Source organism: Eretmochelys imbricata, chromosome 5 (genome assembly GCF_965152235.1).
Source record: "Eretmochelys imbricata isolate rEreImb1 chromosome 5, rEreImb1.hap1, whole genome shotgun sequence".
NCBI lineage: Eukaryota > Metazoa > Chordata > Testudines > Cheloniidae > Eretmochelys > Eretmochelys imbricata.
In genome coordinates this window covers 58,332,449-58,404,537 of record NC_135576.1, presented here as the reverse complement: position 1 = coordinate 58,404,537, position 72,089 = coordinate 58,332,449, and the positions used below count along the sequence as shown (strand labels likewise).

The 72,089-nt window shown below is 42.2% G+C and overlaps 1 protein-coding gene across 3 annotated transcripts; it reads left to right on the top strand.

Annotated features, from left to right (window-relative positions):
- Positions 1–32,556: 32,556 nt before the first annotated feature.
- ARRDC3 (arrestin domain containing 3) lies at positions 32,557–48,751 on the top strand. 3 transcript variants are annotated; one of them, XM_077817183.1, is made up of 8 exons: positions 32,559–33,076; positions 37,197–37,278; positions 39,742–39,889; positions 41,111–41,213; positions 41,540–41,796; positions 42,309–42,471; positions 43,318–43,472; positions 46,045–48,751. In XM_077817183.1, the coding sequence occupies exons 1-8, from the start codon at positions 32,797–32,799 to the stop codon at positions 46,099–46,101; spliced, it is 1,245 nt and encodes a 414-aa protein (XP_077673309.1). In that variant the 5' UTR covers positions 32,559–32,796; the 3' UTR covers positions 46,102–48,751. The 3 variants fall into 3 exon arrangements, with proteins under 3 accessions (XP_077673310.1, XP_077673309.1, XP_077673311.1); XM_077817184.1 differs by lacking the exon at positions 46,045–48,751 and having other exon boundaries at positions 32,557–33,076; positions 43,281–43,460; XM_077817185.1 differs by lacking the exon at positions 39,742–39,889 and having other exon boundaries at positions 33,020–33,076.
- Positions 48,752–72,089: the final 23,338 nt, after the last annotated feature.

Below are 72,089 nucleotides of genomic sequence, written 5' to 3'. Positions count from 1 at the left end.
ACACTGAACCCCTTTGCATCCCTTTGCATATTTTAATTATCAAAACAACAAACAACATAATCACACCATTTTCAATTATTTTGGTCATTTATTTCAAAATACTTATCAGCAAATAATTGAAAATGGTGTGATTATATTGTTTGTTGTTTTGACAAATAAAATATCCAGAAATTTAAAATATTGTGCACAGCATATTTAATTTTGTAGCACAGAATTCCCTCAGGAGTAAAGATATGTGGGGCAACAACCAAGCAATCTGACCAGCAAATTATGAGTTTAAATGATACCTCAGAGGTATACCTTGTACGGGGATTACTACAATAGTGTGCAGACTATGAATACATGGCTGTATTCTGTCACAAAGATTCCTTCTTTTCCCTGGTAATAGATACAAATTACTAATACCACTAGAAGGTACCAGAGGAAAAAAAGAAATCAAATGCAAAGCATAGCAAATATGCAATTGAAAATAAGGACATCATGTTTCTTGGATTTGTGAGGAACAAGGTAAGTGCCCTCTACATTATTCATCATCCAAAAAGTGCTGTTTGACCCTGGGTAGAGATGCAGATTTGTCAAAGCTTTTTTCTTAAATCAAAAGTCGCAGAGCAGTCATGCCAAAATTAGTAAGTCATAGTTTACTAAATTTACTGTGACTACTCCCTGATTTTTTGATAAAAATGCCCTCCTCCTCATCCTGCCAAGGGGGGCACCAGCCCTCACAGCAGCACTTTGTCTCCAGCAGCATGTCAGTTCCTGGCCACTGAGGAGGGGAGGCAAGCCCATCCTGCATTCACACCTTCCTCTGGGCCTTGTGACCTGGCACACAGGGTCACAGCACTGCTCAGATGTTGTGCACATACCCACCCATCCCTCATAAAATGGCAGAAGGGTGGCCTGGACCAGACCTGAGCAGCAATGCAACCCCTGCGCCAGACTTCAACATCCAAAGCGGGGCACTGGACACAGCCCCACAGAACAGAAGCTGCTGCTGTGGGATAAGTGCAGTGAGAACTTGCTCTTTAGCCCCCCTGGCCCCGGATCTCATCTCCACACTGGGCTAGCAATCCACCAACCACCATTTCAGAAAAATCAAGGGACGGGGGAGTCGCAGACAAACAGGAAAAAATCAGAGTCCATCATATTTCTCCCCTGTGACAAACCTGGAGTCTTAACCATGGGCCATAGCCCTGAAGCCCTAGACTGCTAGTAGAGGTAGTCTTAGACATAGGGGATTTAAAACAAACAAACAAAAAAGCTTTATGGCTCTTTCTTTATCTATGTTCTGCTTATCTTGGGGCTCTGAAGTACTTTGACTATCCTCCGCACCAGGTGCAGGGGAGAAAGAAGCCATTGTTGAGTCTATACACATCTTCATTGTCAAGGTTCCTTCCCCACTCTGAACTCTAGGGTACAGATGTGGGGACCCCCTAAGCTTATTCTTACCAGGTTAAAACTTCCCCAAGGCACAGATTTTCTTTCTTGCCTTGGGAACCAGCTTAGGTTAAAAACCTGGTACACTGCCACCACCAAGCGATTTGAACAAAGAACAGGGAAAGAGACCACTTGGAGACGTCTCCCCCCCCCCCCCCAAGCCCTACACCCCCTTTCCTGGGGAAGGCTTGATAATAATCCTCACCAATTGGTACAGGTGAACACAGACCCAAACCCTTGGATCTTAAGAACAATAAAAAAGCAATCAGGTTCTTAAAAGAATAATTTTCTTTTAAGAAAAGGTAAAAGAATCACCTCTGTAAAATCAGGATGGTAAATACTTTACAGGGTAACCAGATTCAAAACATAGAGAATCCCTCTAGGCAAAACCTTAAGTTACAAAAAGACACAAACAGGAATACACATTCCCTCCAGCACAGCGAATTTCACAAGCCAAAAAAAACAAAAGAAAATCTAACGCATGTTCTAGCTAGATTACTTACTAACTTTACAGGAGTTGGAAGGCTTGCATCCTTGATCTGTTCCCGGCAAAGGTATCACACAGACAAACTTTTTGCCCCTCCCCCCCCTCCAGAATTGAAAGTATCTTGTTCCCTCATTGGTTATTTTGAGGCAGGTGCCAGCAAGGTTATCGTAGCTTCTTAACCCTTTACCAGTGAAAGGATTTTGCCTCTGGCCAGGAGGGATTTTATAGCACAGTATACAGAAAGGTGGTTACCCTTACCTTTATATTTGACTCATATTCAGGGAAAGGAGGAAGTGCCGTGTCCAGCAAAGCTACTTTAACATCATAGGTTGCCCACCACTGGTATAAATTGTTCATTGTTTTGAGGCCTCTTCATGCTCATAAAAAAAACAAAAAAGCCACAGTCAATCTATATTGTTGCTGCTCACCAGTGAGGGAGACTCATGGAAGAATTCAACTGACCCTGCCTGGCATCAGCAGCATGAGTGGAAAATCTCTCTTCCCCCCCACAACCTCTCACCATATGTCCAGTTAAGAGCAAACTATGATGGAACGGTCCATATTAATCTAAAAATTAATAACCTACCCCCAAATAGTACTCCGAACAAAATAATTTGGGGTTTGTTTGTTATAAACAGAAACAATGAATTGACTTACCAGTTCAGCCAAAAACTCCATCTAATCCAGTTTCCTAGACCTGACAGTTGCTAGTACCCAATGCAGAGAGAAATTTAAAGTAATGTGCCTGTAATAGAGTCCTGAGAGGGCCAGGTGGTCCAGTAAGTAGTGCACCCAGTATCACCTTTCTGTCCAGTTCCTCACCTGAGGCTAGGCTTAGCTTCTCTTTGGGTTTCAAGGTCCTTGCCTTCTTATCAGAGGAGGCATGAGATTGGAATGTGCTTGATGAATCTTCTGCAACAGTGTACTTGGTAGGGGAACCTGGGCCCTCCCATTTGACTGGGGTCTGACCCAGCACCTGATGAGATTCAACAGCATCCTGGAGAGCTCACAGAGTTACCTTCCCTTCTTCCTACCTTCTTTCTTTCCCCACAAGTCCAGTATAAAATAACAAAAGAAAAGGCAACTAAACCTTCAACCTCCACTAGGCCCAACATGCAGTCCTACTCCCCCCAGGGAGGCTTCTTCAGCCCTCTTGTCCAGGAGCCCTCAGGATAGGTTTGTCTCCCTCCCTGTGACTGAGCTGGATTGCTCCCTTTTAAGCGTCCTCTCCAGTTGGTGCATACTCTGCAGGTCTGGAGGGGCTACCTGGGCCCAAAATTGTCCTTTAACAGTGTGGGGTTTTTTACGTGCCCTCACAGTGGCTACATTTTCAAGAAAGCTCAGCACCCACAATCAGCAGCACCAAAAAAGGAATCAGATTTTCAAAAGAGCACAACACTTTGAATGCTGAGCTCTTTTGAAAGTCTGGTCATAGATGGCGGCTGGCTTTGTCCTCAAGCATGACAGTCAACGATTATTTCTTATAGATTTTCATCTTAAATCATGTAACCTTGTATTTATTATTAATAAAAGCATCTAATCCATAGCTGAACCCTACTATGATCTTTGCCTCATTGATATCCTGCAGCAGTTACTTTCCTAGGTTGATAGAGACTTATTTTCAAAGGACTAAAGTCCTTTTTAAGCTGGTGCAGTAAACAAGTAGAGCCAACAATAGAAAAGTCTCTTGCCACATGTTGTTTTGTCCTATGCCTTTTTCTTGAGCCCTAGAGCACAGAGGATGTTGCACAGGAAACAAAGGGTTTCACATAAATTGATATTCAAGCAGCAAGCTCCCCAGTCCAGGCTATGACCCATTCCTCTAGCAACTAAACATAACATAGCTTCCTCAGACACCTTCCTTCTGCCTCACACAGCTGTTTTTATAGAGTTTTTTGGCTTCCTTCTGAATGCCTGACAGGGTCTTCAGACCATACCCCTACTTTGTTAATCCTGGTGGGAGATGCGATCAGGTACACTTTCTCGGGTACAAGTAGGATGACTACACCCTGCCACAGCCCAATGTTTCCCATCTGGTTAAGATTCTGAACTTGTTAACCTGTGGTCTTTCCATTGGCAAGACTCCCTTTGCTTTCTATGGGAGTTTTACCTGAGTAGACACTGTATAACTGGACCCTGAATAATGTGACTGATTCAATCCAGAAAAAGATCCTGATGTGTTTAAACTCATGATAGTGACAATTATCCTTGATAGTGCATTATCAAGAAAGCTTATACATTTTGTACAAAATGTATATCTGTTGGTATTAGAGCTGCTGCAAGCTCCCCACGATCTCAATGTCTGTGGCTGAGCCAGCTCCTCTGCTGAGCAGCCAGCATGACCTCTAGCCGCTAGGATTACTACAGCATAAAATCCTCAATCTCCAACATAGATACTACATGCTATGAAAGGGAGAAGAAAAAGCACTGCTCTGGCTTCTGATATGCCTGAAACAACCCAACAGGGGATCCTCAGATCCCATACAGAACTAATTCTATGTTTGGGACAGGCTTTGCTCCAGGCGTCTATCCTCACTAAGATGCTCCATGTAGGGGTGAAGAAACAGGTGGAACAAACCTGGCAGTGGTCCCCAAAATATATATATGCTCATCCAGACTACTGCCAATTTCACCTGCTCGGCTGGGTGGAGATCACTGCAGGCAATCAGTCTGCTGGGGTTTGCAAAGCACTGACTTTTTGTAAAACTGACAGGGACAAAGAGAGGCTCTGAAAATAGGGATGTTCACAGTGTTCAGGGAAACATTGTTACCCTCTTTATTAATTAAAAATGGAGGCTGCAGAGTGAGAGATGGCATTCAACGGGAGAAGAGCTTACATTTTATTTTGGCAGGTTTCAGAGTATCAGCCGTGTTAGTCTGTATTCGCAAAAAGAAAAGGAGTACTTGTGGCACCTTAGAGACTAACCAATTTATTTGAGCATAAGCTTTTCGTGAGCTGTAGCTCATGAAAGCTTATGCTCAAATAAATTGGTTAATCTCTAAGGTGCCACAAGTACTCCTTTTCATTTTATTTTGGAACTTCAGGAGAGGAGCGAGCATATTTTTTTACATCAGGAGCAGGGGATTGGTTTAAGAATATCTTGCAGGTGTGGCATTAAATGCTCATGTTGGCCTTCTGTGGGGAGGTCAGTGGATGGATTTAAAAGGACTGAGTAGAGTCAGAGTGGCAGGCCTGGTAAGTCATTTTTCCTGAAGTGTTCTGGAGATATTGAAGCAATATGAGGTGAGAGCCTGGGGGTTATAAAGGAAGAGGTTGCAGTAGCTCAGGTGAGAAAATAGCAAGGTGCTGGATGACGGTTTGTGGTGGAAAAGGAGAGGGATGGGAGATGACGTAGAGGGAAAATTGGCAGGTTCCAATTACAGCACCAGTGTGGGAGCAGAAGGCTGGAGAGGAGCCCCAAAAAACCCCACCTCAATCTAGACCTGGGGAACAAGGAGGATAGTGGAGTTGACAACAGTCATGGAACTGAGAAGATGGGATTCACAGTGGGATGAACAGGCCACCCCTTAATTCTTTTCTTTTGCACCAAGTGATGCAGAACCACATGCCTTCGCTCCAGATAAATATCCTGATGACACAACTGGTGATATGTCCCCTTGTTTGGGAAGCTGGTCTGTTGTAGCTTTGTTGCAGAAGAATGCAACTGTCATCATAGTTATGTACATGCTAGTAGAAGGGACAGCATCAGATTTAGTATTAACTATTTGACTGTTGTCATATATTACTGGAGTACATATGCCAGCACAGCAGTCACATAGCATATGACAGCAGTCACAGAGTAAATGCTACATCTGAAATCAGTATTCATTTAAGGCAGGGTTCTCAACCTTTTCTTTCTGAGGCCCACTAAACATACTATAAAAACTACATGGCCCACCTGTGCCACAATAACTGGTTTTCTGCATTTAAAAGTCATGGCCAGCATTAAGGGGTAGCAAGCAGAGCAATTGCCCAGGGCCCCATGCCACAGGGGGCACTGTGAAGCTAAGTTGCTCAGGCTTCAGCTTTAGCCCCAGGTGGCAGGGCTCAGGGCCCCACGCTTCACCCCCATGCAGTGGGACTTAGGCTTTCTGCCTTGGGCCCCAACAAGTCTAACCCTGACCCTGCTTGGCGGACCCCCTGAAACCTGTCTGTGGCCCCACAGGAGGCCCCAGACCCCCAGTTGAGAACCACTGATTCAAGGCACACAAGCAGCTGCCTGATTAGTTTGCCTTCACAATAAATGAAACTGCAAGCAGCTAGAGCCTCAGGGCTTCAGTAAATTTGCATGAAAGACATCCACACCAGTGTCAGACAAATCTGCACACTCTGGGTAAACAAATCTAGTTTTCCGCAGATCTATGAGTTTGCTCTGGAATGGATATGCAAACCACGTGATCTCCTTGTTTATTCCCTCCTAACCACTACAATTACTGCACATGATTTGACTTTCCTCCAAGCCTATTTACATAGCAATGTTGACCAAATTATCCTGTTGTTTAGAGGAACTAAGTGAAAAATTAAATCTTGTTTATTTTTAATAATTAAATTCATGGCAAGCTGCTGAAAAATACAATAATCTAAATCACCCTAGGGATATTTCTCTGAGTTACTCTATACAATAAAGTGAGGTTAGAACTGGTCTCCATTCTGTCAAGTTCTCCTCCAGTGCCAGAATAATTCTCATTTTAGAGCAATATTTCAAAACCTGTGAGAGACATGGCAATTCCCTGGGAGGAAGCACAGGATAGAGAAGAACAGCAGTGGAGTTGTGAAAGCTACCTGACTCCAGATCCACCTGTGTTCCAGTGGCTATAGCGATTGTAGTTGATGGTTCCTTGAAAGTCACCCAGCTGCCTTCCCTACATCCCAGGACATGTCTAATGCAGCTAGCCATGGTACAATTTCAGGAGCAGAAGGCCAGCCCATTTATTTTCTTTGCTCCAATAGCATTGAGTTCAGCTGTGAGAGCAGATAAAGTTTAGCCCACACAGTCACAGCAACCTGTAGCCTTCTGGTGTGTGGGAAAAGAGAGCCATTAGAAAAATAGGAGCAAAAACCAAGGGAAAGAGCAAAACAGAACCACAAGGATAGAAGCTGTGACCTCTGGATCTAAAAGTCTGAGCTTCTAGTTCTTGAGCTTAAGGACACAGCTCTGGTTCCTCAAAGCCAGTAGCAGACTCAGAAATTTCTCTATGTGGTCCAGCCTCTAGATGGGAACAAAGAGCCAAATTGAACAGAGACATAAAAAGATAACGTACAGAGAGACTGAGACTGGTCAGGAGAAAAAGACAGTTTCAACTATGCTGGGGCACAGCCTCCCATTCCCCTGATCCATACCAAAAGGTGTGGAAGGGATGGGCTGCCCCAAACCAGGGTAGGGAACCACTTGGGAAGATTGTATCCCATGGATATCTAGAAGGCAATAACTAAACTATCCTCCTGCGATAAACCATTATTGACAGGCTATTAAGGCCTAAATAGCTAGATATATTATTTCACTTTTTCTTCAGGAAGATGTATGATTATTAAGAGAAAACTGCACCCATTTTGCTCAGTGCAGGCATCTGAAAGTTTGCTTGGTGGGGAGCTATTTTTGCCATACACCTTACAAGCCCTGTATTAAAAACATACTTTGTATCTTTCTCCCTTTCTGCCTCTTCCAAGCCACTCATTATGCTTGGCGTGCCTTCATTCACCAAATAACCTCCCTTTTTCATTCAAATCCATCTTTCAGTGCTTTCCTTCATCTCTGAAGACTTTTTCGATGATTGCCCCCAAATAAACTTACACCAATACACTTCCATCAGGTGTATTATGCATGTCTAAACTGTATTCACAAAATGATGAGTAATATTAACAGACAGTCTGTGTCTGATTGTGCTTTTTTAGCTCAGCCTATAGTTGTGGGCCATGTCCTATCGGCCATATTGGAACTTCCATGTTCCAGGGAAGTGGGTGGTCCTAAGCCCACACATGGCTAAAGGACCCTCCCCCAGCCTATGAGTCTGGGACTCAAAAAAAAATTAGGGGGGACAAGAGAAAGAATAACAAGGACAGGTGTGAAGGTCAGACAGTCAAAAGTAGGGAACCAGAGGGGACACCGAGCAGAGAACCCTGGACAGTGCCCACTGCCCCTCAAAGGTCTCAAAGGAGCCAGTGGATGCCACCCAGAGGAACTCTGCCTAGGGTGTGCATATATGAGAAGGTGGGGGGAGAAGTGAAACCAAAAATGCAACAGTAGGTCTAGGAGGAGCCAGAAGAGGAGCTGCAACTTGGCACACTCAAGGTAAACGAGTGCCAGGGTCTTCCTCATGCCGCAAAAGGGACAGGGACAGGCATTAGGGACGGGGATGAACTGCGCCAGGTACATGCCCGTACTCACGGCTCCATGAAGGAGCAGCCAACCAATACACCCGGTCGGCCATGGGACCAAGATAGAATATAGGCTGGCCCACCAGGGTTCCTCACCTTCAACAGGTAGCAATAGGTCCCGCCACTCAGTATTGGTGTGGGACACAAGGGTGAGGAAATGGAAAGTATGGAGCACGAGCATATACAGATGTGCCTTTAGCACAATCCAAAAGCAAACTGGCTGCAGGTCACACAGCCGGCTCGAGGTGTGTGGGTGGGTTGACCAAGGGATGTGGGCCATGTGGAACTTCCTCATGCCACAGGGAACATTCTGGGACGCATTCTGCCTTGCAAACCATCCCAATACACACAGTTCATCCCTGCTGCTATGCTTCTTTACAAGCCAACCCATTGCTGCACCTTCTTTCTGGTCCTCCCCACCTTTCATACCCTTTATACATCTCTATAAGGACAAGGCAGAAATTGGACCTTCAGTTGTAAGGGCCTGATTCTCCACTGATTTACTTGAATGGGGAGAAACTCCATTAGCATCAATTATTTTATTAGTATTCTGGGAGCACCAAGAGGCCCAGTCAGGATTAGAGCCCATTGTGCTAACAAAAAGTACAAGGTGGTCTCTAACCCAAAGACCTTAGGCCCAGATCCACAAGGGATACTGATTTAGGTGCCACTGTGATCCATAAAACTCCCCTTGGCTGCCACCTAACTCTGTAGGTGCCAAAATTCATTTGATGCCTAAATTTTGGCTGTAAATGTTTCCTAACGGCCTATGTTTCTGCCTCTGGGCACATGCACTACTGCCTCACTCCAGGTGTCCAGGTGCTTAAGCCTCAGCACAATCTTCAAACCAAGTGAAACGGTAGGTGGGGGAACTCCTATCTCACCTGTGGGGCCGACTCCAGCAGGAATGCTCAGAACAAGCCTGCTGGATTGGGCTCCATTCAGAAACCAGGAGGAGGAAGGACTCTGGGTCTCCCATGTGGGTACTCTAACCACCAGGCTACAGAGTCATTCTCACACTCTCTTTGGCCCAATGACTCCTAAGTATTTATCAACAGTAAAACACTTCAGCAGGAGAGACTGAGGAAGTCAGAATATCCTGCAGCTCAATGGTTAGAACACTCTTCTGAGAGTTGTGAGAGACACCTGTTCAAATCCTTTCTCCCCCTCAGGCAGAGGCCTCCCACATCCTAAGTGAGTGCTCTAACCATTGGGCTAAAAGATGCAAGGGACACCACCTCCTTCTCTGCCATTTCTTGCAAGAACAGCTGAGGCATCTAAGCCATCTAACTCCCTGAGACACACTCCTCTTGTTGGCATCTTCCTTTAACTACCTTAGGCAGCTCCCTGCCTAGCATGCTGACTTTTGTGGATCCCATTCTTAGGCACCAGTTTCTCCCCATGTATTCCATTGGGAGGTTAGATGCCTAACCCAAGCTTTGTGGATACCACTGATTTTGGACAAAGCTCAAAGTCTGCAGCTCGGAGTTGTAACAATAAGTCCATTTGTGGATTCAGGCCTTACAGTCTAAAGTTTGGTGTTACATCAGCAAACAACAAGAATAAATGTCTTCATTTGCATTTCCATAATGCCAAGCACAGACAGCATTCAATAAATAATAATCATGTTTTTTAAAATAAATCATTTGAAAATCATTTTTTAAAATATAAACCAATGTAAATATCATGAGCATTAAGGGAGTTATTTGCAGGTAGTAAAATGCAGGGATGTGCATGAGTTCTATACGTCAAGCAAGTTTATAATCCACCTGTTGGCAGTCAGTGCCAAGAAAGCATGGTGAATATAACAAGTCTGATTCTCCAGGGCATTTGGGCTGCTTTACCTTAACAGAGATATGCAAAGCCTTACAGTTGTTTTGCTGGTATAGCAGGATTTCCCCAGGTTACGGGGGATTATTAAACGATGGAGAAGCACCTCCTCTGCCACCCTAGGCTTCCTCAGGCCACGACTGAGGCTGTTGTAAGGAAAAAGTGAGTGTGGGTGGGGTTGCCCTGTACACCAACGTGAAACCAGCCACTGAGGCTGTTGGCAGCCAGTGTAAATTAGAACAGCCTGAAGATGCTGAAGAACAGCCTGAAGAACAGCCCCAGAACCAAGAATGCAGTGACATTAAACCTCATTAGCAGCCACCTCCAGTAGCTCCTCAAATACACCCACTGCTCCTCAGCCACAACCCAATGTCTACCCCCATAAACTAAAACATGCTCATTTCAACAAGAAAATATGCTGCCACATTGCTTTGCTGCGCCTCAGAGAAGGGGTAGTTACAATAGTAAAGCTATGATATAACAAGGAACAGCAGTGAGGAAATTGCTGCTAGGGAGAAAGAGGCAAATTCTACACAGGGTATAAATCTGGTAGATGACACAGGTTACAAATCTAGTCTTATTTTTAATTAACTGGTGCTATGGAAAAGATCACCTTGGCTCATTTTGTATATTTCTTTTTGAACAGTCACTAGACTGCTGCCTGAACACCAAGAGCCAGTCTTTCCTCATGTAACTGCACAGAAGGCAGCAAAGCTACCCCAGTATTAAACATTACCCCTAATGTTGTGTATATGTAAGTTTTGGTCCAGTGTCAAGACAGCTGCATGAGATGTAAGTTAAAACGTTATGTGCCTTCCCCTGAATGATATAAAATAAACTAAGACAGCTAAGCCATCAGATTTGTTTGGAAACTAATCTAGTAGAGTACACTGACCAAACTTCAAGGGGGAAAATATGGAAGGAGGATGTGTATACACAGATTCAGAGTGAGTTCCTTAGGATTTGTGAAGGATAGGGAACAAAGAGAAACAAAATAAGATGAAAACTACCAAATAGGGTAAAGACCATTCTTTCAGACAATATCTAAGTATTGTTACAGCTTTCACTTGACCCTATCAGAACTACATCTTTACAAACTATTTCCTAAACTAGTGTGTATTTCTTTATACCAATAGTCAAATTTACACTTGTGGATATTCAGAAATAATCTGCCACAAATTACTTCTTGAAATGTTAAAGAGTAGAATGAAAGTAGTTAATAAAAGTATGCTCGTCCAAACAAGTTTTCCCTTTTTGACAAAGGAAGGGTAACTAACCACTGGAACAATTTACCAAGGGTTGTGGTGGATTCTCTATGACTGGACATGTTTAAATCAAGACGGAATGATTTTTAAACCTATGCTCTAGTTCAAACAGGTTAATTCAGGGAAGTCCCATGGCCTGTGCTATGCAGGAAGTCAGACTCGGTTACAATGGTCCCTTCTGGCCTTACAATCCGTCGTCTGTGAAATGGTCCTTTACTACTAATAAAGCATTTCTGTAGAAATAATTCACTTAGTTCCTAGGTAAGCCACAGGCATCAAAATAAAAAAATATTTAAGGGCACAGGGCCCAATCATTCATTGCACAGAGCACCTCAAGCCAGTGAAGTCAACAGGCCTTGAGCACTTTCAGTACTTTTCAGAATCAAGCCTATACTGAATACATTTTCAGCTCAGACAATCTCACTTCCTTGTTTATTGTATATATTGATTTGCTAGTTCTGTTTTATTGTGTAAATATTAGGAATATTTTGTATCTGAAGTACACTGAATCAGCCACCAGATGGCACAAAATACCAGTTGACAAGCTACATGACAACTTCTGGCATAGCTGACTATAAGCAGTATTCGTTTTGAATAAATAAAATATTTTCTTTCCCATGGAAAATATACATCTATCAAAAGGTCCATCTAGCCCAGTGCCCTGCCTTCCAACAGTGGCCAATGCCAGGTGTCCCAGAGGGAATGAACAGAACAGGTAATCATCAACCCATTCCCAGCTTCTGGCAAACAGAGGCTAGGGACACCATCCCTGCCCATCCTGGCTAATAGCCATTGATGGACCTATCCTCCATTAATTTATCTAGTTCTTTTTTGAACCCTGTTATAGTCTTGGCCTTCACAACATCCTCTGGCAAGGAGTTCCAGAGGTTGACTGTGCGTTGTGTGAAAAAATATTTCTGTTGGTTTTAAACCTGCTGCCTATTAATTTCATTTGGTGACCCTTAGTTCTTGTGTTATGAGGAGTAAATAACACTTCCTTATTTACTTTCTCCACATCAGTCATGATTTTATAGACCTCTATCATATTCCCCCTTAGTCGTCCATTTTCCAAGCTGAAAAGTCCCAGTCTTTTTAATCTCTCCTCGTATGGCAGCCGTTCCATACCCCTAATCATTTTTGTTGCCCTTTTCTGAACCTTTTCCAAGTCCAATATATCTTTTTTGAGATGGGGCGACCACATCTGCATGCAGTATTCAAGATGTGGGTGTACTATGGATTTATATAGAGGCAATATGATATTTTCTGTATTATTATCTATCCCTTTCTTAATGATTCCCAACATTCTGTTCACTTTTTTGACTGCCACTGCACATTGAGTGGATGTTTCAGAGAACTATCCACAATGACTCCAAGATCTCTTTCTTGAGTGGTAACAGCTAATTTAGACCCCATCATTTTATATGTATACTTGGGATGATGTTTTCCAATGCGCATTACTTTGCATTTATCAACATTGAATTTCATCTGCCAGTCACCCAGTTTTGAGAGATCCTTTTGTAGCTCTTCGCAGTCTGCCTGGGACTTAACTATCTTGAGTAGTTTTGTACCATCTGCACATTTTGCCACCTCACTGCTTACCATTTTTCCCAGATCATTTATGAATATGTTAAATAGGACTGGGCCCAGTACAGAACCCTGGGGGACACCACTATTTACCTCTCTCCATTCTGAAAACTGACTATTTATTCCTACCCTTTGTTTCCTATCTTTTAACCAGTTACCAATCTATGAGAGAACCTTCCCTTTTATCCCATGACTGCTTACTTGGTTTAATAGCCACTGGTGAGGGACCTTCTCAAAGGCTTTCTGAAAATCTAGATACACTATATCCACTGGATCCCCCTTGTCCACATGTTTGCTGACCCCCTCAAAGAATTCTAGTAGATTGGGGAGGCCTGATTTCCCCTTACAAAAACCATGTTGACTAGTCCCCAACAAATTAAGTTCATCTATGTGTCAAACTTCAGATGTTCATCACATTGCATAAAGCACTAGTGGGTTGTGGTCATATACTACATGACAGGCACAGTATAAGGACCTATATTGTAGTAATAGAGACCCATAAGAGGAGAGTCAATAATATTAGATACCTATAAAATAAATAAATATTGAATCTGCAGATACCTACCTTAATAACCACATGACCTTACTGCAGTAACCATTGTATTTCATCATTCCATTCCCTCCTTAGATTTTAATTACCACCGTATGTTGCATATCATAAATAGTGAGATTGCCAGGATTTCAGGGGAAGAACTATATCTTTCCATCTGCACTGTCAATAAGCACCACTTTAGATGCTTTCAAAATAATAAAGTAAGTGCATGAAGTCAGGACTATGTCTTGTAATTTTATCTCCTTTACACTCTCTCTTCACTGTTATTAATATCTACCAGTCAATGAACTGTAAGTACTGTTAGTTTGTCATAGACACAATTATTTTTTCCCTAGATAGCAACAGAGACTTCGCTATTTCATGCCCTTCTCCTTCTCAGATATGTAATGATTTTACTCATGTTTGCACACGAAGACTTAAAAACTCAAAGAACACAGCACACTGTGTATCTGAAACTTAACTGAGTTTAAAAAGCTATTCTAGTAAGTTAGAAAATATATAGAAGTTTCGCACACCCAGTATCTCATACACAAAAGACACCTACGAAGCTTGATTCCTAGAAAGGAGTGCACTGTTCCCTGAGTGGAAATGGAACAGTCACAAATGATTCACTCTAAAATAATTAGAGGCAGATCCTCAGCCAATGTAAATTATCCAATGGAGCAACGACAATTTATACCAGCCAAGGATCTGCCATTAGAACTTTTTGTTCTTCAGCAACATTTACTGTAAGCATTTCATGGTATTTTATCATTCAAGATTGGTTTGTTAATGAAGTCACTGTCTCAGTCCAAATATTATTTTCTTTGTGATGCTGGGATGGACAATATGCTGAGCTGCTAAAATGTTTATCACAGTAACTGGGATCTTTTCCTTTTTCTATGTCTAAGTTCATTTAGAACATTTGGTCAGACCATTTGGTCACCTACCTGTACTTTAGATCTTCACCCTAAATTAGAGTGGGGCGTTCTTCCTTATAAAAATGAAAAACAATTCATAGAAAACCTCTCCTTTGCAATAACAGAAGCCATTAGAAGGCCCACTTATATTAATTTAGATGGAATATATGGGCCCAAAGAGTCAAAGGTGTTAACATAATCTAGTCACTAACTGACATTAAACCATTTAAGCAAGGTTTGGGGTTTGGTATACAGAGACCTCAGCCTGCTTAGTATCATGGCAAACACATCATTAAAAATCCTTTTAGCCTTTGATTAATGATACAGATGAGGGGAAAACAATTAAAGCATTTCAAATTTAAAATATTAAATTATAAATAAAGTTTTCATTTTAACATTCCTTTTTCCCTTTCTTTCCAGCTTTAGAGTCTTTAGAAAGAAAAAAAAAACAATGTTTGACAGTCCCTTAGTGGATAATAACTTCCTTTTCAGGAAAAGAGAAGAAGTTAGTTAAGATGGGCTGGAGCAATGTTGTTATTACTGTTAAAGATCAATCCCACTTCCTAGATGACAAAACAAGAGGAGCACACATGAAAGGGAAGAACAGCAATGATAGAAAATGCAGCTTCTGTTTCTGATGTTGACTCTCACAACCTCAGTGCTGGAAAAACATAGGCACAGCATATGGTCTTTCAGCCACTTTGAGATCTGACAAACTCTTATCAGTGTTGAGCTATTTAGGGCATTACATTTATCTGCCTCTTTCTGTGAAAGGCTTACAGTCTTGGCTGACTAAGCCAGACTCTTATTAGACAGGTGAAAAAAAGGAGAGGGATAGGAAAGACAAGAAATAAGGTGGGGAAGGAAAGCACACAAAGGGAGGGGGTATGACAAAGTCTCAAATCCCAGGTGGTAATCAGGATTTAGCCAAAGCCAGTGGAGGTGGTGGTGTCATCTGGCTCCCTGTCTCTGACCCGGTCTGGTCAGGACATCTTTCAGAACTAAGATGAAGGTAGTCCAGGATTTCAGGGGATGGTGGAGGTGGCAGTCAACATGGTGAAGCTCACTCCTCCCCTTCTCTCATCTTTCAGTCAACCAGCATTGCGATTGTTGGCAGACAGCTATTTCTTCTACTAATTTTTTCCAAAAGTTTTTTTTTTAAAGAACTCCAAAAGGGAGAGTCAGCAGAAGAGTCCATCATCTTTTTATTGTCCACCAATAGGCCTAACTTCTGACACACCAGTTTTTGTTTACTAACCATAATCTTAACACAGTGCTTGAATGGTCCAGTTCAGTCCAATAAAACCCTTTCTATTTAAATTAATTCAGTCTTTCTGTCTCCTTCTTACATCTTTTCTTAAACAATTTTGTATAGCAGGTCGTTGTGACTATTTATGAACTTTCACTTACTTTTTACAGCTGATGTTAGAATTTGGATACATTTGTAGTTTAGATTATTACAAAAGACCACCAACACAGCAGCTCGTCAGCAAGATCTACATTATCATTTGAGGCAGAATTCTTCTTTTGCATATAATGGAAATTGTCTCTGATAATCTGCTTTTTCCTATACCCACAGAATTCTCTCTGATGCACCTGAGAGACCACTACATATCAGGAGAGTCGTATATCAGAGTTCAGATCCTCTCTGCCGAAGAATTTTATCCTTAATAAATAAAAGAATATGGGCAGTTTGGTGACTGATCTTTCCATAAATCAGCCTGTCAGCATTTTTTATATTTGCATATTTTATAATCTTTGAATGTTAGATTTTATTATTAAAATGCATTTGGGTGGATCTTTTTCCAGAAACATCAATAGCAATTTCAACGATAGAGAACTAGTAGCAACTCCATAGGTTATACTGTAGCAGGCCATGTTTTCCCCTCACTGATTAATTTAGGCACCGAAATTGCAATAATTCCAATCTATAGTTGAAGAATGAGTGAACACCCACAACAGCAGAGAACTGCAAGTATAGCTCAGTCTCTGTGTAACATACTATAGATCCCTTCGCCAGAATACTGAGGATTTTTCCTTTTGAGCATTTCTTGAAAAGCTTAGTAACAAATATGATTACTGATCCAATGTTCAGACAATGTAACTATATCAAATCATATGCCCCATTCCATCAGTGGGCATATTTAGCAACAATTTATAATTAGACTAAAACAATATGTGGACAAGACGTTATTTTAGATTTAGTCACAGAGGTGTCAAAATATAGTATTTAATATTATGTTAGCCACGATGGTCCTTTTAAACAAGCCATTTCAATTAAGAAGTATGTTAGCTCCTATCTTCAGTGTGAAAATGATTTTTAAGTGTCTCCAGTGTGCCAACAGAAACAACAATTATCAGTCTCAGCAGAGCACCATTTGCAAACCTGCTCAGCTAAATCCTTTCTGAATAGCATTTTTGCCATCCTGTTGGAGAACATTCTTCTTGTTCAGACCTCCATAGTGTGCAAGGTTAATTAGTGTCAGGCAATCCTGCCCATTTATTAATCACCTGTCGGAGTAAGTTATCCTTTTTAACTCCAATTTTAGGGGACATTTTACCTCAGCAGAAACTGCTCTTAAGGTATTAGACTGTTGCACTAGACGGAATTTACAAATGTCACTCATTAATAAAGTTATAGCATGCAATAGTCACAAAGCACTAGGTTCTGACAGTCTCTCACACATTGACTTGTACCATACTATACTGGTGGTCTCACTGAAGTCAACAGGATTAACTGGAGTAGGATACTGGAGTAGGGTGAGTCAGGGTATCAAGATCTGGCCCAAAGCTTTCCATCTGTTCACTAGAGTTCATTTCATCGTTTCAGAAGGGAAAAAAATTAAAGCAGGATGACCTCTAAGTATCATTACTAGGATCAGTACATGACTTAACATGGGTCACTGTTAAGCTCATATCATTTTGAACATTCACTATCCCTACACTTATTCAATTAAACTATTTATCTGACTGAAAAGTGATCTTTCTGACTTCAGATTAATTATTCACGATAAGCTTTATCCTACAAGATTCTGGAAAAGCATGAGTCATTAGAGGATGACTGAACATAATGTAGTCCAGTGTCCCTACCTGGGAGGCAAGAGACGCAGGGTACAGTCCCCTGCTCTAATCACTCTTCCAGTATTTATCAAGAGTGCAACAGATTCAACAGAAGAGACTGAGGGAGCCCCATCGCAGATAATCCCATAGCTCAGCAGTTAAAGAACTCTCCTGAGAGGTGGGATTATCTGGACAAATTCTTTGTCCCCCTTGGGCAGAGAGGAGGGGAGATGAACCTCTCTCTCACATCCTGGGAGAGGTGCTCTAACCACTAAGCTAAAAATTCTAAGGTGGATGCCACTACTTCCTCCTCTTCTTGCCCCCACACCCTGGTTTGAGTGGGACATGATCCAGTAGGCACCCTTTGAGCATGCTTACCAGATCAGGTCCCATATGTGATTTAGGCAGCCGGATGCCTGTCTTCCCCTGGTTCATGGATCTCCCTGGGTTTATGCGGAAGATAGCGTCCAGACGCCTAGAGGGAGTTAGCAGTGCACATGGCCAGAGGCAGAAACATAGGCACCTCGGAAACTTTTACCCTGAAAAGGTTAGGCACTGAGTGAGTTTAGGCACTTACAGCGTTCAGTGGGAATTTTATGGATCACACTGGAGTCCAAACAGAGACTTAGGTGTATAAAAGTGGGACTTAGGCATCTACGTCTGTGATTTAGGAGCCTAAGTATTTTAGAGCAGTGGTCTCCAAAGTGGGGTGCGCAAGACGATCGATTGGGGGGCGCAGCAGGAGGAGCGCCCCCGGAGCAAAAGGACGGCGCGGCAGGACCAGCACCGCCAGAGTGAAACAAAAAAAAAAAGCGGGGGGGGGGGGGCGGCGCTGAGTCCTCCGGCCCGTGGAGGAGCAGAGGCAGCAGCGCAGCCAGCGGCCGGAGAGAAGCGGCACTTTCCCCTTCAAAGCCGGCCAGAGAGAAGCGGCGCTTTGAAGGGGAAAGTGCGGCTTCTCTCCGGCCGCTGGCTGCGCGGCTGCCCCTGCTCCTCCTGAGTCCCCCGGCCGGTGCTCGCAGGGCCGCGTTCCGAAAGGGGCTTTAGAGCAGCAGGCCAGGGCCCCGGGGCCCCCTTAGCCCAGGGCCCTGAAGCCCCTAAAGCCCCTGCGTTCCGGGGGGCCCTGCCTGCCGGGGGTGGGGGGAGCAGCTCCCAGAATCGCGGCCCCCAGAATCGTGGCCATGGGGGTGGTGCTGCGCTGCGCAGAGCCACCTGCACACCCCCTGCACCAAACAGGAGCTGCCCCAGGTAAGTGCTCTGCACCGCCTGCCTGCCCCAGCCCTGAGCCTCCTCCCGCACCCCCACCCGGAGCGCCCTCCTGCACCCCAACTCCCTCCCAGACCCTGCACCCCACCCTGAGCGCCCGCTGTATCACAAAGTGTGAAACCAAGATTTTCAAAAATAATAAAGCATATTCCATCACATTGCTCTCACTAAAAATATTAACAATAATTTTTTAGTGAGAGCAAAAAGGTTTTTTGTACCGTTAATAAAATAAAATAAAAATTATTTTTAAAATATTGTTTATTTCATCTTTATCTCGTTTTTTAATTTCTATTTTTGTGTACGTTTTATAATTTACATAATATATTTGTACAGTAGTACATGTATATAATTTATACATATACATATATTGGGGGTGCGTGCTCAAAAAAAATTTACTGATGGGGTGCGCGATCAAAAAAGCGTGGAGACCACTGCTTTAGTGAATCACAGCCATTGTGCTCAAAACATAGCATGACCACTGAATAGCTGACTGTGAGACAGAATGTTTCCTGGTGTAATTATTGACGTTAATCTGTATGAAAAACCCCCAGAGTGCCAGCAGCATGCCCAAGGTACTTCATCTCAGTCTCAGAGGCAAGCACTCTAGGTGCTTCAGCAGCTAGGCCTGGCTGGTGTTAGCCCTGGTGGGTCCTAATAAACACACGCAGACACATGATTAAGGGAAAGGTTTTTACTAGGGCTAGCAGTAAAGGTTGCAAATACCCTAGGTGCAGAGACTTAAAGAGTTACAGTTCAAAGTGAGCAGCAGCAGTTCTTGTTTGGGTCCCTAACAGTCCAGCTGTCATAAATATAAAGGGAAGGGTAAACCCCTTTGAAATCCCTCCTGGCCAGGGGAAAGCTCCTCTCACCTGTAAAGGGTTAAGAAGCTAAAGGTAACCTCGCTGGCACCTGACCAAAATGACCAATGAGGAGACAAGATACTTTCAAAAGCTGGGAGGAGGGAGAGAAACAAAGGGTCTGGGTCTGTCTATATGCTGTTTTCTGCCCGGGATAGACCAGGAATGGAGTCTTAGAACTTTTAGTAAGTAATCTAGCTAGGCATGTGTTAGATTATGATTTCTTTAAATGGCTGAGAAAAGAATTGTGCTGAATAGAATAACTATTTCTGTCTGTGTATCTTTTTTGTAACTTAAGGTTTTGCCTAGAGGGGTTCTCTATGTTTTTGAATCTAATTACCCTGTAAGATGTCTACCATCCTGATTTTACAGGGGGGATTTCTTTATTTCTATTTACTTCTATTTTTTATTAAAAGTCTTCTTGTAAAAAACTGCATGCTTTTTCATTGTTCTCAGATCCAAGGGTTTGGGTCTGTGGTCCCCTATGCAAATTGGTGAGGCTTTTTATCCAATGTTTCCCAGGAAAGGGGGGGTGCAAGTGTTGGGAGGATTGTTCATTGTTCTTAAGATCCAAGGGTCTGGGTCTGTAGTCACCTAGGCAAATTGGTGAGGCTTTTTACCAAACCTTGTCCAGGAAGTGGGGTGCAAGGTTTTGGGAAGTATTTTGGGGGGAAGGACGCGTCCAAACAGCTCTTCCCCAGTAACCAGTATTAGTTTGGTGGTGGTAGCGGCCAGTCCAAGGACAACGGGTGGAATATTTTGTACCTTGGGGAAGTTTTGACCTAAGCTGGTAAAGATAAGCTTAGGAGGTTTTTCATGCAGGTCCCCACATCTGTACCCTAGAGTTCAGAGTGGGGGAGGGACCTTGACAGGGGCTCTTCAGGCCTAGTGTCTGGGCACCCTCTCCAGTCCAGTCTCTATTCAAGCAAATAAGCATTTGTAGATTTCCAAACCAGGCTCAGTCAGTGTCTCCCACTGGGGACCCTTACCACCGGTTCCCTGCCCAGCCACTGCTGATCCCCCATGAGCCCACAAAGCTGCACCCATCTGGGATGTCTGGCAGTCACGGCTTGTTCCACAAGTAGCTCTGTTCACTGTTCCCGGGGCTTCTCGCTCCAGCTCCCTGCTGCGGTGCAGCTTCACCACTGCCAGACAGAGTCTGGCCACTTCCTGGTTCAGGAGTCAAGCCTTTCCCCTTACCTGTCCAGGGCAAGGGGAAAGAGAAGTGCAGTGGGGAGAGGGTGATGGGAAACGTAGTCCCTGCATAGCCAGGAGGAAGGGGATGTACCATGGAGAGGAGGCTGAAGGAATTGTAATCCCTTGCTTTGCAGATCCATCACATAGCAATCTCTGAAGCATTTCTGTCAACGTCTCGTGTAGCTGCCCCTCCTCTTTACTTTCGTCTAGCTCTTAAACACATTGGCAGTAGGAGTAACTGAAAATCCTAAAAATAGCTGCTACCCTCACCATTTGCATTCACCAGATTACCCTATACAGCTATGACCCTGAACTGTTCTGTGTCTTCCCCCTTGTCTCAGCACCAGGTTCCAGTACAAAGTCAGTTAATCCTATCACACCCACTTCTGTTCCTCCTCAACCATTTTGGTTTCAGTGTGGGTGGAAAGGTTTGCTTACATTGCTGAGCACTCTGTATGTTTCTGCACGCTATGTTGAAGTCTCTCTGCTGAGCAAACAGTGAGTGCTGAGTGCCAGGGCTTTAGTTCTCCATATTTGTTTCAGCAGCACTCAAGAGCAGGACTGAGATCTATATCAATTTTGTTAAGTCCTCTTTTTAGGGAGTCAAAAATCAGTAGCAAGGGCAACAGTTTACTGATTGTGTGTGTGTGTGTTTTGTTTTGTTTTTTTTGTGAATTGTGTTATTAGCTGAATCCAACAAGCTTATGTAAACTATTGTCTAGCACTCATTTCAGGTTGCATTAGGATGCCTATGGCAATTACCTTTAAAAAAGTGACCGCAGAACTTATATAAAGCTACTTTCCTCCTAAAAATGCTGCCTTCCTAGAATGTGCTATTTATAGAGTGGAAATCCTATTTCGATTTAACGGCATATGGAGCATTATAAATCTTCCCCTTTCCTGTATGTCTTGATACAGAGAAATAGGAAGAAAGATATGAGTGCTATCTGGTGAATCAGACAAAAAGGAAGGGGGGAGAAAAATACATTCCACAAAACCATTTAAAACTATTTTGCAACAGATGTTTTGATATCTGAATATCTTTCCAACTGAATTCTGATAACGAATCTGGTCTCCCTTTACTGCTTGTTGGGAAAGGGCATAGAGTGAGGGGCAGAAAGACTAAGGAGTATGCGCGCGTGAGTACACACACACACACACACACTCTCTGTCTCTGTCTCTGTCTCTGTCTCTGTCTCTCTCGCAGACTGACTGGAAAAGGGGGCCAAATATTGAAAGAGGACCCGTGGGGAAGAGACAAGAGCTGACAGTTGAAAAAGCAGTTGAAAGCAGCAGCAGTGGGAGAGAATGAAGGAGTCAGCTCTTAGAGGCAGTGAGAAAGAAAAAGGACCCTGGAGCTGAGTCCTGCCTCACCAGAAAGAGCACAGAAACAGGTTTCTCAGTGATGTTACACAACATATTCTGGCTCTGAAATGCCTTCAATACAGTTTTTGCAGCTTAGTCACCCTCTGAGATCATCCAGATTTTATAATTCAGCCTTTCCTCCTGTCCTTATGTAAGGAGTTCTAGCAAATGTTCAAAGAAACATAGGTGCTGAGAAGGAAAAGCAATCCTATTTTCTCCATGGGAATTTTTTATTTTCTTCTCTTACTCATTGCACAGACCCTGGGCCAGGGATTCTGGCCCTTCAACTAATGTCAAAGGCTCTAAACTATGCTGGCTCAGTGGCTGTGGAGCACCAAGTGTGGAAGGGATAGATTTGCTCCCCTTCTCTGCCACCTGACCCTCCTCTTCCTCTCAGTCTCCCCTCCACCCTAGCAGCCTGACCACCTGTCCACCCCCAGCCCATAAACCCCTACACCTACCCCCTCCAAAATTGAATGAATGGTGTGGTGACCTGGAATGCAGGATTGCATTGCCACTCAGGTTTGGCGCAGCCAAAAAGTGGTCAGGCCATGGCCTGGGTGGCCCCCCAGCTCCACGGCCTATGTACTGGCTTGCAATGGCCCCCAAGAGGCTATAGCACTCATGGGGATTTCCATCCAAAGAAGTATACCAAATATACCACTGCCATAATAGCTCTTTGGGGACTAAAACTATGCTGAGGATAGGGGAGACACAAAACCAGCCCCAGGATCAAGAAGATACAAATAGTTCTTTTGAGGTACCCTCCCTCGTCAGCTACTCCCAATATCCACTGAGGGCAGGTGAAGTTTCACCCCTCTGTATTGAATCCTCAGTGCTCTCATGTCACCTACACACATATTCATTTTTGCTTTCTTTTAATTGATTGTGAATTCCTTTCTAAATGCCTTTTGGCCTTTAGTTACAGATTGTAGTTGCCTCAGATCAAAACTAACACAGGGTACAAATCCAAACAAGGGTTGTGGAGCTTGTGCATCTTGTGCTTTCTTGCTATGAATATTCGAGAAATTAGTTTATTAGCAGGAATGCTGGCTGAAACTTTAAACAAATATTGGGGGATGTTCATGGAAAACAAATTTTAAATTAATTTTCTATGGACATAGTACCAGAAACTTGACTGTGGCCCTGACTCAGCCGTCTATCATTATCCATCAAAGCATGTATTTTAAAGTTTAAGCAAATGCTTAAGTCACATAGACCATAACTTTAAGCATATGCTTAAGTGCTTTGCTCAGTAGGATAGCTGTAAATTTGTGTTAAGCTCCTTTTCTAAATTGAGGGTCTCTAAGAGTTATTTTATCAAATCAGGAATGGAAACAATCACACAGCTTGAATTTTATTTTTTAAGACATAATAGGAATGAGCTTCATACTAGAATTATTCTAAGTAATTATTCAGCAAGGACTAGATCCACAAAGGGATTTAAGCACCTAACTGCCACTTTAGGCACTTAAATTCAAAATTTAGATCCTCAAAGCCTCTTCTGAGCTGCCACCTATCTCTGTAGGTGCCTAAAGTCCATAGGCTTGTACATTTCCACTGGTATAGCCCCTTAGGAACCTAAATTTCAGCCAATGGGCACATGCAAAACCACCTAAATCCTGATGCCTGGAGTTTAGCTCACTCCTAAACTCTGGTGGGATTCACAAACTAGGTGTTCCCTCAGCTCTCTCTCTCCTGCAGAACCAAATCTGGTAGGCACACTCTAAGAAAACCTACAGGACCAGGCCTCACACAAAACACAGCTGGAGGAGGCAATTCCCTTCACCAATAACTTGTCTCCTGGTGGTTAGACAACTCACCAAGAAGGTGGGAGACTAAGGCACAAATCCCTGCTCCATCTGCTGTGCTGCACACATTTGAACTCAGCTCTCCCATTTCTCAATAAATATCCCAATCACTGGGCTATTGGATATTCTGGGGCAGGACTCTTTCAAGTTCTCCCGTAGTAGCTCTTCTGCTTTGTATGATATACTTGATAGACATAGGCTACAGAGAGACTGAGAATGACTCTATAATCTAGTGGTTAGGGCACTCACCTGGGATGTAGGAGACCCAAGTTCTTGTTCCTCCTCATGTTTTTGTGAGAAAGGACTGATCTGGTTTAGGCATCTAATTCCAGGTGAGAGTTCACAGTCATATATCCCACAGAGAAAGAGGTGCTTCCCATGAGGGGCCTACCTGCTTTTGAGGGACAGGGCTTAGTCTCCTCAGCATTTCCTATTGGCTAACTTAGGCTGCTCTCAATTCAGTGTGCTGGCCTTTGTGAATCCTATTCTTAGGTACCTAAATCTGCCCATGCATTGTATAGGAAATCTGGTTGCCTAACTCAGGGTGCTGGATTCCAGTAGGTGACGGGGTGCCTAAAAGGTAGGTGTTGCAATGCTGTGTCTAAGTTCCTTTTGTGGGTCTAGCCCCAAATATTTTAGGATAAAAAATACATAGGAAAATATCCAAATTTGCTTGCAGATAATTTGCAAACAGGAAAAAAAGGTTTAATTCATCAAATAAATGATTTGTTATGAATTATTTACTCAGGTCTATTAATCTTCTAAACACACACAGAATAATTATTATTTTCTTTATTTTTTGCATATGTTGTCTAATTAACAAATAACATTTTCCAGGAATACATAGCTGCTGAAAGATGAGGTACTCCGAGGAACTTCTGGCTTTTTCAGTCCATTGAGGATTTAGGAGCCATTTTTTAGAACTCTTTGATTCTTTATGCTACTGATGAAACCTATTTATATTATCTAACCCAATCCCAAAATCTCCCTCTCTCTTATAACACTTTTCTCTTCTTTCTACCAAAACACTATTAGAGCTTGAGCAAACATTATGGTCCAAACAGTGCCAGAATAAAACCTTGTAGAACTCTACACGAGAGCATGTAAGCAATTTCCCAGTGCTACTATATACAGAGCTATATCATGGTTATACAGACCATATTACCATTGCATCTGAGTGCCTCATAATGGTTAATGGATTTATCCTCGCAACAGCTGTATGAGGTAGGGAACTGCTATTATCCCCATTTTACAGTTGGGAAACAGAGAAACTGAAGCCTAGATCCTCAAATGCATTTAGGCATCTAATTCCCATTGATTTGGGCGTGAGTGACTTGCTCATGGTCACAGTAGAAACCTATGGCAGAACATGGACCTGGACCCAGGTCTCCTAAATCCTAGGCTAGCATCCTTACCATTGGATTGTCCTTCTTCTCAGAGACCTCTCAGAAAGGAAGTAATGGGATTGCTCAATAGCAACTTATGAATTATTGGTGTCAAAACCATATTGTGGTCAATGGTCATAAAGACTGACAGTAGTTCTTCAGCCATCTCCAAAGATGATAATCAGTCAACATAGTCAGTGCAGTCTCCATTCTAAAATCAAACAGAACAGAGTCAAAGAGACTTATGGTCTCAAGACACTGCTGGAATGCTCTACCTGTAACATTCTAAACAATCTTACCAAAAAAGAGGAAATTAAAGAAAGGGAGGTAGCGCTTCAGGAGGTGGTTTAATGAGCAAGGGTTGCTAATGATTGATTCTTTATAGAAGCTAGAACTTCACCATTCTGCAGGGAAATATTGACTCCAATAATGACCACAGTGCTTCCTTTCTGGCTTGCATCAGCAAAGAAGGGCATATATCTAAGTCACATATCATAGTCCACACTTCCCCCAGCATCTCCACGTGAGCAACAAGTGGCTGAAACTCAAGCAGAGGAAACTCTACTACAATGACAATCATCTTGGTCTAAATTCAAGCTTTCATATATACAACATTTGAAAATTCCCTACAGTGTGAAACACTTGTCCCTGTTACACAATGTAAATAAGCCACATTAATCAAGCTGCTGTCCACCAGAACTGTTCTACTGGTTAAAATTTTAAGAATCCTGTGGTGGAAGGGAAGAAATCTTTCTTTGCCCTTTGCACAGCCATGGTAGAAATATCAAAAACCTGTTATGCTATAATCAGTCAAGATTTTGAATGAGATTTAGACCAGTAGCATTCTGGTCATCTTCTCTCTCACGTCATCAGTGATGGGTCATCTGGATATCATGGTGACCTGCAACTTAAGGTATAGGTTTGGATCTATGAAGCCTTACACGATGTGGGCCCTGCCTATCTTAGGCCTTATCTACATTAGGAAGGGTTTGCTGATATGACTATACTGGCACAGCTATACCGGAAAACCCTCCTAGTGTAGATGAAGCTTATATTGGCAAAAGAGTTCTTTTGTCAATATACCTTACAGCAGTTCCCCAAACAAAATATGCTATATTGACAAAAATACTTTTTTTTGCAGGTATAAATGTGTCTGCACTAGGACTTTTGCTGGCATAGCTATCTCAGTTAGGAGAGTGATTTTTTTTAACAAGCCCAACCAATATAACTATGCTGAGAAAACTTTTTAAGTGTAGAACAGGCCTTAGAAACTCAATGGGATGTAGCCTCTTAAATCATAAGCACGTTAGAAAATTTTACCCACTGTCAAGTATCTTAAATCCAGATTAAGTATTTTTTTAAAGGATGGGTGGGGTGGAAGCTATTCTATCTTAATAGAAATGTTTTCATGGTGACTGAAGAGGTGTAAAAAAAATTAAAAACAGAAACATCTGTCAGGGGGCCAGGGAATGGGTATTGTGGAGAGAGATGACACTAAACAAGCAGGTGAATGGGGGAATATTGTAGTGGGAGTTATGTGGAGAAAGATATGGGACTCTGAGGTTGCAAAGGGCAAGAGGCAATGATTGCTGGTGACAGATTTGGAGAACAAGTGTGTAGGAGGAAGACTGGTAGATACTAAGGCAAGCAGTTCACCATATTTACCACAAGATGGCACAGAACATAAATATTTTCAACAGCCAGGAAGAAATTAGCATAACATCTCAAGGACAAAACAGATTAGAATTTACATGAAGGCCAAATATTAATGACTTATTGATTTATTTATATGTATAGGCATGCACACACACAATGCCACTAAGCAAAGCTGTTGGTCTGAACTTTTTCATATATATGCTGAAATGAATCAGATACAGTAATGACTTTCAACATTCATCAATCTGTTTAGTGTTACATATTTAAATTACATATAGTATTCACAATGGTAAGGTAATAGATGGGGGTGGATGCAAGTCTGGATAGAAGCAGGTAGGGAGTGTGAATGGAAGGGTGGGAAGGTGAGTGGCATCTTGGGTGAGAGACAGGTGGAAGGGCTTAATGAGTGGCAAAGCAGCCCAGAAGGGAGTGAGTGTGGATGAAGCAGGATGGGAAGAAGAGGGGATGGGTATCTAGTGAGTTGGGAGAAAGGCTAAATAGCTGACAAGCAGAGTGAATAGGTGGCAGGTTGGGAAGGGAATTGGATGGGTGAGTGACAAACTGGGTGTGTTGTATCCTTGGTGGCAAGCAGGACTGGATGAGAGGCAACAGAGAACTAGAGAAGGTGCTAGGTCAGTAGTTCTCAAACGTTTGTATTGGTGACCCCTTTCACGCAGCAAGCCTCTGCGTGTGACCTCCCCCCCCCCATAAATTAAAAACACATTTATTACAGTATTGCCAGTCCCAAGCATTCAAAAATCATAGGGGTAGGCCTCAAAGAATCATGACAGTTTTCTTAAATAATACACATTGAGCTCATTTTGTCTTCAGACAAATTTCTGAGCCTTTAGGGTGCACTTGGATCACATTTTCAAGCTTTTTTCCACTACCCTGAGGGCCAGAAATGTACCTTTTAACAATGAAAGATGAGATTCTTACCTAATCACATGAATCCAAGACCTGGTACTTTAAGACAAACATCTAATATCCTGGGACTCAGAATCAGGCCTGGAGTAATCAATATGCACTTGCACAGGGCTCATCCCAGGACGGCTGGGGTGGGGAGGGGCAGGGGAGCCAGACCACCAGATATGGATGGGTGATATGGTAACAGGCTAAACCTGAGTGGTTCTCGTGACCTGGTCTGTGGGGTTGTAGCGCCTCTCAGGGTTGACCAAATTTGAGTGAAGGGAGTGGTGTTGCAACCTGGCAATGCCACTCACTCAAATTTGACCCATGTTGTGTGAGTGCAGGGCAGGTGATGGGAGTAAGTGGAGCCGCTGGTCTGCCAGGATAGGGCGGAGCATCCCTAACCCAGGACAGGAGTGGAGCGCTGAGTCAGGGAGGCGTCAAGGAATAGCCAGGAAGGTCCTGGGAGTAGTGGGTGAGGGGCTGGGGGCAAGGTATTGGGGGGGGGCTACAGGTTGAGTGGGAAGGGAGTTGTAGAGGGCTGCAGGGAGACTGGGAGGGTGTCAGCGGGAGTGGGAGATGTTGGAAACTGTGACTAGAGGAGCTGAGTTGTTGGGGGCTGCGGTGAGTGGGAGTTACGTCAGGGCTGCTGGGACATGTGGGAGAGCTTTCAGGATAAGTGGGGGCTGATGCAGGGTTGTTGGGGTATATGTGAAGTGGTAGGGACATTTAGGTATCTGCGTGTGAGGTGCAGTATGTACGGGGCAGGAGTACTTTGCTGAGCCGCCCCTGTGGACGTTGCACAGGGCTAGCAGAAGCTGGAGCAGAACTAGACCAGGGTCGCAGTGCCACTCAGATTTGGATCAGCTACCTTTCTGTCATGACGAATGGGCCGGTGGGCTAAATCTGAGTGACGATGGGGAAGAGCCCAAATTCCTTAGTGCACAGGGCCCCAAAAATATTTTAACCTGACACTGTTGGCAATAAAATTAGCAGACTTGCGATTGTGCCTGCCACCACCAGTGGGAGCAGATGCAGCCACTCTCAAGCCACAAACTCGATAATCTTCAGGGAGTTGGTGTAAGAGCCTGGAAGAGGCAGAGGGTGGAGTCAGGGTACTGAGAGCAGAGGGAATGGGGGAGAAACAGGTGGAAAGATTGCTGGGTGGAGAAGACGAGGGAGGAGCGTCACTGCTCCAGGCTTGGAAGCCTAAGGAGACTGCTGTGCATCAGGAAAGGAAAAGAGCCACTTTCTGTAGTGCTGAGATGTAGGTGGCAGGGGCTAATGGAGTTTCAGGGATGGAATGTTGCATGGACCTGGTCTCTTGTGGCTCATTCCAGACTGGCGTATAACTGGAGTATATGGGTATGTCTCTACTGTAATCCATGGTGTGACTGGAGCTTGGGCAGACATACCTGCGCTCGTACAGCTAAAAATAGATGGGCCAGTGCAGGCTTGAGCATGGTCTGTATAAGCCTGCCGGGCAGCCTCAGGACCTATTCACACTGCTAGCATGCGCTGTACCCCACGCTGCCACATCTACACTGATATTTTTAACCATGCTCGCATGGGCAAACCTTCAGTCACACCTTCCATTGCAGTGGAGACATACCCCATGTTCCATGGCTTAGCTGAAACTGGAAATAAGCCTTGTCTGAGCAAGCCAGCACAGGAATTTGGGACTCGCCCTGAAAACTGGCCCACTTCACGTTAACTACAATTCCTTTTAAAAATTGAAAGAGGACATTTTTTGTTAAATTTACCCTGCAGTGTTGAAACCCAAAACACCAACAGTGTAGTGCATGCAAATCTGAAAGTTTCAGAGACTATCAGTCTGATCCTGAATTCCTTGGTCCCTTTGGATGGTCCACTAACTTCAATGGGTTCAGTCGCGGGCTGCGTCTCCCAAGAGATGCAACAGAGCAGGAGCAGCCTGGAAGGCCTGAATTCTGCCTGCAGCCACAGAGGCTGCTCTAACTTTCAGCATCCTCTGTTTGGCTACCCACAGGTTCCCCTCCAGCCCAAAATAGCCTGCCCCCAGCATGCCCCACTTGGCAGCGGGTGGTGGGAGGGGAGGGGGGAGAGCAGTTTAGGGCTGCACTTGCAGTTGGTGGTACTTGGTATCACTCCAACATCTAACAGGACATTTGATCTTTCTCAAATGACCAAAGCAGGGAGCCCAAATATACATACAAAACACATCAACAGTGAAGGAAAATACATTCGAAAATAAAATAATAGAGCAGCAAGTGCTATGTAGTCTAAAAAATACTGTGGGCTTTATTCCGTTCCCATGTAGGAAAAAAACACGAGAAGAACTTCTGTGGAAGGAAATCTCTATAAATGTTGTTCCATTGGACGAGCAGGAATTTTCCCCGTGTACGAGCCACAGGGCTTGCTCTCAAACCTGGAAGATCCCAGTGGATCCGTAGGAGATTAGTGCCATGGGGCGCAGCTACATGGACTTCTCCTGGCCATGGTTGCCCCCAGAATCCCTGGAGGGAAACCACAGAAAAGACAACACAGCCCAGGTTGTATTAATTTTTCTGCCTGATCTTTGTGGGAGGGGGCATCAAGGTAAGAGTATACATGGCCCAACCAGTCTTCAGCTACTGTCCCAGAGCAGACCTGAGACCCATAGAGGGGACTCTGAGGATTCAAGGAGGGGAACAGACCCACTGAAGCAGATGACCATCTCCCTTCCACATGGAGAGGAAAGATCTGCACATGGAAGAAACTGTCTGCACACATATTTGGGAGTAGGGGAACAAAACCACGAGGAAAGGGATGAAATAGCATTGCAAAGTATCTGTGTAAGTTCCCCCTATTTACCACAAGATGGTGCAGAAACATAAAATGTATTAAGAGACTGGAAGGAAATAGCACAAAGTGTCCCAAACTAAACAGCATGAGAATTTCCACCAGGTGTCGACCAAAGGAAAATGCAAAACACTTACTTAAGAAAATAATATAGGCACAATGCTACAAAGCGAAGCTGTTTCTCTGAACTTTATTTTAGATACATAATTCACAGAACCAGAGCAATATAACTGTCAACACATATTAATCTAAAAAAGAAGAGGAGTACTTGTGGCACCTTAGAAACTAACAAATTTATTTGAGCATAAGCATCCGATGAAGTGAGCTGTAGCTCACGAAAGCTTATGCTCAAATAAATTTGTAAGTCTCTAAGGTGCCACAAGTACTCCTTTTCTTTTTGCGAATACAGACAAACACGGCTGCTACTCTGAAACATATTAATCTGTTTAACATTAACCATTTAAATTACATATCACGCTGAAATGCTTATTTCAATAAACAAGGGACTAGAAAAAGAAATGTAGCCTTTAATTTAATCTAGACAATTTGGTCAAGCAATGGCAATATTCCCCCTACTCTCTCCCCCCCCCCCCCCCCTGCAATCAAATGTTACTGTATTACAAATACATTTTAAAATGTGACAATAAAAACTTCACCCTGCTTGATGTTTAAAAAGTTGTTTTGCACAATGCTTTTAGATGCACTAATTAAGGCATGCCTGATGCTTATGTTTCGGGTTGCTTTTTTGAAGTCTTTTAGCACACAAATGTGCTATATTTTTTTGAATCCATGCAAGATATGTGGAAGGCTTTGCTTAATTTCAGAAGTCAGTGTTTTAAACTTTCTGTTCTTTCATCTATATATCAAGTTGCACCAGTTCTCATAGAATCTTTATTTTTAAAAAAATCTGTCTGATACATAAACTCATGCCAAACCTTTTTGGGGGATTTTAAACTCAGCTGTATTCCTACAGGTGGCACAGGACACAGAAGTAGAAATAATCTGAATGAAAATTGTAGATTGTGTCTGTAATTGACCTAATTGTGTGTAAGGGGTAAGCACGGAGGCTCCCTTTTCCTGTTAAAAATCAACTTTTTTTTTAAATTGCAGGAGTGGTCAGAGAAATCACCAGGGGAATAGGTTGAAATTATGTGGGGTTCTTCTCTTGGTCTCCAGCACCAGATTGAACTGAATGGGAAGGATGGAAGAGGGATTTCGCTGATGCTGGTGGAGTTCATCCCACTCTCTGGCTGGTGCTAAACCATTACTGTCAAGATTGACTTTTATTCCTGGCTCATTGAAATACTCTGAACTGAAGAGCAAATATTTTGCCTTCTGGAATGCACCAGATGAATTAAATGAACTAGCCAAAATCTCTTCTTTGGGATGAAGGATGTCCCAGACCCCCAATATGTGCCTTATTTCTGTCCAAATTCCCTCACCCCCATTCCAGCACAGCATTACCCAGAAGCAAATGCTTTAGGAGGTTTGGGCTTGTGGCTGTGTCCTTAATCTGCTGTTTGAAGCTCTGGCTCTCAGCCCACTCTTTCCCCTATCCTTACTGCCATAATAAAATGCTGCACGCCTGCTATTAGAGGTTATTTGGTACTAATCTGCAGGGCTTGTTAAAAGAGTTTAGGGTAGCGAGCCCATCAGGGGAGACACACAATGGAGAGGACACTAGCTTCTGCTCCACAGCAGGCTCGTCTTCTATGCTACACCTATAAGGGAAGCAGCAGCGGCCCGCTCATGCGCACTCCGGTTGTTTTTCACAAAGCTAGTCTTAAGTGAGCTGGCAGGCTGCAACCAGCCCGTCTTTGTAGAGAGACCACAGAGCTGGATAGTAGCTGTGAACAGCATCTAGTGCTGTTACTTTTTAGCAATCCCAATGAAGTGTTTGTAGAGAATACACTGATCCTGCCTGCAAGCTTTTTGCACGGCAGAAGTATCGATCAGTGTAAAGTGAAGATCACATTTCATATGAGATCTTGACTTCCGTTGTTTTTTTTTCTTACAATATATTTTTATAGACTTTGTTATAAAACATGGTGCTGGGAAAGGTGAAGAGTTTGACAATAAGCTTTGACTGTCTCAATGACAGCAATGTTCCCGTCTATTCTAGTGGGGACACAGTCTCAGGAAGGGTCAATTTAGAAGTTACTGGGGAAATCAGAGTAAAATCTCTTAAAATTCATGCAAGAGGACATGCAAAAGTACGCTGGACAGAATCTAGAAATGCTGGATCCAACACTGCCTATACACAGAATTACACTGAAGAAGTAGAATATTTCAACCATAAAGACATCTTAATTGGGCACGAAAGAGGTAAGTCATTTTATTACATTGGTTAAAATTATATACAGTCGTTTTGGATGCAAGAGGGTACGGCTTTGTATCTTGTTAGTTATTACAACCTGTTTATTTTTAAATGTATAGGTATTAAAAGCCAGAACAAATACGAAAGTAAAAGTGCAATGCTTCTTTGTGGGATTTAGATTTTGATTATACGGACATTTACTGTTAAAACTGCATTGAGGTGCATCTGCAAAGTGCCTACAAACAAGACTTTTTCCAACTACCTGCCCTTAAACAGAGCCTCTTTCATACGCACTTCCAATGCATGGGGATTTCATTTTTTTAATGTAAAAACACTTTTGTCCTATGGATCTGATTAGACATTAGGAGGCTTTTGCCTCCCTAGGGATTAAGAAAAACTGGAGCAGAAATCAGATGTAAATTATTTAGGGGTGGTTGGGTTTTTTTTGGTAATCTCATCATACATACTGAGATATAATGAATGCATAGAATTCTGCTTTTGACATTTACGGAAACAATCCCAATTTTCAAATTATATATTGATAATCCTTCAAGGATGGATAATTGTTGGCAGATAAAGGATTCCATGTGGTTTATTTTGACATATGCAGTCAGCACTCCACGTGTGTTTTTTTCCCTTTGCTTTAAACAAAAGTTAATAAAATACCTGAATTTTTTTATACACTAAATGTCAGTGAGACAGCTGTAAAGAAGTCTGTCTGAAAGGCCATTTAGAGTCCATTATTATATAATTAGGCCATCATTGCTAAGTTAGGGAGTTCTGGAACCTGCATTCAATGAAACCTACTGTGCTAGCCCAAATGGAAATGAAAAGTACTGTGGAAAAGGGTCTAATTTAGGTTAGGAAAAGGGAATAAAGCATTTTCAAGAGAGGAGTGGGTCTTCAGATTGTTCATCTATTGTTTGGATGGTTACATTGTGGAAGTATAGGAGACTAAGCTTGTTTTTCTGAAGTTTCCACCCTTTGTTAGAAGCGGTTCAATCCTGTTTGGGACCAGTACTGGGGAGTGGGAGGGGGTGCTTATTCTCCTCTTAGCAGATTGGTTTACACGCGTCAGGTGATGGCGATGACTTAATTCCTAGCACAAGAAAATGATGTTAGAAGTGTTCATGTAATTTTCTGCTGTTCTCTCTTTACATCTATATGCAGTATATTTGCTGCAGAGATGAGTGTATGAGTAGGGTATTTTCCCTCTTCCCTCCCTAAGAAATAAATATCAGTAAAGAAGTTATATAGTGTATGTTGCACTGACCCTAGATCAAATATTTTACACAGCCATGGAAAGGGTTTCAGTTACCATGGAGGAAGCAGGTAGATGTAATTGGTAGAGGCATAGAGGTAAAAGGCTCTTTATCTTCCTACCGTGCAAACATTTCATGCATGCAAAGTGCATTTGCCTTCTCCCCTATTTGCAATCCCAGAATTCCCCACCCCCGTCACAGAGAAGTGCAAAAATATATGCATGCTTCAGAGCAGAGTCTATGATCACAAGTATGTCCACAGAGGTTCCCAATGGCTGTTTCAAAAGCAAGAATGACTTTGCATGTGTGACTATATACCTCAGGTGTCTCTCCACCAGTACCATTCACATACCTCTATTTTTGGATGGGAAGCAGGAGACGGAAGGTGGAGTAGCTCTGCAAATGAGAAGCACTTGTAGATAAGCGCAGTGTGTGTTTGCGTAAACGCCGGTGATTTGTGCATTCACTTACACTGCGAGCTTGAAGCAGCTCAGCTATCCGCTCCCTGTGCAGCTCAGCCAGGGACTGCTGCTACTCTGCGCTGACTGGAAAGGGACTTTCAAAGATTTAGCTCTGGCGGCACCTCTCAGCCTAGCCTGGTAATAGAGACCACGCCCAGTGCTCACTCAGTCATTGGCCTAGTGGCGTTTGTTAGCCTGTTGCTAAGGCGATGCCAGCCGCTAATTGGAGGGAGGGAAGCCGGGTGGAGCAGGGGTGGCGGCGGCGGCGGCGGAGGCGGACGAGGACGTAGCTAGTAGGCTCCAGTTAGTCCCGGGTCGCAGCGTGCGGTGGCTGCTCGCTGGGGCTGGAATCCTCCCGGGGCCCAGGCCCCCTCTCCCCAGCGCTGCGGAGCGATCGGGGCCAGGTCCCCGGGGAACTGAGAGGCTCCACGGTGGGAGCAGGATCGGGCCTTCCCCCGCAGTCTCACTCTTAATGCAGCCGTTCTCCGTGCGGAGGGTGGCAGAGATTCCCCTCCCCCCCCCCCCCCCGGCGGCTGGTCCGGTTGCGGCCCCTCGGGCTAGACCCGCTCTGCGCTGCTAGCAGGGCCTCGGCCCCGGGCAGGCGGGAGGCCGAGACTGGAGCGGCTCTAGCCTGAGTACAGCGACCCGCGTGGCTTAGTCCCGGGCTGGCGGGTCCGGATCGGGGGGCGCCCAGTGATCCAGGCCACATGGGGGTGGGGGATTAGGGAGGAGAAGCAAATCCCCCACCACCACCCCCGCGGGCCTGCTCCGGCGCCCCCTGCCCACGCTTCGCCCTGGCGAACCAGCGTCCGGCTCTGAAAGCCCCGAGCCGCAGGGCTGGAGGCCGGCGGGGGAGCCCGGCCGGTAGGGTGGCGTTAGTGGGGCGCCGGGGCCCAGCCGGGCTGCAGTTTAGCTGCCGGCCCGCGTGGTGTGGGCTGGGATTTGGGTCCCTCCCGGCCCGTGGGGGGAGGCGGCACTGGGCGCCCCGCAGGCAAGGAGCACGGCACGCCGCTGCCAGGCAGCGGGCGGAGCAGAAGCCCGGGCAAGGGGCGGCCCCCCCCGGCCTGCCAAGCTGGGTTGCGCGTGGGGGAGGTGCTGAGCAAACGCGCTCGTGTAATGTATACGGTATGTATATGAGCGGCTGGCTGGCTGGGGAGCTGCTCGCGCCGGTTTAGGCCGGTCCTCTCCTGCTCTAGTCTGGTCTGTGATTGACAGCTCAGCACTTGTTTACCACAGCTTTGCTGCTGCTGCTGAGACTCAATGGGAGTGCTGAGCTGGCAGAAAGGAAGAGAAGGAGAGAAACTTCAGTGCCAGGAAATGATTAAAAAATAGAAAAGGATAAAGACTAAAATGCCCTTGTGAAAATCTAGGATGCAGTTTCTGGGACATTGAATGCTGGAGATGTGCATAAATCTCCCTTAGTAGGTGTAGATGATCTGATCCTGTAGATATTATACCTTTTTCATACCACTTTTGGTAAAGTGGAAGTCAAGAGTGCAGGGGTGTGAAGGACTCTCTCTTTTTCTGCCCCCTTTTTGGGGGGGAGCTATCAATCAGGTATATCTGTATTTGCCACAGCCTATCAACTCACTTAATTTGCATTTAAGTATTTATATTTAAAATAGGCTCCCCTCAAAATGAAAAATTTGGCTGTTTCTCAAGTTTTATAGTTCACAGTAAAATACAATTTGCTAGCACTTCCAGTGTAACATCACTGAATCACAGATAAGAACAAGGAAGGTCAGCTTTTCTGGAACAAGGAAAACTCTGATCCTCCCTGAATACCTATCTAAAGTTAAACATTTCAGATGGACTGGCTTTAAACAATGCTGATTATTTTGCAGTAGGTAGCCACCCTTCCACACCCTTTGATTTTGCTAGTACTTCCCACATCTCTTTACAGAACAGGATATTATTTGAGTCTAAGTTCTGAAGTCTGTTGCTAGGTAGGAAATAAAAGGAAGATGAATTGCTAAATTTAATCTTCTGGCGCAGACTCCATATTCAGTATAGGATGGGATTACTTTTTGAATATCATTAAGCTATTTCATTTAAGACACCTAGAAATTCTATTTGAAAAGTGATTCCCATTATAATTTTGTAATATGTTTAAATAGACGCTGGAATTGTAATAGTCATAGCCAAGCCTACGTTGAAATCAAGAATATTGTCTATTAAAATTGTGGCTAATATGCTTTTATGTAAACAGATTCTAAACGTGTTGCCTATATTTAACAATTTTTTGTTTTATTGAATCCAAATAGATTGTATCTTAGTAAGAAATATCACCATTCTTAAGAGTTTAGATGTTAATCCCTTACAATACAAACAAGAAACCTATGTAATATACTGTGGTGTGTAAAAAGTTAACAGATGGAATAACGTACTGTGTTTTTCCTTTCTAGATGATGACAATTCTGAAGAAGGCCTCAACACTATTCATTCAGGAAGGCATGAATATGCATTCAGCTTTGAGCTTCCACAGACGTAAGTACCACATGTAATACCAATGCTGTATGCAATAATGTTGAAATACATACCCTTATGAAAACAAGCACTCTATGGAAAATTCCAGTTGTGAAAAAATGAAAAAAAATAAAACCCTTTTCAATGGTGGTAGGGATTCCACTAAAACATGCTACAAGAACATAGTCCTATTAAACTATTAAAGAGGTTATTTTTATTCTAAGTGGCAACATTTTGAATATTAGGGCTATTAATTGAAGGGAAGCAATCATTTCCTTTTGTGAGCTGTTGCAAATGTAATGTGTGCCATTTGGTCATACCATGCAATGTTTTACTCGCTATACAGAAGGTAAAGAAACCAGTTGACCACTGGACCCTGCAAAGTTTCTGCTATCACTTCCTGCTGAATCCAGGTTCTACTGGAGCCTTGTAGATAAGCAGAGTTAGTGATAAGATAATTTAATACTGATCTGTTTGGGTTTGTTTGGAACAGATGTGACAGAGTGAACTACATCTAAACAGATGGGGATAGACACCTTTGAAAGTTTAGACTAGTAAATGGGGGCAAAGGGACATATATATTCCAAGAGGGTGGTTATGCGGAAAGCAGGGTAGAAACAAGCAGATGGATAGATAGCAGGGAACAATATTGGGTCAGGCAATGTTAATACTTTAACAAAATGTAATCTAGACAAGGAAATGGGATGTCCCTCTTAGAAAATGCTAAAATGTACATAAATGCAAATATGACAAAAAATATGGGAGATCTGAAATTATTTATACACAGGAGATTTCAACATCACAGGCTTAACTCAAATATCAGTGGATGCTAAGTAATGAGAGAGAGAGAGAAAGAGAGTGATCATAAAAGATCAGGAAAAACAGAAGCAGAGAGATGGAGACTTTCAATATAAAACAAAAGTACAGAAGTAATTGAGATAGGATATCCGAACTTGCATAGTATTTATCCAAGGTTTTCTAACTTCCACATTAAAACCAATGAAGTGCCTGATTATTAGAGATGCTGAGCACTTGCATTTCCTATGGCTTTGATGGAACTTGCAGATGCTAAGCACTTCTCAGGCTCAGTTGGACTAATGTGATACTGTTGGAAATGCTATACTATGACTAGAAACATATTCAAAAAGACCCCTCTGGAATTCTAGGCACTGGGCACTCAGATGAGAACATCATTTATCAATATCTAGAATGTTCTTTCGACTCAAATCTGTCAAACTGTATTACACAGACTCTGCTTGTGTGTTCTCATTTTGCGAAAAATGTTTTTCCATTCTGTAATTGGGACTAGACTTTAGGAAAGTAATCAAGAAGTAAACATGATATGAGTGAACAACCTGAGTAGTAGGTTTGGAGTTCAAAAGCAGTGGTACTGTACTTAGGAGATATAGGAGTTTGAGACGGAAGAAAAGTAAATTATTACAAGATCTGGTCAAAAGAGTCTCTCCCGCCACTCCCTCCACCCCCGTGTTAATGACTTAAAAGCAGCCATGAAATTAGCTCATGATGAAGAACTTTAGAAAGAGAGAACTGATAAAAGCCTGAAGAGTAACTTAGTATAGTGAAGTGGAGGGTATAAAGATATAAAAAGCAAGAAATGGTATAAACTCACTGGTTAAGTGCTAAAAAATAGGGTGATGATAAGAAACAGGAATGATGGATAAAAGCCTTCAACTTGGGTTTTAATAGCACTGAGAAAAAGTAAGCACACTTCTCAGATGTGCAGATAGGTGTCAAACTGTAGGTTGAAAGAAATTACTCTAGCACTGCATAAGGACAGTGAGGCTGTGTTTAATTCCTGTTTTTTTTGTGTGAAATTCTAGGATACAGAAATACAGAAGTACAATTCAGGAAATCAGAATACTGCGGATTTGAGGCTCTTAGTTATTTTAGAATGTTAGAGAAATATAGGGATTGGTCAGGTAGGTTTTTGGAGTGTCTAAACTAGGTTGTCTTGAGCTAAAGTCAACTACAAGAACAAGAGGTTAAACTAGATAAGGAAGAATCGGACACGATAGGAATGTAGGCACAATTAAACTGTACCCAGAGTAGTTAATCTACAAAATAGACTACCACAGATAGCAACTGGAGCAATTAATACTAATTTTAAAACAGTTGTTAGCCTTACTTTGTCCTAGAACTTAATATATTCCAGATTTAAAAGTAGCTTCTTGTAAGTTTAAAGGAAATATGTATCCTGGTGGCATGTTCCAGCAAAATTCCTATGATAATAGTGAAAATTTCAACATACCTACTGTAAAATGAATTAAAATTCAACTACAGAGATTTTTTCTCCCAAACTTAATCCCTTTTGAAATATGGAAACTTTGCAAATAAGTTATGCTTAAATATTATGCAGCATAAACAATACAGTACAACTTATTGATTCTTATTCTGATCAGTTGTATCACTATTAGAAAGAGAGTATAAAGATTTACTCAATTTTGACCTTTGTGTCCTGCACAGACCACTTGCTACCTCATTCGAAGGCAGACATGGCAGTGTGCGCTATTGGGTGAAAGCCGAATTGCACAGGCCTTGGCTTTTACCAGTAAAATTAAAGAAGGAATTTACAGTCTTTGAACATATAGATATCAACACTCCTTCATTACTGGTAAGAATTAACAGAATTACTGATTGTTTTGTTTTTTTGGCATACAAAAAAAGTATAACTGAAACAACATCAAAATCTTCAATTTTTACTAATATGCTCGTTAAACTGCAGCTATGCTTTAAATACCAGATTTGAGCAACTCATAATAGCTGACATTTTGAAAACTAATTTCAAGTACTTGGAGTTGCTTATTTTTAAATTATCTACATTTAACTTAAGCTGTGAACTGCATACATAATAAACTATGAAATCTCTCTTTCAAGAGAAAATTGTATTAACTGTTCTTTGTTGATTTAATAAAGAATCATTTGTTTTCTGAGAAGCAGTGTTACTCCTATGAATCTTTCAACAACAGACTGCTAACTTAAAAATGCAAAGTAAAATTGTACTACAGTGCATTATTCATAACTTCAATATGGATATTGTCTGCCAATGGGGAGAAATTATCACTATTCTGTAGAATATTTTTCTTAAATTTTATTTTACTAAATTATTTGGATATTGCATTAAGATGTTTTCCATGAGGCACTCATTTCAATCTGGCCTAAAATCCCTTTTCTTTTTTGCTCAAATGGCAATGTAGGCAATAAAATAAAGTCCATTGAAATAGGTTTCTTTTGTGTATGGATGAAAAAAATCTGATTTTTCTTAGATGATTCAGTGGGCTTTGGATCAGGGTCTTAACCCTAATCTCATGTAAGGCAACAACAGAAATACCATTGATTTAGATGGGAATGGCAGCAGGATAAATCTAGAAGGAAAGGAAATGTTAATATTCAAGTAGTCAAGGTTTGGGTTTTTTATTTATTTTGCAAAAGTAAAATGGAATGTGGGAATATGTCTTAATTACAGTTTATTATATAGAAAGTAATACTGACAGTATGTTGTGGAAATATGGGCTAAAAACCACTAATCGTCACATATACAGTATTTTCTGATTTAAATTAAGTCAGAGTTGAGGATGAGCATGACATGGGTAGCTCTTTGGTTAATTACCACCGCTAGTGCAGGGATGACTTTTTAGGACAAAACTTGCTTGCTTTACTTACATAATACTATTGAAGTGAACAGGACTATTTTCATGAGTAAAACAAGCAGCAAGAGTTGGCCTTTAAACTCCAATGGTTATTTCTCTATGTTGACTAAAAGATATGCAGAGCTACTTCTGTTCTGCACTGAACCCACATTTAATCATGGGTATCTATTATTGTTCTTTTGCAGTCACCCCAAGCAGGCACAAAAGAAAAGACTCTCTGTTGTTGGTTTTGTACCTCAGGCCCAATATCCTTAAGTGCCAAAATTGAAAGGAAGGGCTACACCCCAGGTACGTAGCAGAACAGTTATAAAACCAAAAGACTTTTTTTAAAAAAAAAAAAGTACCCTTTTACATGTATAGCATATGTAAATAATATGTACTTGTGAGAATAGTGTTAATCAAAACATAACGTGCAGTAGCTGTCTTCAAGTTGTTATAGTACATAAACTGCACATTTTGTGTTGTTTGCTTATGTTGTGCATGATTCTGTTTCTTTTGAAATCAATGGGTGTTTTGCCAGTAAGTTCAGTAAGAGCAGCATCTGGTCCATTGTAACCATGTTCAGATTGCTATATGATATAACAAGAATAATATGAAATTCGGTTTTGTTCCAGGTGAATCGATTCAGATCTTTGCTGAGATTGAAAACTGCTCTTCCCGTATGGTGGTGCCAAAGGCAGCCATTTACCAAACACAGGCATTCTATGCCAAAGGAAAAATGAAGGAAGTAAAACAGCTTGTTGCCAACTTGCGTGGGGAATCCCTGTCATCTGGGAAAACAGAGACCTGGAATGGCAAACAGTTGAAAATTCCACCTGTTTCCCCCTCTATCCTTGACTGTAGTATAATCCGTGTAGAATACTCACTAATGGTAAGTAAAATGCTTAGATTGTCTCAAAGCATATATGATATGAATAATTTTCAAGGTGACATCCACACAAGTTTGAAACAAACTTAGATATTTTTAGCTAGTTGGCTGTGAAACCTACATATCTTCAGCAGTAATCTTTGCTGCATTATAATGAATAGTTTAAGTTCCAAATGCACGTCACAACAGGAAATTTACTAAGGGTGATTGGTTAGAACCAGGGCAAATCTTAAAATATTTGCCTGTCAGCTAAGCAGATATATAATGTAAGCGAAAGACTTGTGCAGCTGGGCTCTGATGCTGAGAGATAATGAGAATCCTCAGCTTCCATTTATTTTGGTTGGACTTCAGGGAGGTCAGCACTTTTCAGGATTGAGCCAAAAGGAGGAAGAGAAGCAAGACCCATGTGGATCTTAGAGCAGAATTTAGCTCACTAAATCAGACAAAGGGCTCATACAAAACCTCAAAGACCATTTGTTTCAGGATTTAATCATGGTCTTTCTGTCACTTTTTAGGTGTATGTTGATATTCCTGGAGCAATGGATTTATTCCTTAATTTACCACTTGTCATTGGTACTATTCCTCTACACCCATTTGGCAGTAGAACGTCAAGTGTAAGCAGCCAGTGTAGCATGAATATGAACTGGCTTGGTCTGACACTGCCTGAAAGACCTGAAGGTAATTTGACAATACAACTCCCAAACAATTCACTGTTCCCTTGATTTTTTTTTTTTTACCTTAACACTTCACTGATTTATTAAGACCTAGATAATCCAGTCCCACAGTAAAAGACACAGGGCAAGAGGAAATCTTCTCAGGGTTTCTACCTTGTTGAGATCCCCTCCACATTATTCTACCATGGGGTTAGAGTTCCTTTTTGCCTCTTCTATCTGCCCCAACAACTGGCAGGTTCAATGGAATCAGTGCACACGATGTACAAAAGGACAGGGCCATCTGTGTGGAATTTGAGTACCTCCACACCTGCTCTGTCTGCGGCAGCACAGCTCACTGCAGCTATGCTACCAAGATCTCATTGTGACCCCAGGATCCTTGGTAGCAGATGCTTTGTGGAAACGTAACAGTCTATATTCCCTTTTTTATGGGGATTTTCCACATGACTGGAGGGGGGAATGATGTGCATCCCCATTCCATCCTTGGGTGTACCTAGTCTTCAGCCCAGCTCCCAGTATGAATCCCAGCTCATGGAGAGGCCCTGTATGGGATCCAGAAGAATGGAGGTTACCCTGCTCCCCCTTATAGAAAATGTGGGGTTTCCTGTTTGGATTTCAGGGAGACAGTCAAGCCAAAGTAAATGAAAATTCTCAACATGTCTTAGTGTAAACTTATTTTCTTAGTTTTAAGTTAATTAGTATGGACTGTTGTTGCACACAAGACAAACTAAAACACCTCTCACTGAGCACTTTTACCTATTAGTGCAAATTATAAAGTTTAATATTTGTTACGTTATGTATTTTGACATGCATAAGAACTGTTGTTCGAATTGCGTGTACCTTTTCCCTACAGCACCTCCTAGCTATGCAGAAGTGGTCACAGAGGAGCAAAGGCAGTCCAGCCTTGTACCCATAGCTGCTTGTGATGATTTTGAGAGGGCACTTCAAGGACCATTATTTGCATATATCCAGGAGTTTCGTTTTCTGCCTCCACCTCTCTATTCAGAGGTAAGCAAACAAAAATGCAGTTAGCCACAACAGTCTGTTTTGCGTTTTTGCATTCTCCATTCTAGTGGAGAAAGTTCAATAAGCAGAAAATGAGAACTTGTGTTCTACACCCTAAAATAATATAAATCACTAAAGAAAAACATGGAGCAAGATTTTCTTTCACTTACTTCAGAATTATGCTGGTGTATTTCATTCACTTCACTGACTAATGAAGATTTACATCAGTGTAGCAGACAGCATAATCTGGCCTATAAAGTGGTGGCTGCAAGTTCTTATCTCTACTTAAATAAAATGAAATCAGGCCACTTTTTTTTTTTTTATTTCAAGGTGCCTACATATGGATTTAGAGCTTAAACTTAAGACATCTAGCTCAGAAAATTTTGGCCCTAGTCCTATAGATCCTGGGGTTTTTTTTTGTTTTTTTTTTTTTTTCCAGAGCTCCCAAGCACCCATCTTACGCTAATGTAAGTAGGAGAGGTATTCCTTATGGTCTTTCAAATTTCTTACTGGAGTGAGCTGATTATTCTTTTATCACTTTTACTCTTGTTTCTGTTGGGCCAGTAACCTTGAGTCTAATAGTAAACCAGGACAAATAAATATTTATATCATCAGTCTTCATCTTATATCCCTTGATGTAGGCTACCCTCAGTTTTCACCATGTTTGAAAGGTAGTATATTCAGTGTGATAGTTTTATGTATGCTTCGGATCTCTTGAGTGTTAGCACAAGTGTCTGCCAAGGGGCTTCTAGTCTCTTAGGGGCTAATTCCATCAATTTTTTTGCAAATTATCCAAAATACTGATTTTTATACTGGAATCAGGTTTACAATACAATTACATTTGTAATATGTCCTTTGACTATCAGTAGGTACTTCAATAGTATGTAGAAAACCATAGTTTGATAGGAAAGGGGGCAGGGCTGTATTGGTTACTTTCTTTTATTGGATTACTAACATGTGATTCCAGTTTGGCCAGTTAGGCCTAATTGGACATAGCACTAGGTAAACTTAGCCACAGCACTAGGCCTGTGATTACAGTTTTAATTCTTTTGGTTGGTTACCATTCAAGTACTGAGTTGACTTTTTTTTGGTTTCTTGTTGATTTGGAAAGCATTTAACATTGTTTAGGTCCAGAATATCTCATACCTCCTTCAAATTAGTTTTTCTGCCTGCCATCTCAGGTCAGCTAATGCTGGCTATTTGGCTTGTCTCTTCCTATTCTCTGTAGTCCCTCTGATGCAGGGCTTTCATAAATCAGAATCCACTTTTGTAGAATAAAGCTTCCAGCTGAGAAGTGACATGCTTGGCTCAGGCTGATTTAAAATCTGCCTTAAATACAAGATTCTTCAATGCCACTTGGGATGGATTTTAAGCTTTATAAAACACCCTGGAATGAGCAGACAGTATCTGTGTCTGTTGAGTGATGTTTGTAACTGCAAGAAGGAAAACTATTCTTCTTTTATTCTGCACAAATACTTTTATCCTTTGTTAACATGTTACCTTCTTTAGCTGTACTTTTGTCAATTCTACATTATTAGTTTAGATTGTAGAATGGTAATACTCCATACCTGGAATACTAACAAATCAGCGGTGTTTTGATTTGTAATGCTGAAGACTCCAAACCAAGGATTTTGATCCACTATTGATTTGGGTATTGTTGATCCATTTTTCATGAAAGGAGCTCAAAGCCAGATTTTCATAGATATTTAGTTGCCTATATATGCAGAGAGGCACCTAGTGAGATTTTTTTCGAAAGGTCATAAGTTTGACTCCATTTCTTAAATAGTAGTGACAGGTGGCAATACTGTACATTAAAATATATATGTAAGATAACTAAATCAGGCATTCAGTTTTTCTTTTCAAGATAGTATGTTACAAAAAATGAGAAGCAGGGAGAGCAAGGCTACATGATCTTGAAACACCTCAATGGCGGAAATTGGTTAACTGTCAAATTGTTCTAAAATAGTTTTTGACCAAAACTGAAATGACTTACTGATAATTTCTCTGCTTTTTCAAGCAAAATGTCTGCATTTGATAAATCAGTGGAGTACATCAGTATAAGTTCATGAGTAATATTCAATGATAGCATTAGCAAGAAGTGTTTGTTTCATATATAAAATATAATTTAAGCAAACTATTCAGCACATTTCAAATAACTGAAAATTGCTTGTGCCTTACTAATGACACTGTGTAATGGGTTTTTTTTAATCCAATAATTTTCATTGTTTACATCAAGGATCGGCAACCTTTGGCACGCAGCCTGCCAGGGTAAGTCCTCCTGGTGGGCCGGGCCGGTTTGTTTACCTGTCGCATCCGCAGGTTTGGCCGATCACAGCTCCCAGTGGCCACGATTCGCCGCTCCAGGCTAATAGGGGCTGCGGGAAGCGGCGCAGACCAAGGGATGTGTTGGCCGCTGCTTCCTGCTAATATGGGACATTGGTCACCTGATCCAAAGTTCATTATAGTCAGTCAGCTAGTCACTTTCTATAGACTTTAGTGACCTTTAGATTGGGCACAGTATTTAACTTTTTTTTAAGTTGTAAATTAAATTTCTATTTTTTTTCCTTCCATTCAGATTGATCCAAACCCAGATCAGCCCACAGATGATAGACCATCTTGTCCCTCTCGTTGAAGGAATTATTCACTAGCTGAGTTGATTTGGATTTTTAGTCGTTATCTCTGCCGTGTTGAGGATCAAGGCGTCACATCAGAGATATACTTTCAAAGGAAGTGGTATTGCTCTTGCCTGTAAAACGGTGAATACGTGAAAACAACCTGTGACCATGCTTTTGAAGCCTACAACATCATAGGACTGCTCCACATGCTTGAAGACCTGAGCTTTTTTCCCTTTAAATACTGGCACATAACTAGGAGCAGCCTTATTAGCCTATGGTAATGTGTCAGAACACTCACCATGTTGTAAAAGAGGGATGACGTCCTCTTCTGATTTGAAAATTTGCACATGCACATTTCTTATGTTGTGCGGTTCAGTGTCACTACAGCTTTTTCTCATTTTATGCTGGACTGTTACCCCTTCTAACTTGTTTGTGGTCTGCACAACAAGGAGCAAAAAGAAAGCTTTGAAAACAAACTTTAAGATGACAAATGCACTGACTTTTTTTCTTTTAATTTAATGTAGCCTGGACTTTACCTGCATATGCACATGCTCAGAATTGTCCTAGTAGACTGATCGTGTATCACCTCTTCAGCTGTGGATTTATTTACGAACATCAAATGCCTTCAAGCCAATCCTTCTTGCTGTATGTTTTGCAGCCTACTGTAGTAGATAAGCAACAGTTATATGGGGGAAAAAAACAGAAGGAGAATAATAGACTTCTGCAAGATTGTATACCTTCTTGATTTCTTAAGAATTTGTTGCCTTTCTACTATTACCGCAAAGAAGCATTTTGTTACAGACTGCCTAAAATCACTTAATCTCAGGTGAACTCATCACTTGCCAAACCCTTGGAGAGCTGTGTGTTTGTTTTGTACTGTTACTTTTTGTTTGTTTTTTTTTTCCCTTTGGTTTTTATTTGAGAGGGGGATTTAGAAAAGGGACATGCCCATAAGTAACAAATGCACCCTTTTTATCTTTCTGCAACTTCAGAAGAGATTGGTCAAGTTTTTGAAGCTTAAAAGAAGGCAGCACCAGCAGACACCAGCCAGCAGTTAAGGAAGAGTTTAAAACAAGAAATAGTAATGTACTGTCCATGATTCATAGTGAGGTTTCTCAACCAGTGAGGGTGGAAAGGGAAATTGAATTTATTTTTATACATAGTTACTTAATCACCAAATCTATACATATATAGTGAATTTCTAGTCTAAAAGTATATTTTAAAGTGCAAGAAGAGTATAGGGTTGGTGAAATAGCTCAGTTTTTTGTGCACTTTGTATTGTGTTTATCTTCAGGGTTTACAAAATTGTAAAACAATAAAAGATTCTCAAAAATGAAACTGGGCCAGGATATCAAAATTACCAGCCCTACTAGAATATTAGCTAGCAGAGATTTGCCTTGATGATTGCATTCCCTTTCATGCCCTCAAACCTAAAGCATGTAGCCAAGCAAAAGGATTGTAACTGTACAGCCACATTATATGTAGAAAACTTCAACTACTTGAAGACTGGGGGCTTCCACCCTGCACAACGTGAAAGGGGTAAACTGTCAAGAGTATTTGGGACAAGGATCCAATGGTTCTCTGCCCATTAGCACAAGTATCCGGATGTAGGCACTAAGAATTTTGTAGGTTCATTTGCAAAAGCTGTTCACGAATAAACTTTTTTCAGAAAGAATTCAAGCACGATTTTTAACAAAAGTAGTGTTTCTTGGATTGGCTGTTTAACATTCATGTCTATTCTGTCATTTAATGCCATGTAATACAAAGTGGTTGAAGATAAAAGTTAAGTCTCTGGCATGGTGGAATGATGGAATGCTGTCTTGCTTTTAAGGCTTTATAAAAAACAAAATAGGCTTTTCCATAAGTGGCCTTTATAAAAACATGGAAAACACTTCATGTTTAAAATGACAGGGTGAAAAAAACCCAGTGAAAATATGAGTCACGTTTTAAGTGATTCAGTTAAAGGGTTTGGGCTTCAGCAGGCAAACTAGTATGCTGGATAATAAGGAAGTTGAGTGAATATTTTTTTTAATCTTACTAGACCATTTTTTTGAATGTCCCTCCGCCACAAAAAGGAAGAAAAACTGATGGGTTTGTTGGCATAAAAGGGCATTTGGTGGTTTTTCCTTTTTTTTTTTTCTTTTTTTCCTTTTTTGTTTGTTTGAAACAGACTAGGGAACAATTGTTGGATATGCATAGCATTAAATACTTATCACAATATAATGAAAAATGACATACAAAGCAGGATTGACCAATATCATAATTGGCACTGCATCAAAGTGTGATCAGATTCAAAGTTCTAAAAATGACAGTCATTTCCATTAAAGTATTTTACGCAATTCTTTAGAGGCATTATTTTCTTCTTGTTATATAAATATTGGTCAATTCCTGATCTAAAACATGAGCTTCACAGTTGTTAGCCCAGTATTCAAGATAGATTCCTGATTTTTGAATTAGGAAAAAAATGAGTAAAATCCAAAATGTTAAGAGAAACAAAGTGCAATATTAAATGTTTGCTTTATGGATTATATTCTATGGCTGTTTGTACTTTTTCAGTTTGGTGCTGAATATGTTCTTGTAGACTGATTTCAGAAAAAAAGTGGAAAACAACTTAATTTTTCCTATTGCTCTTCCTTGTGGAAAATAAACTTTTTTTTAACAAAAAAACCCTTTGTCTTGAGGTGCTTTATGTAGACAGCTACAAAAGTTTTTTGCTATGAAATTATTTGAGAGAAGACATGAGACTTACCACTTTACTATTTACATGACAAGCTAGGAAATTATAATCATAGGGCTCAGTCCTGAGATTGTCTTCAGTTTGAACTACTTATAGATATTTTTATTTAGGTCAGAAGGGACCATTATTATCATCTAGTCTGACTTCCTGCACAACGCAGGCCACAGAATTTTACCCACCACTTCTGCAAAAAACCTCTCACCTATGTGTGAGCTATCGAAGTCCTCAAATCATGGTTTAAAGACTTCAAGGACAAGAGAATTCTCCAGCAAGTGACCTGTGACCCATGCCCCATGCTACAGAGGAAGGCGAGAAACCTCCAGGGCCTCTTCCAATCTGCCCTGGGGGAAAATTCCTTCCTGACCCCAAATATGGCAATCAGCTAAACCCTGAGCATATGGGCAAGATTCACTAGCCAGATACTACAGAAAATTCTTTCCTGGGTAACTCAGATCCCACCCCATCTAATATCCTATCACAGGCCATTGGGCCTATCTACCATGAATATTTAATTACCAAAACCATGTTATCCCATCATATTATCTCCTCCATAAACTTCATCGAGTTTAATCTTAAAGCCAGATCGATCTTTTGCCCCCAATGGTTTGAGAGATCAGCCATTTAAACACCACAAGCACTAAGCTTCAGGCCCACTAGCTGCTGCTATGCAGCTATCCCAGTGACCTATCAAGACGGGTGGCAGTTAGTATATTGTACCCTAGTTTCCCCACATAGGAAAGCACTAATTTATAGCATACTAAGTTTATATATAGAGGGAGCCATAGTGGCCCCCTATTCAGGTTGCCTAATTTTTCCCAGCACCTAAATTTTACAGTTGCTTTTTGTTTGTTTGCGGGGAACGGGGGAGCACTAGTGCTTCCATGATTTGCATCTGGAACTTGGAAGAGCAGCAGATGATGTTGGGATCAGGAAGGTGCCTTTTGCTGCTCTCATGCATGTTGGGCAGTTATAAGCTGTTAATAATTCCCCTTTCCCATCTGTGTTTTGCTAAGTAGAGCTTGCTAGATACTGACCAGTAAAGTTCCCTCAGGTTTCAGAGTAACAGCCGTGTTAGTCTGTATTTGCAAAAAGAAAAGGAGTACTTGTGCCACCTTAGAGACTAACCAATTTATTTGAGCATAAGCTTTCGTGAGCTACAGCTCACTTCATCAAAGTCCCTCAGTATTCCAACAATGAACACACTGCCATGGAGTCCTGCTGCAGCATACCACACACAGCTGAACCTCTGGCAAAATGTATTACCCACCTCCTGTATCAAAATATCATTTGGCCTAAGGGAAAGTTCACTGGGCTAGAAGCCAAGGACCCAGGACTCCTAGACTCACTTTTTCTACTTATTGGTAATAGAGTTCTGTGGCCTTCACAACCCTTTATTGAGCAACGCCTTGTACTTCAAGACCAGTTACACAAGCTGGGAATGGAAACCAACTAGGAGATTGAAGCTACGTTTATGCTAGAGACCTTACAGCAGCACAGCTGTACCAATGCTGCTGCACTGCTCTAAGATCTCTTGTGTAGCTGCACTATGGTGATGAGAGAGAGAGAGCGCTCTCCTGTCAACATAATTAAACTACCCACAACCAGCAGCGGTAGCTATGTTGGCAGGAGATGTGATCCCACCATTAAAAATGGTTAAAGCTGCAAACTTAAACACTCAGTTTGGAAATGCCAGAACTAAGATTTCTGTGCACACAGATACATATGCTTCAAAATCCCTTAATCTTTGTTACTGGTAATAGTTTATATTATTATTAAAACAATTTTAAAATCCTTGTTTACTTTTTGCCTTTCAAATTGGATAGTCTGGTTTTTGCTTGCACTAGTGCAATTTTTCTGTGATTGAGTTTGCAAAATGGGATGGATATTAAATTTATATGTAAGTGAACAGTAAAACAAATATTCTAATAATTTTGTTAAACCTTTTCTTGCAAAACCTACATTTTGGGGCTAGAATGATTTACTATTGTCCCTTCTAAGAGCAAGTTCATTGTCAGCATTAGCTATCAAGTTGGGAATTACTATCAAAGTTTTGACCTCTGAATATATTCTATAGAAATGAGTGCATTTTATGTTCTTTAAAAATAAAAATATTGCTTCTGTACATATGTATGGGTCTGTACCACACACAGATATAATAGTCTATACCCATCAGCTATTTACTTCTGACAGCTGACTCTGTTTATGTGTAGTTATCAGTCCAGGCTCTCTCAAAGTGGTGAAAGAAGTGACAAATTGTAATGCCTTCAGTATCCATGTTTCCAGATGAGATCTGGCAATGTTACAAGTTGATAGTCCTATATGAGATAGCCTGGCTAGCACACATGCATATACTGTTTTATATCTCCATATGCTTTTCAAAGTTAACCACTAGAAACACCCACCATTGAATTGCAGCCACCTTTGTTTAGCAGTGCAGAGCTATACCATACAAGAGTTTAGGTCTGGAAGTGAGAAATACTGCGTCTATTTGAAACTGGATGGGGGCTACAATAAGATGGGCCTCTATCCAATAATGAGCTCCACGTGGGCAAACTCCAGCACCCATACAGAGCCCATTCAATTTAATGGGACACTATGTAGATGCAGGGGTATGTCTATGTAGGGCTTGTTGCAGAATCAAGGGCCAAATACGAATTTTTACCAGGGCACTGGACTTAAGAGGGCAGCTACCCTGGGGAAATGCACACTTGGCTGAAGAGGCTATAAAAAGTCATCATAATTCACACACACGATTGCCGACACCAAGAATCCAGTTAAAGGCTTGCTATTTGCAGCAGAATTTGAACAACGTTTCAGACAGCACCAAAATTTTAAAAGGTGCCAGTGCCTACCTGGTTCTAAATGAATGAACTGAATGATGCTTTAAATACGCTTCAGTTCTGAGATCTTCTAGTGAAATGTACTTACCAAGAATACATGTACCATTCATTGGATTCCAACACAATTTGACCTTGGCTAAAGAGCAATTTTTGTCTGCTACCCTGCTGGAATCCTAGGCATGGAAAAAAAAAGTACCCTGTTTATTATCAAAATAATCATGCAGTTTTCAAAACTCTCTCTGCCAGCTGTAACCTGCTATTTTTAGAGCTAGATCCTCATCTCTTGTGAGCTAGTGGACATTAGGACAGAATGAGAGCTTACACACAGAATCCACGTGCTCCAGAGAAATCTGCAAGTTGAACTATGTGTCTTTCACCTGACCCGTTTCATAACAGGGACGATTCTGTGCGGGGTCAGTAATTTTGTTATAGAAAGAACTTTTTTTTGAGCACCCTGGAATGCAGCCCTCCCTCAGACTCAGGGCAAGACAATGAGCAAGGATAATGAAGGAGTAAAGAAACAGAAGAGAAATAGTGAAAGGAATAATCAGGTGTGATCAGGCAGCTCAGAAGAGGTGATCTGAGCAACAAAAGAGAAAAATGGCAACAGCATAGAAAAATACAATAAAAAATTACCTCAACATTTCTACTGCTAAATCAGTACTCAAGAGACATTAAGCAACAAGTCTGTACCCCGGACACATGTGCCTGCACACTGTGCACTGCAAACAAGCACGAATCCCTGGCCCAAGAAAAGGGGCTGAAAGTGGAGGGGGCACCCTAGGAATATCATAGAACTCACTCCCTGCATTGGAGTCCACTAAAGATAGCAGGGCAGGACATGGCTAAACTAAAGTAGCCTCCGGAGGCTTTGTTGAAAAATATCTCCCCATTTCCACCCATACATCAGCCCAGCATCTGACCTGGCTACTCAAGCCAGGCCCTATGGTAAGGAATTGCCCTTTAATGGTCCATTTTTCTCCAAACAAAACTCAAGCATTTGTGAGTGGTCATAATGAAGCCAATGGTTCTGTCAGCTGATTATGGACAGTAGAAGTAAAATTCCAATGTGAATGTGGGTAAGTAAGTGATGTCATTGAGTGGTTCACAAAGGTTCACTGTAAATTAGATGTAAAAGGCACCATTACTACAAGGTAGACAAAAAAGGTAGGGATGACAACATATTCCAACAGGAATATAATTGTTTCCATCAGATTTCTTTATATTACATTGAAGAAAAAACAAAACAAAACCAATCTAAACATTTCTTTGCAATACTATAAATCAAAACAACAACACTGTGCTCCAGAACCAGAAAGCAAATAATTAGGGTCCAGATGAAACTGATCATTAGATCATCAAATGCACATTGTCTACTAAGGACCATTGCACCATCCAGAGTGACTAAGGCATCACACCATGTGATATGTAGTGAAGATCCCAGATCTGGCTCAATCCTGCAAATCCACCAATCTTTGAGGTAGCCCCATGGGCAGTGACAGGTAGGGTAAGGGTGTGCAGCAAAGTTTGAGAGCACCTGTGTGTTGGGGTGTTTTTGTCCATCCTGCAACATGGCTGAAGAGCATGTGGTGGTGTATGCATGCCCCGTCTCCTGTTGAGGTGGATGGTGGGTGTGCTGACACCGCAGTTGCAGTCTACCCGACTGTCTCGGGCCACACCATGATAATGCCCAATGGTCCAATTCAAAAGGGCAGTCCTTAGGTTCAGGACAGAGAAGTCCAGTGGCCAGTCTCAGTACAGCTGCCCTGGAGGTCAGGGCTGTGTAGCCTAGTGGTCAGAGTCAATACAATTGCCCTGGGGCCAGGGCTATGTGGCCTACTGGCCAGAGTCAAAGAAGTAGTCAGCGAGCGAGGGATGGGTGGCAGCATGGGGATAGTGGGACCCAGCCCCTCCCTCTCCACCGGGTCCCGGCCCAGGGCCCTGTCAGCAGTGAGCATGATCACCACCTAGTCAGCAGGGATCCTTCCACAACACATGGACTTTCTTCTGGTGCGAGGTACCACTCATTCCAAACCCCCTGGGCCACTTCCTACCATGTGTCCTGAAGCCAGGGTCCATGCATCATCGGGGTCTCCAAGCTCCTTGGCACAGGTAACTTGTTAGGACTCCATCTCCTGTTGACTAGCCATGGGCAACTGGTCTCTGGTCTGGGCCTCAGACTCTCTGGTTTCTGCAGTCAGGAGCTGAAGCAGCTCCCAGGCTGGAGCCTCCACGAAGCACCCTTCTTCCCCCAGCAGTCAGCCCAGAATGAGCTGGGCTGCTCTCTGTTATACTAATGCAGCATTTGGAGCATGCCCAATCTGGTGTAGAGGGCAGGACTTCTGCCACCCATAGTGTGGGATCAGTCCCGGATTTACAATGGCGCCACTGCGACTATAGAGCTGGGCCCATGCTCAGAAGGGGCCCCAGCCTGATCCGTTTGCACTGCGCCCTGAAACCCTGCCAGACCACTGGCTTCCCACCCACCACCACCACTTGCTCCTCTCAGCCTGCCCGCCAGCCGGCCAAGGGCTCCTCTCCGCCCCCTGGCCCCACCTGCCTGCTCCTCTCTGCCCCGTGGCCAGACCCCAGTGCACCTCTGGCTCTGGGCAGTCTCTGCTTCCCACCACCTGTGGGTCCCTGCCTGTCTCCCCGGAGCTGAGCCGCCTGGGAGTGGTGCAGAAGCCTGGCCAGTTTCAGCCAGGTGGGGAGCGATGTTAGGGTGGGCTTGGCCGGGCCCCTCCAGGCAAGGGGTCCTGAGGCAGCCTGGCTAGGGCAGGCCCTGGCCTGGCTGATCACACCACTCCCAAGGGAACAGAGCGATTCCCTGCCCCGGGACCAGCCCTGGCTGCGCTGCTGGCTCAGCCCAGCAGACAGTCACCTCCCAGGAGGGCCGGTGAGTGCGGCCAGGAGGCAGGGTGTGGGGGAGGGTGTCTCTGGGGGGTCTGGGGTGGTGCTGGGCTGTGAGGGAGCAGGGTAGATGTGTGTGTTGGGGCAAAAGGGAGTGGGGGTTCTGTGTGGGGTGCTGGGCAGCTGTGGTGGGGCAGTGGGCAGGGAGGTGCTGGGCAGAGGTTGTGTGCAGGGTGCTGTGCATTTGTGGCAGGGTCTGTGGGGGGTGCTGGGCGTGGTGGGTCCAGGGGGGCTTCTGGCTAAAGGGAGTCAGGGGCTGTTTGTGTTGGGCAGGGGGGCTGTGTGGCATGGCATGGACTCACCCCCGAGGGAAAGGGGCATGCTGGCAGCACAGGGGATTGATTGAGTGTGCATCCGGCAACTGCCAGTTTGTAAATAGTGCCCTCGCACTGGGCTGGGTGGAGCGGGACCGCCCCTGCCATGCCGTTCCCCATTGTCCCTGGCTGGCCCCTTGCTCTGAGGAACCCCCCATGCCAGTGACATTGCTTCCATGGAGGCCCACAAATATGTTTAGAGCCGGCCCACAAAAGGTTAATCCAGCCCTTTGTGGGATTAACCCTTTCCTGCCTATTACGGGGTATACTCCCCCTGGCATAAGCATGCAACACTGCTATTTATTTTTTAAATATAATGAGCAATCAAAGGAAGGCCAGATCTTTGCAACATTGTGATAGTTTGCACAATGTCAAACCACTTTGTGCTCAGGATTTGGTGCTGACAGCATATATGGAATGTCTCTAGCTGCTTCAATCTGCCTGTTAGCGGCTCCAGGTTTCTGATCCATATAGCAATACAGGTAGTACAGAGGTTTGACAGATCCTTAACTTTGTCTTCTTGCAAAGAGTTTGTGTCCATAAGCAAAATGAATAAGAGAAATGGTCCCTATAATATTCATGGATAATTATTTGCCAGTTTTTCCCCCAACCAACTGACAAAAAATTAGTCATAAATAAATGTGTCCAAGTTTCAACCAGCTCTACAGATTATGAAATACTATTAATCATAGAATCATAGAATATCAGGGTTGGAAGGGACCCCAGAAGGTCATCTAGTCCAACCCCCTGCTCGAAGCAGGACCAATTCCCAGTTAAATCATCCCAGCCAGGGCTTTGTCAAGTCTGACCTTAAAAATCTCTCAGGAAGGAGATTCTACCACCTCCCTAGGTAACGCATTCCAGTGTTTCACCACCCTCATAGTGAAAAAGTTTTTCCTAATATCCAATCTAAACCTCCCCCACTGCAACTTGAGACCATTACTCCTCGTTCTGTCATCTGCTACCATTGAGAACAGTCTAGAGCCATCCTCTTTGGAACCCCCTTTCAGGTAGTTGAAAGCAGCTATCAAATTCCCCCTCATTCTTCTCTTCTGCAGACTAAACAATCCCAGCTCCCTCAGCCTCTCCTCATAACTCATGTGTTCTAGACCCCTAATCATTTTTGTTGCCCTTCGCTGGACTCTCTCCAATTTATCCACATCCTTCTTGTAGTGTGGGGCCCAAAACTGGACACAGTACTCCAGATGAGGCCTCACCAATGTCGAATAGAGGGGAACGATCACGTCCCTCGATCTGCTTGCTATGCCCCTACTTATACATCCCAAAATGCCATTGGCCTTCTTGGCAACAAGGGCACACTGCTGACTCATATCCAGCTTCTCATCCACTGTCACCCCTAGGTCCTTTTCCGCAGAACTGCTGCCTAGCCATTCGGCCCCTAGTCTGTAGCGGTGCATTGGATTCTTCCGTCCTAAGTGCAGGACCCTGCACTTATCCTTATTGAACCTCATCAGATTTCTTTTGGCCCAATCCTCCAATTTGTCTAGGTCCTACTGTATCCTATCCCTCCCCTCCAGCGTATCTACCACTCCTCCCAGTTTAGTATCATCCGCAAATTTGCTGAGAGTGCAATCTACACCATCCTCCAGATCATTTATGAAGATATTGAACAAAACCGGCCCCAGAACCGACCCCTGGGGCACTCCACTTGACACCGGCTGCCAACTAGACATGGAGCCATTGATCACTACCCGTTGAGCCCAACAATCTAGCCAGCTTTCTACCCACCTTATAGTGCATTCATCCAGCCCATACTTCCTTAACTTGTTGACAAGAATACTGTGGGAGACCGTGTCAAAAGCTTTGCTAAAGTCAAGAAACAATACATCCACTGCTTTCCCTTCATCCACAGAACCAGTAATCTTATCATAAAAGGCGATTAGATTAGTCAGGCATGACCTTCCCTTGGTGAATCCATGCTGGCTGTTCCTGATCACTTTCCTCTCATGCAAGTGCTTCAGGATTGATTCTTTGAGGACCTGCTCCATGATTTTTCCAGGGACTGAGGTGAGGCTGACTGGCCTGTAGTTCCCAGGATCCTCCTTCTTCCCTTTTTTAAAGATTGGCACTACATTAGCCTTTTTCCAGTCATCCGGGACTTCCCCCGTTCGCCACAAGTTTTCAAAGATAATGGCCAATGGCTCTGCAATCACAGCCGCCAATTCCTTCAGCACTCTCGGATGCAACTCATCCGGCCCCATGGACTTGTGCACGTCCAGCTTTTCTAAATAGTCCCTAACCACCTCTATCTCCACAGAGGGCTGGCCATCTCTTCCCCATTTTGTGATGCCCAGCGCAGCAGTCTGGGAGCTGACCTTGTTAGTGAAGACAGAGGCAAAAAAAGCATTGAGTACATTAGCTTTTTCCACATCTTCTGTCACTAGGTTGCCTCCCTCATTCAGTAAGGGGCCCACACTTTCCTTGGCTTTCTTCTTGTTGCCAACATACCTGAAGAAACCCTTCTTGTTACTCTTGACATCTCTTGCTAGCTGCAGCTCCAGGTGCGATTTGGCCCTCCTGATATCATTCCTACATGCCCGAGCAATATTTTTATACTCTTTCCTGGTCATATGTCCAACCTTACACTTCTTGTAAGCTTCTTTTTTATGTTTAAGATCCGCTAGGATTTCACCATTAAGCCAAGCTGGTCGCCTGCCATATTTACTATTCTTTCGACTCATCGGGATGGTTTGTCCCTGTAACCTCAACAGGGATTCCTTGAAATACAGCCAGCTCTCCTGGACTCCTTTCCCCTTCATGTTAGTCCCCCAGGGGATCCTGGCCATCCGTTCCCTGAGGGAGTCGAAGTCTGCTTTCCTGAAGTCCAGGGTCCGTATCGTGCTGCTTACCTTTCTTCCCTGTGTCAGGATCCTGAACTCAACCAACTCATGGTCACTGCCTCCCAGATTCCCATCCACTTTTGCTTCCCCCACTAATTCTTCCCGGTTTGTGAGCAGCAGGTCAAGAAAAGCGCCCCCCCTAGTTGGCTCCTCTAGCACTTGCGCCAGGAAATTGTCCCCTGCGCTTTCCAAAAACTTCCTAGATTGTCTATGCACTGCTGTATTGCTCTCCCAGCAGATATCAGGAAAATTAAAGTCACCCATGAGAATCAGGGCATGCGATCTAGTAGCTTCCGTGAGCTGCCGGAAGAAAGCCTCATCTACCTCATCCCCCTGGTCCGGTGGTCTATAGCAGACTCCCACCACTACATCACTCTTGTTGCACACACTTCTAAACTTAATTCAGAGACACTCAGGTTTTTCTACAGTTTCGTACCGGAGCTCTGAGCAGTCATACTGCTCCCTTACGTACAGTGCTACTCCCCCACCTTTTCTGCCCTGCCTGTCCTTCCTGACAGTTTATAACCATCCATGACAGTACTCCAGTCATGTGAGTTATCCCACCAAGTCTCTGTTATTCCAATCACGTCATAGTTCCTTGACATCACCAGGACCTCCAGTTCTCCCTGCTTGTTTCCAAGGCTTTGTGCATTCGTATATAAGCACTTGAGATAACCTGTTGATCGCCCCTCATTCCCAGTATGAGGCAGGGGCCCTCCCCTCACAGACATTCCTGCCTGTGCTTCCTCCCGGTATCCCGCTTTCCCACTTACCTCAGGACTTTGGTCTCCTTCCCCCGGTGAACCTAGTTTAAAGCCCTCCTCACTAGGTTAGCCAGCCTGCTGGCAAAGATGCTCTTCCCTCTCTTTGTAAGATGGAGCCCGTCTCTGCCCAGCACTCCTCCTTCATGGAACACCATCCCATGGTCAAAGAATCCAAAGCCTTCTCTCCGACACCACCTGCGTAGCCATTCGTTGACTTCGACGGTCCCTACCCAGGCCTTTTCCTTCCACGGGAAGGATGGACGAGAACACCACTTGCGCCTCCAACTCCTTTATCCTTCTTCCCAGAGCCACGTAGTCCGCAGTGATCCGCTCAAGGTCATTCTTGGCAGTATCATTGGTGCCCACGTGGAGAAGCAGGAAGGGGTAGCGATCCGAGGGCTTGATGAGTCTCGGCAGTCTCTCCGTCACATCGCGAATCCTAGCCCCTGGCAAGCAGCAGACTTCTCGGTTTTCCCAGTCAGGGCGGCAGATAGATGACTCAGTCCCCCGGAGGAGAGAGTCCCCGACCACCACCACCCGCCTTCTCCTCTTGGGAGTGGTGGTCGTGGAACCCCCAACCTCAGGACATCGCATCTCATGCCTTCCAACCAGCGGAGTCTCCTTCTGCTTTCTCGCCCCAGACATATCATCTGGTCCACTCTCCGCAACGGTACCTGTGGAGAGACCATGAAAGCGGTTAGTTACCTGTGTCTGTGTTACTGGAACCCGGACATTCCGCTTACCTCTTCTGGAGGTCACATATTGCCAAGCTTCTTCACTGGCCTCTTGGCTCCTCTGTGCAACCTGCTCTATATCTTTAGAGCTTTGTGCCCCTAGAAACATATCCTGAGTTTTGTCCAGAAAATCCTCAGTTTCTTGTATGCAACACAGGGTTGTTATCTGTTGCTCCAGACCTTCAATCTTCTCTTCCAATATGGAGACCAGCTTGCACTTTGTACAGACAAAGTCGCTTCTGTCCTGTGGAAGAAAGACAAACATGGCACATCCAGTGCAGGTCACAACAGCTGAACCCCCCCCTTCCATCAGTTAATTATTTCTGGGTTTTTTTTAATTGGTGTGTAATTTATATATGATTATTTACCCCGCCCCCTTCTCTGGGCCTGAGCTAACGGTCATTGAAGTAAATGGAATTTGTTGGATCAGACCCCATAAGCCTAGCTATCCCGGCCAGTCTATTTTTGTTGTCCAATATTACTGGATTTCAGAGAAGAAATCATCATAAAATGTTGGAATCTAAATTGGACTCTTAAAATTATTTCACTTTTAATACCTCTTATTAAAAACAATGTAGGTTAAGACTTTTCTGTTCAGGCCCTGATTCAGGTTCATGATGGCTCTTCAAAATGAAATGGTTTTAAATAAAAATGTGTGTCTTGCACAGATTTTCAGAAGAGCAATGATTTTTTACTTGAATGCTCAGATTTAAAAATGTATTCAAGCCCTTGTGGTAACAAGACAGGGCCAAATTCTAACCTTTGTTTACATTGGTGTAAACAGAGTCCAATTTGGCTCATTGTGTTTGGAAGCTTTCCAATATGTTACAGAAAATATTCTTATAGATGCTTGTTTAATAGCCTAATGTTAAGTAGGACAGCCAGGGTATGGTACAGATGGTCCTTATTTTTATGGTGACAGATATTCTGACTATACTTATTCAGATATGTTCTACTCACTTTATTAAGCTAACTCCTAAAGGGAAATGATTGGTAAGTTACATCTAGCCAATTTAGAGCTAAAATAGAATTTTAGCTACATGTAAATTTGCAAAGGTTGTTTCCATTAATAATAATATATAAATTTACAAGATCTGGCCTTCTCTCTCAGTACACACAGCTAAAACTAGCATCCAGAATCACCTTCATTGGCTCCTGTTTTGACTACTGTAATCTTCTCGTTGGCCTTTGCCCCTTTTCACTATTCAGAACAAAATTACTCAAATGCTCTTCCTTACCCCTTCTCCTAATTATATCACCTACTTCTTTGAATCCCCCCCACTGAGTCTCCCTTCTCTGCCACGTCAAATGGCAATTTTCTTGTCCTCACCTTTTAGGCTCTTAACCACTGAATGCCTCATATTTTATCTGGTGGTGTAACTTATTGATTGCCAGTCCATCAACATGGTCAAACTGCCGATTTGCCCATTTTTCTACACAAAATGTCTTTCATTTCAGCCCTTATCCCAGAACTAACTGGTACAGCCACGAGCCTGTTTTCCTTCAGATCCCTCCTCAAAAACATATCTACTGTGATGTCTTCAGGAAATTGCCAACTGATAATTGCCAGGCAGAGGATTTGTGGGAATGGCTATTATTTATTTTATTTACTAATAAACACACTTCCCCCTCAAAAAAACAACTATTAAATAACTTGTAAGCATCATGTGCACATAACTAATACATGGAAACAGTCTCCCTGTGGACCCACTGTTCCTATCAATGTTACCCTGGTCCTGCCTCCCCTTTGCCTCCTTTTGTCTGCAACGTCAACTTGTAAAGTCATCTTAAATTACATAGTAAGTTTTTTGGGATAGGTTCTGTATCTTTCCATGATTTTGTGTCTTACTTAGTACAATGGGGCTCTGATTGTAACTAATGCTTCTGGCATTACCATAATAAATGTACAGGGAAACCTACTTATAGCGAACACTCTGTGATAGTGAAACTCCTCTTATGTTGAAGTTGAGGGGAAGCCCCTGACTACGTTTCAGTGAACTGTCTCTCCTTTTATAGTGAAGCTTCACTCCACTATAGGCAGTTTCCATTGCACGACTCCTTAATCTCCTGACAGATAGTTATGAAATGCAAAATTCCCAGGAGATTATCTCCATGTAAGCAGAGGAGAAAGGGGAAGGAGATGAGAAGTTGCCTCTGTTACATATGGGAAGGAATACTGAGACATCCCTAACCCCAATTTTTGCTGCAGCTGCTTCTACAAGCCCAGCTACCCAAGGGTCTCCAGTGTCCCAGACAATTGCAGCGAGCAAAGAAAGGCCTTCCCGGCCTTTGTGAAGAGGTGGAAATCGTTAGCCAGGTAAAGTGGCTCTCAATTTATAGCGATAGTCTTTTGTAAGGGAAAAGCTCTTCACATTTGTAGGTTTTGGATTGGAGGAAGCTTTATTCTATGTAAGTCACAAGTCTGTTTACTAGTTACACAAAACAGAGTTCTTGCAAGTTCAGACAGGGACATTCTGGACTGGAACATGCTGTTGTATTTTTTAACCTTATAAGCAGATGTTTTGTTTCCCCAGCTCATAGATCTTTCTAAATATGGTGACATTTCTAATAAGAGTTTCAAAACATTATTATGGGATTATTCTAGGAGGCTCAGAATTTTACCCAGGGATTAAAGTAAACTGTTTTTTGCCAGTTTTGGCATAATATAAATTGTTGACACCAGAAGCAAACATTTTGTAATAATTTTCAAGTTCAGAAATTCATATGCAGAAGGCTGGCTAGTGTTGTAGCAATGGGACCATGGTAAGAGGAAACTAATAATGTTATACAACTTGCTAGGAAAATTAAAGCAACTGGATTCAGGAGGTGAAACCCTCTGTGCAATGCTTAGTGAATAACTGTTTACCACTTTGGCATCCCACTTATTTGAGGGTATCAGATGTCAGTTGTCTGCTTTCAGTCTAGACCCAATATCAATCAGCAATGCTGAACAGTTTGCCAGGACAATAGAATATTCAGGCAAGGCTTAACATCTGCAAGTACATGTTAATGTAAATTTCACCAGTTCAGATATGATATCCAATATTTGGATTGTCAAAGCTTTTCTATGCACCAGTTTGGTGCAGCAACATTTTACACTGTAGCATAACTCAGAATATATCACTGTTCAAAAGCAGGAATGGGGCACTAATATGTGCTTTGTAAACAGTATTCTGTCACAGGCCAGTTGAAGTTAAAATGCACCCTCATCAGAGGCAAAGCTGTGGGATTCTTAGTAGCAGCTGCAAAGAAAATCAGGCATGTGCCTGCTCATATGATTTATATACAGGGATTTGATGACATTCACACGGTGTAGATGGGGTAGGGAAAGTGTCTTGCTGTGCCCCCAGCAAGAGTCAAATCTGTCTGCAATTGCATTTGTTTCATATTCTTGACCTGTCCTCTCGTATTCACAGCTGACACTAATTATTTCGAGGAGTTGTTCATTCCAAAAGGAAAGAGCAAGGTTGGGGAAACAACATGGTTGCAATTATTTAAATAAATAGCTTGTATGCAACTTGTAAAGAAGAAGAAATAATAAATACTTTTCCTTGCTTATGTGGATTGTAACAAAGGCAGTGCTGTAAACTTAAACTTTTAGGGGTGTACATTATGCAGCTATCTAATATTCTTGGGTTATACCACTAAATTTATTTTTTCTTATTCACTTAAATGTAATTGTTAGAAGTGAGATGCCTTTTCACAGTCACACTTAGGATTCCATCAGATTTGCATTGCATTTCTGAAATTTGGCTTTATTGATACATTTAAGGAGCTGACAGCAGCCTTCACATCTGATTGATGACCTGCTATTTTGCTAATGTGGCCAAAAGGTTGGATTTTCAGCTCCCTGTATTTCTGTTGGAAGATCATCAGCAATTGGGAATAGTTTAACCAAAAGTGGGTGGAATCAGCATGAAACAACAAGACGTGTAACATCAGTAAAAGGCTGATTTGGGGGGGATCATGATCAGAAATGCTGATCAAGTAGCAACATTTTGTGTTCCTCAATATCCACTGATACATGGTCTGGTGAGCTGCCTGGCTATACTGGATTTTGTACATCTGTAAACTACACCAAAGATCGAGGCATAAATATCGTTTTTTTCATCTGTGACAAATATTATCTGGTAATAATGTTATCTATGCATGTTATTAAAAGGAAAACTCACCCCTGTTTCCTTCAGATCAGTAAATCAAAATTTCAAAATCATTTTATAGAAAGAAAGGTGCAGAGAAAAATCACTTTCCCTCTTCCTAATCATGGAGAACAGTATGTGATCATTAACTTGGTATCGTCTTTCAAAATGTCACTCTTATGAGATGTTAAGAACAGCTACAATTTAATTCGTTTAGGAAGGCTATGTGTGACTGAAGACAATGGAATTTAAACTGTTTCTCCAAAACAGTAAAGCATTCACCATTTTGTGACATGGGGCACGTATATCAGTGAAGTCAGAGGCATGCTATACCTGTACTTTTGGGCTATGGCCTGATGCTAGCTAACTCAATCTAGGTGGATTACTAAAATCAAATATTGTGTGTATTATGTCTCTCGCTTCATGATCCCTTGACGCATGCCTCAGAATGCCGCATCCTAGACTGCAGAATGTTGCAGTTGCATTACATTACATCATTTGCTGACATAAAATAAAACTCAAAATAATTAAAATTTAATTGCAATGAAGTTTAATTGTATTTGCTAATTATTTAGGCAGGCATGTTTTTAATAGAGAAATAGCTTAAGGCCATGTATTTAAAAACAAGAGACTTTATTCTTGCTTTAAATATCACACATCTCCAAAAGCCAGCAGCTTCACTGACAGCAATTAGTGCTGCATTTTGAAGTGCCTGCGTTGCACCCTTGAATACACTCCTGTTTTCATGTGCAGCTAAAGCTGTTGGTTTTCTTACCAATAAGTTGCTTGGGCTGAAAATTATATTGCTTGGGAAGGACAGTGCTAACAGCCGCCACTGCTGGAAGTTTGTGTTGTTCAGGGGAGACATACTGCGCATGCCTCTGTGCCACGGGTATGAGTGAAGAGAGTCTGTTAGGAAGCTACAACAGCACTCATGATACCACTACCCTTGCCATACTGGGGAGCCCATGGCCTAGCAGCATGGTTTCTGCTCTATTTCTGTGGCTGGTGTAAGAACAGCACTCTCATTGCTGCTGCCTAGCAAAGGGCTCCTTCAACGGTATGTACAGCCAAAAGCATATTGGACACATGTTCACATTGTGCAATAAAATTCAGGGTCTAAAAATGTCCCAATTTTCTGATGTTTAAAACTAAGAAAGGGGAACTTGACTGTATTAAACCAAAAATCTGTGCAAGCCTCTTGCAGTTGTTGACAACAGTGTTATGTTGATGACCTAATATTAAGATTTCATAGACTAATTTCTTTCTCAAAAGTGACATGGCATTAGTCATCTGAACTATCCATTGGGACCTTGCTTCTTCGCCACAAATATATGTGTATTTCAGAAAACCCTATTCCTAGGTGTGAAGATATGCAGTGTAGGAAGGAATTATTAGTTATATATTCTGGACTCAGAATGACATGCCTGGAATGGAGAAAACACAAAACTTCACTGCTAAGTCCCAATATGGGCCTGGCAGAGGACACTGACCATGAGTCTCTGAAGAGCAGATCTATAAACCTCTTTTACAGCCAGAGTTGCAGAAATCAACAGATATCCTCTAAGACAAGTTCTGCTGTCTTTATGGGACATGGAGATGTACCAAAACTTTGGCCTTGAGCATTTTTCCATTCAAAGTGAAGCATCTGGCCTTTGATGCTTTATGAGCGCTGAGTAAATTCTGCGTGCCATAAAAGTGCCTGCAGTTTATATTCAAGGGAACTTAGTATTTGAAAACCATCTTAGGGAATTCATTTTACATTCTTTAAAATAATATATTAGGTTTTTTTGGAGACTAGTTTCCCACCTTAAAATACTTTTCCATTATGATCTCAGTAAAGCCTTTTGATTTTTAAAGCTGTGTAGGCTTAGGAACTTTAAACAGCAGTATATTCGATATAGTTTCCATCCACCACCTCCTTACAGTGTGACCCTAAAGTGTTAAGTAAAACCTCAGATAGGTTTGGAGCTGAATGATGTTTATGTGAGTGAATCATAAAACACACAAGCAGTACTTTCTGTAAAGAGAAGGGGGAGGCATCCTTTGCCAGGAGAACTACTCAAATGGTTTCCTTCTTTATGGTTTTTCAATTCATATGCTTCCTCTTAAGTAAGGAAGACTGGGCAATTGTAATCAGCAACACATTTCAGCAATTCTAAACTATGTCAAAGTAATGTAACAAAAACAAATCAGAAGTTTCTTTAAGATTTCATCAACCAAGGATTTTTTTTCAAACAGGATTGTGTAAATTTTTCCTATTTTTAAAACTTTTTAAAAATCAAAAATGCTCACTGATGCATATAATAATAATCCTTTGGATGTTTGAAACTAACTGTGATTTTCTTACCAAAGTTGTCCCCACCCCTCAACTATTGCACACAAAGGGACTAAATTTTAAAATTTGTACTGACGTTCTTGCAAAACATCCAGGTGAATGCACAAATTGGATGCATGTGCAGTTTCCCAGTGCTTAACTTCAAATATTGCATGCAACTGTTTATTTTTTTGTACAGTTTCAGCAGACCTCTTTGAGAACGTAGCTTGCATACCAGCTTATTATTGTAGGGGTGCTCATGAGTGCTGTGGGCGCCCGCCACTCCCAACTTCAAATTCTCTATGTTTTGTCAGATACACAACACTCTGGCATGCACAGAATATGTAAAATACGATTTAAAGGTAATACTGTTAGAGTCAAATGTACTTTTATTTTGTTATCTGCTTTGCTGTGGCAGGGCATGCATTTGATAAACTTCAGACCATAAATTTCAAAACATGCCCATCCATGCAGCACACAAAATGTTATCGGGTGACAGCAATCACTTTTGTTTTCTTCATAACATTTCAATCCATGTTAAAACTATTTGGAAAACACAGCTGTAACTTTGCATCTTTCTCCAGAGTCAACACTAAATTTATTGTCATAAAGGTGCAAAGCACTTTTGAAAAGAGTAGGTGCACTAAACAAACACAAAGTGTAGCCTGTAGGGTAATGTTTGCTTATGCTAAGTGAAAATGTGCTGAAATTAGGGTGACCAGATGTCCCAATTTTTTAGGGACAGTCCCGATTTTGGGGTCTTTTTCTTATATAGGCTCCTATTACCCCCCATCCCCATCCCAATTTTTCACTTTTGCTCTCTGGTCACCCTAGCTGAAATGCAAGTTGGGAGCAGGACTTTAGGCCTAAAGTTTTAGCTTCATATTGGCTAAAGCTAAGTTTGTTAGCATGAACGAATAAGAGGTATTAATAGAAGTGATGCAAGTAGTACGTATTACCAGTGTTGTAGGGGAATTTTTGAATGTTTTGCAATAATGGTAACTGCAACATTTGAACCAATGCACATGATAATTAGAATGATAGCAATATTAATAGCTAATAAAGAAGTAGATGATATTTGAAAAATTAAATGTGCTAGTGGAAATATAGATATGGCAAAAGGTAGGCTTAATTCATTAAGAAGTGTTGTTATAATTGATACTAAAAATAGTATACTAATTTTAGATTAGTGTGCTCATTCACCATCAAGGAACCACTAGAGAAAGGATTATACCCATTCCTCTCATCCAGGGACTGATCATCTTGGAATGTGAGTATCAGTGCAGTGTGCGGTTATATAGTAATGCCTGTTTGCTTAACTATTTTATTTTAAATATTTTTTTAAATTTCTATCACTAATTGTATCATTCACAGTCCTCCACTAAATTGAATTATCTGTAGCTGTCCCAGAGGCTCGAATCTTAAAGAGTTCAGTTTGATTCTATTCCTGGTCTTTAAATTATCATTGGAAACACATAAATCAAGGTTACAAACACAAATAAGTACATCGGAAAAACAAGTTGAGTGACATATGCTTATTTCTGTCTCATGAAACATGGGTTTTGGAATGCAGGCTGAGGCTATGGCTACCATTTAGGTTAATATAATTTACATTGCTCCGGGTCGTGAATAAGCCATCCCCCTGGGTGACAGTAGTTACACCGACCTAAGTGCCAATATGTTCAGCACTGTGTCAGCGGGAGAAGCTCTCTGGACAACACAGCTATTGACTCTCCTTGGAGGTGGATTAATTAAATCGACAGACCGCTTTCCTGTCAGCTTAGAGGTCTGCACTAGCACTGATGCAGCTGGGCCACTATAAGCTCTCGAGTGTAGCCATATCCATAGATTGGATTGAGTCCTATTGTTTATTGCTCAAAGGGCGTTTTCAAGATATCATAGTTATGTTCCTTCTTTACTATTTTGTGTGTATCACAATAAAAGCTTCTTTTTTGAAATCATAAGCTATAGTTATAAGCTTTAGGGAGATACAAAGAGGGTCTGTGCAAAGTGAGGTCACAGTTCATGATTTTTTAAAATTTTTCATTAGCTGTCTTTGAGAACCCCATCCCAAACTTAAACAATAACAATTCAATCCTGCAGTCCTTACTCTGGCAAAAGTGCCATTTGGCCTTTAAGATTTATGTTTATATTGCATTACTGCCAGCTTTTGCACTAGCAAGTGTTCTATTCCTTGCAGTACAAACAGAAAATCAAAATGGACAAGCAAGGAGAGAAGTGTAAAACGCTCAGTTAAACGTGCTGTGTAATGATTTGACAAGACACAGTTAAACTGAGGGCTTATTTAACCGAAGCTGAGTCATGTCTATGTGAACTCATTTCTGTTCCTCTTTTTCTTCTCTGCATCATCATAGCCCTGACATATCCCTCCAGCACCTGGATAATTGAGAGCAGCTGTTTCTAGCAATCCTCTTGATAGCACGCAAGACTGGGCTTCTCGTAACACTATCAGGAAAGGGGGAGGGGGGAAGCTCCATTTCAGAAACCTTGATAGTGTTGTACTCTATATTTTTCCTTAAGCTAGTACTTGTGTTATGCAGGTTGCATTGTTTTAGTTACGGGGCAGAAGCACCTGACACGCTATGGGTAGAAGTGATTGCATACAAGCTGTGCTGTTAGTAAATATACCTATGTGATAGCAGTTACAAAACTCTTCACAGACATCAATTAATCCTCCTAACATCCCTGAGAGCGAGGCATTTGATGTGGCCACAGAGTTCTATTTAAGTGGAGGAGCTTCCTGACCCTCCTCTTCCCCTCTCAGGCCTCCAGCCGCCCGATCCCCCTGGCACATGAGCCTACATCCACCCTTTCCAAATCTGAGTGAGCGGCATTGTGACCTGGTCCTTGGGGGTCATAGTGCTGCTCGGGTTTGGCCCAGGTCTCCCATCCCCACAGCTCCATGGTCTATGAATTGTAAATATTATCTCACCTTACAGTTCATGGAGAAACTGAGGCAAGGAGAGTAAGTGACTTGCTCAAAGTAAATCTGTGCCAGAGCTAGGATTAGTGTTCAGGATTGCCTGAGTTCTAGCAAATTTAGCTTTCTTTCAGGCAAATACTTGCAGATGTTTTAGATACACACTGGATGATTATTGCTGAGGGAGCAGATTCATCCAGCTACAGGCTGGACTGTGTTACTTAGTGTTGTTTAATAAAACAGCAGAAGAAACAGTTTCACCAAAGCTGGAAGTCAAAGGGTTTTACCTGCATTAGACAAAATGAACTGAGGCATATGCACATATATTGCAGATATATTAAAACCTGAAAGGAAAGAAAGCCTATACAAAATAGAGTATACTGTAGAAAATACTATTATGTTATTATCATTTAGATTCTGGTTCTAAGTAAAGGGTTTGACTTTTGCTTTGGGATTTCAGTTAAGCAGTGTTTCCAACTCTTATGATTTTATTGCAAGTCTCATTATATTTGGTATTCTTAAAGCCCTAGCCCTTGGAGTCAGGTGATTCCACGAGAATCTCTACTTTCATTTATAAATTTTCAAGTACATCATGGAGCAAAGGTTGAAAATGAACCCTAAACTCCCTCAAACCTGAAGACAAACAAAACCCGCTTTAAAAACAAAAAAGATTTATGATTTTTAAGACAGTCCTGTGATTTTTTGGCTCATGAATTTTTGAATGCTTCATGTTGGCAATACCGACTATTTTATTTTGTCTACAGTCTTAGGGGTATATTCTCATAGCCAATAAATGTTAATAGAAGAAAGGCATGTAAATTCCTCACAAATAGAGATAAACCTGTCCTCCAATAAAACAATATTTTAACTAGCAAGAGGAGTTCAGTGAGGACTAAGAACAGAAATAATAATTATAATAAAAAAACCCCAACAGTAAAGTTCATTTAAGTCAGCAACATATAAACTAATAACAGGCACTCTGCCATGTGAAAGTCATACACTGGGAACTCAGCTGGCAACCTCATCTGGGATCTGCTTAACATCATGAGAGTTTTAATCAATATGAAATTCTTCTACGTTTTTTTTTTTTTTTTCAAAATGGTGACAGCTTGGTGGGGCTTTAGCAGCATTCAGTGGTGTGCATGATGCTTTATAATTCTGGGAGCAATGCCACTTTATTTGTGTAGAATTGAAGCACCAGCTGTCTCTTTGAGATGATGTCAGGTATAGTCCAAACAATCCTTGACATAAATTTGCAGTTTCTTCCCTATGTAAGAGGCTTAACTTTCAGTAACAAGATTTTTTGTTTCACCTGACATCTGTTGTGTGGGGGTATGTAGCTGGTTTCTCTTTCCTTCGAGTAAAACCTGCTTGGTGGCATTGCTCTCTGGCTGTGCTGACTTTGAAGATATGGTAAATGTCGCTACGAAACAGTGATGGCTTTGTTTTCTGCATACCGCAGCTTTGCATTTCTAAAAACTCTACCTACTTGCAGAGATGGCAGCCATTTTGCTCTCAAGCTGTGCCACAATCATCTTGGTAACCTTCCCAAGAAAATGAACATGTTTTCACTTTTAGAAGACATTGTTTTAGATCCCCAGCATGCACCAAGTAGTGCTCTGTACACCTGGCTGGCTTTATACCCCTTTCCCACCTCCCTGACCTTGGAGGCTACCAGGGATCAAATCAAACCCTAGTACAAATTAGAGGATCCTCAGGACTGCTCTAACTTGTCCCACCAGATAATGGCCCTCAAGTAATATTGCCCACTCTTGTGATTTTATCATCAGTCTCACAACATTTAGTGTTTTTAAGACCCCAGTTCCTAGTCATTTGAGTAAATGTTTCATAGTTTTCAATTAACCACCGAGCACGGTTCCCAACAATGCAATTATTTAATTAAATTATTTTGATACACGAACAAGGAAGTAAACAAATACAGCCAAGTTTGTTTCACCCCTATTCAGAAAACAGGAAATAAGTATTTTTGCCAAATGGAAAAAGGAACAATTTGGTGGGGAAATAGGATATTACAAACAATAGAGGGAAAACGGCATAAGAAAGTAAATGACTACTACTTCAACTTGGAAAAATAAGTTATGTTGTTATTTGTGGATTATAGTTCAGTAAAAAGCTTCAAATATCTAAAAAAACACTCAAATGAACATAGCTATTTGGAAAAGTCCATAATGGGAGTTCCCCAAGAAATGCTAGTAGCAGTAGCCCTTTTAAAACTGATACAGCACATGGAATCCTGGTGCTTAACAAAGTTAAAATATACAAACCACAGACATAAATTACAAGTGCTCAGGGAAAAAAGAGGTTTGAGTTTAGATTTAAAAATAGCCAGAAAGCTGGCTAACTCAATCTCTCTGGGGAGAGAGTGCCAGCAAAAGGAAGCAAGGTGTTGAAAAGTATGGCATTTTAAAATGTTCAAATAAGCAGCAGGTTGTGATGAGATGTACTTAGATAAAGGACTGGGGAATATACAACAGTCAATTCCCAAAGATAGTGAGGTGATGATGAATCTTTAGGGCCTTAAAAGTCAGCAACAATAAGAATTTACATCCTCAAAAGACATAGTAGTAGAGCAACAAAAACACTAAAATAAGCAGTGAACATTTGTATTATTTGGTGATGTATATACCATAGTTTATAGATAGGCTGAAAGTGTTTCAATAGATTCCAGCTCACGCTCCTCCATACTCCCCAGGGAAAAAAAACTACACCTTTAAAAAACCTCAGGCATAAACACATATTTAAATGAAGAGTGATGGGATCCAGCAGTCCCCACGCTGCCAGGTAATCCTTCTGAACTCACCATTGCTGTCACCTGACTTAGGGTATGGCTACACCGCAAAAAAGGTGTGTTCTTGTTATGTTGATGGCATATGTACATACATTAAATACTCTGCTGGAAGGTTGCCAACACTACTTTTATTCTTAGAATGCAGAACAACACCCAGTAACCAAAAACAGAGAAAACAGGCTGCTCCCTAAGGCAGAGAGGCATAAGTCATCCCAGCTCGTTCTAGGCTGATTCTTTTCCGGAAGGATTCCAATTGCGTGCTTCCCTACAAAGCCCTTCACCTGCAAGCAGGACCAGAAAACCCTCCACTCTTCAGCTACATCTACACTGTATGCTTCTTTCAGTGGTGTGTAGACTGTGTACTCAGATAGCCCCTAGCACAGGTATAAGTAGCAGTGTAGGTGGTGAGGCAAGGCTAGGTGAGAACAGACAGGCCTGAAGGGTGTCGGTACATACCTGAGTACATGTCCTATACTGATCTCTACTCACCAAGATATGCTTTCCCATCTACACTATTATTTTTAGCTATATAGTGTCCCGCTGCCTCCCACCTGCTGGAGCCTTCCCCACTGCAGGAAAAGACTCTGGCAGTGGGGAAATGCTTGGCAGTGGGGAGGCAGTGGGAGAAGGCTCCAGCAG

Excerpts from the sequence above, each read along its gene's own strand:
- ARRDC3 (XM_077817183.1), top strand. The coding sequence starts at position 32,797 with ATGGTGCTGGGAAAGGTGAAGAGTTTGACAATAAGCTTTGACTGTCTC. Across the intron at positions 33,077-37,196 it reads CTTAATTGGGCACGAAAGAG|ATGATGACAATTCTGAAGAA; the intron begins GTAAGTCATTTT and ends TTTCCTTTCTAG. Across the intron at positions 43,473-46,044 it reads CTCCACCTCTCTATTCAGAG|ATTGATCCAAACCCAGATCA; the intron begins GTAAGCAAACAA and ends CCTTCCATTCAG.